The 72,089-nt window shown below is 38.1% G+C and overlaps 1 protein-coding gene across 1 annotated transcript; it reads left to right on the top strand.

Annotated features, from left to right (window-relative positions):
* Positions 1-13,783: 13,783 nt before the first annotated feature.
* LOC127626551 (PH and SEC7 domain-containing protein 1-like) lies at positions 13,784-64,794 on the top strand. The gene is made up of 16 exons (XM_052102427.1): positions 13,784-13,904; positions 15,252-15,698; positions 19,992-20,027; positions 22,406-22,414; positions 25,019-25,210; positions 27,006-27,086; positions 29,877-29,992; positions 30,091-30,149; positions 34,450-34,539; positions 48,978-49,021; positions 58,316-58,488; positions 58,925-58,995; positions 60,387-60,544; positions 61,024-61,168; positions 61,521-61,664; positions 64,525-64,794. Exons 1-16 carry the CDS (start codon positions 13,825-13,827, stop codon positions 64,792-64,794), a joined length of 2,115 nt encoding a protein of 704 aa, XP_051958387.1. The 5' UTR covers positions 13,784-13,824.
* The last annotated feature ends 7,295 nt before the right edge of the window (positions 64,795-72,089 follow it).

Genomic DNA, 72,089 nt, shown 5'->3' with positions numbered 1-72,089 from the left:
TGGCTGTCATTGAAAATGAATGACTTCCGGTCGATTTGACGCTCTCGCCGCCTCTGGTGTGAACGTACGGTTACAGTTTAATGTGGTCTCATGTTACGTCAAATGAGATCAAATGACAATTCGCCAATTACAATTTTTGTCAACAATTGTTTATTTTCGACTTTGCCGATAAGGTTGACTAATCGTTTCAGCCCTATTTGGAAGTAGAGGTCGACCGATATATTGGTTTTAACGATTAATCAATGCCAATAGTTGGTTTTTGGATACAATCTGTACCGATAGTTTTAGAATTATTTATTTATTTAATTTATTTATTTGTATCCCTCCGTGTTACTCTGTGGCCAGTGCTAGTAACAGCGGCAGAGGTAAAATAAAAATAATCACTGACACCTTGTGGGGTTTGCATCCATCCATAATTATACCCTCACCTCAATGCACATTTTGTTGATGTGATTAGATAATGAAGTGTCCTAAATTGTATTGTGAGTGACGGAAATATGCTTTGTCAACTCCAGATCTCATGAGCATTATGTGACTTGTGGCGACATTTTTGCAAATCGAAATAACATTACACGTTTTGCTGCAGTTTCCTAATGAAATGTCCAGCGGGGGGCGCCAAAAGCAAGTCAAATATTTGTCAGGTTTTAATGAGTATCTTCCTAACCTAAAACTTAACCCTAAACCTAACCAATAATTTTTTTAAATTGAATGTGACATGAAAATCACGTTTTCTGAAGCAGACAACAATCCTCGTGTCGCTTCTATGAAATGTTTGTCTCACATGTCAGCTTGCATGTTTGGCTGGGCTCGAGCCTTGGTCTTCCTAGTCCAATATCCAACACACTATCAGGTGAGCGACCGCGGAGGTTATTGGAACGCACACAGCGTGTAAATGAAGGTGTGTCTGTAATACAAGCATTAAAATGTAGCTTTTATATTGGCTGATAATTGAAATGTTATTATTGCGCCGATAATGGAATTACCACCAATAATTTTGCCCATAATTTGTTATGGTTTATTTGCTTGGCTGAGTATCTCTGAGTGACTATGGATCATTTCATTCAGGCAGAGACTCAAAGACAGTGTGCGAGCGCATACACAGCGCATCTGTGTGAGAGAGAGCCAATCTCATGTCGCTCTGTGAGGATTATTTCAACATCTCTGTACCTTGTTATGTTGTTTTGGGGCTGGTTTTTGTCATCTGCTTTAAGTAACGACATGACATTTCCCATATTTTGTTTGTTTCATGATGCCTGTATGTATGTACTGTGTACATCGTTACTTACAGAACAGCAGAATGACTAAAACAAGTCCAAACACAACATAACATGGTACACTTGAAATCATTCAGAGTGACTCGAGATAGCTGAAAACACTAATTTGTGCGTGAAATTAATGTACTTGATGTATTTTACGATTTAAGACTTTTCTAACATTATGACTCAAGACTATTCGATCTGTATGATGTTATCTATTCCCATTAGGATTGCTGTGTTCACATTTCACAAGTTGTACAGTGGAACTGTTACATGCTAATGTGATGCGATCATGCGCATAAGCACAAAGCCACACATTAATAACACACACAAGCTACTGCTGCACACTATGTATACCGAGATTAGGGTTTGTATTGTGTGTGTTTTATCATTTAATGTTCGTTGCATGCTGTTTATCACCTCATTTTGGTTTAATGCATTATTACAGCTGTTTGAAGTTCATTATTCTGTGTTAGCGAGTCATCAGGATTACATGCAATTTATGCAAGTGTTTTGCAAGTGCATTCATCTGTGATTATAGGAACATTTTTGGTTCATATTGCATCTGCCAAACCTTAAATAGCAGCAAGTCCAAATTACAAGCTTTTAAATGATGCGTTTTTAAAATGGGAAGCTTTTAATGAATATGCTTGCAGTTCCAGGATAAAGGATTACTAATGAATGTTTTTTATTTTACATATCGGGTATCGGTATCAGCTGCAATGAGCTGTAAATAATTGGTATCAGCCCAGACAATCACACATTCACACACCAATGATGGCAGAGCTGCCATGCAAGGCGCCGGCCTGCCATTGGGAGCAACTTGGGGTTCAGGTCAGGTGTGCGGTAGGTGTAAAACTCCTCCCACTTTACCTGTAGCAGCCTGCTCTCTTCAGAGACAACTTCTTCAAAAACAAGCACTCAAATCACAGATGAGAAGTGGGAAGAAGTAAGGGAGAGATGGTGCTCATTCAATTTGAGCTGTTTGACATGTGGCCTGTCTCCACGACAACGGCTTTCACCGGCTTTCTTTATAATTCAGGGCAAATTTATTCATTCATTACGTGGCTCAGTCTTTGCAGACAGAGCTTTATGTAATGGATGCCTTGAAGTGTCATCTCTATATTAATCAAGGCTGTTTGTGTGCCTAAGAGAGGGTATATATCATTTCTGTATGCCTGTAATATTTGTACTAATTAAGAAGCATGCAGTGTATACTGCTTTCAACAAGTTGTAAGCTAGTACCCTTAAACGGCCATGGAATAAAAGCCACAAAGCTGTAATTCTGATTTCATGTGCCCTTTAAGAAAGTAAATAGGGTTAAGTCTTGTGTTGTGTGGTCTGCTAATATTAGCACAGTTACTCTGTTGTGTTGATATTAGAGCAGTTGGTGCTCTGTGACGTTGGTTAATTGCACAAATCGATTCTACCTGAAAACGTTCCGAATACAGACACCTGGGAAGCACTGATACCCGAGAGGGGCCAGTAAGGCTCTTGCAATCTGTCCTCTGTGACCTTTATATGAAGTGTCTGTGTTGCAGGTGACCCTGTTGTTATGGTGAGTTGAGAGGTAAAACTCTCAGGACAATTGCACGCTGCATTTTAAAGCCATTAATTGGATGAGCCTCACAAAATCTGTCAGGAATATAGTTAGGTCATATTTACACCCCAAAATCAAAATGAAATGTATATTTTGCTGAAAGAACATGAAACCTGTATTTCTAGGACTATTTGATATTTTTTATTTTTTACAAAAAATATTAATATTAAAATAAGACTTACATTTTAAATTGCATAAATATTAAATAATTCAAAGCTTTGCATTTTAAAATATTTGTAAAATACTATTTCATGTTTTTTGAATTAATGAATAAATTAATATGAAATTGTATTATTTTAATTATTATTTAAATTAATTAATATAAATAATAAATATATATATATATATATATATATATATATATATATATATATATATATATATATATATATATGTATTTATTATATAATAAAATAAATGATGAAAATATTAAAAAATATATATTTGTAATAAACGTTTTCTACAGCTTTTAATTGATGATTATTTAAATAATGTGTCTAAAAAAATGATTACAGTAATTACTCAATAAAAAATATCTTAATGCTCCTAAAATTGTGTGTGTGTATACAGTAATCTGATGACAAAATAAGGGGATTAAAAAAAATAAAATAAAATAATATATATATATATATATATATATATATATATATATATATATATATATATATATATATATAATAAAAAAAATAATAATAATTTAATCCCCTTATTTTGTCATCGGATCACTGTTGATAGGATGTGATGATTAAAAGGTTAAAAAAAATAAAAGGTTATTTTGCACTTAAAACATTTTTGCACTTCTGTTTTTGCATTATGATTAAAGTGACAAATTCACATTATGCATGCAACATGCTGTTCTTTTTTCAGATTTCATTTAATTGTAAGTGATTTCCTTGTACTTCACACAGAAAATAAATATTATAAACTTCATATAATGCAAAACAAATTACACAATTATAAATAAACCTTCTGTTTTCGGTGGATATAAAAATGGTTTTAATTTGGTCTGTAATTGGCTGATAAATATAGATGTGTGTGTATATATATATATATATATATATATATATATATATATATATATATATATATATATACTTTTTCCACATTTTGTTATGTTACAGCCTTATTCCAAAATGTATTGAATTTATTATTTTCCTAAAAATTCTAAAGTTTTGTTTGAAATCTTTGCAAATGTATTAAAAAATCCCATGTACATAAGTATTCACAGCCTTTGCATTGACACTCAAAATTGAGCTTGTATCGAGGCACAGATCTGGGGAAGGGTACAGAAAAATGTCTGCAGCATTGAAGGTCCCAATGAGCACAGTGACCTCCATCATCCGTAAATGAAAGTTTGGTACCACCAGGACTATTCCTGGAGCTGGCCGCCCGGACAAACTGAGCGATCGGGGGAGAACGGCCTTAGTCAGGGAGGTGACCAAGAACCCGATGGTCACTCTGACAGAGATCCAGCGTTTCACTTTCGAGAAAGGAGAACCTTTCAGAAGAACAACCATCTCTGCAGCACTCCACAGTGACGCATGGTGGTGGCAGCATCATGCTGTGGGGATGTTTTTCAGCGGCAGGAATTGGGAGACTAGTCAGGATCGAGGGAAAGATGAATGCAGCAATGTACAGCGACATCCTTGATGAAAACCTGCTCTAGAGCGCTCTGGACCTCAGACTGGGGCGAAGGTTCATCTTCCAATAGGACAACGACCCTAAGCACACAGCCAAGATAACAAAGGAGTGGCTATGGGACAACTCTGTGAAGTGGCCCAACCAGAGCCCAGACTTGAACCTGATTGAACATCTCTGGAGAGATCTGAAAATGGCTGTGCACCGACGCTCCCCATCCAACCTGATGGAGCTGGAGAGGTCCTGCAAAGAAGAATGGGAGAAACTGCCCAAAATTAGGTGTCCCAAGCTTCTAGCATCACACTCAAAAAGACTTGAGGCTGTAATTGGTGCCAAAGGTGCTTCAACAAAGTATTGAGCAAAGGCTGTGAATACTTATGTACATGTGATTTTTTTTTTTTCGTTTTTTATTTTTAATAAATTTGCAAAGATTTCAAACAAACTTCTTTCAAGTTGTCATTATGGGGTATTGTTTGTAGAATTTTGAGGAAAATAATGAATTTAATAAATTTTGTAATAAGGCTGTAATATAACAAAATGTGGAAAAAGGGAAGTATGTATGTGTGTATGTGTGTGTGTGTGTATGTATATATATATATGTGTGTGTGTGTGTTAAAAAATCTACTGCATTAATAAATATTCTGCCATGATAAACACTGAGTGCTTTTATAAATAATTCAGAGCTACATAGAATATAACAGCAAGCAATCTGCGCTCATATTTGCACAAATAAATGAGCTGTTTAATGATGTTTCAGACAGTCATGTGACAGCCTGGGAAACAAAGCGAAGCACACTTTGTTGTAAAGAAGCTTATGAAGGTAGAAGACAGAATATCAGTTGGGAGCCATTGATGAAGGTGTGAAGGTGTCCGTTTAAATGGACAGCAGATGGTTTTAAGTGAAATCGCTGAGATGGCCTGTGATTCTACTGCAGTGCAGAAGAGAGAGGGTGAGTATTTTTTGAGAGAGAAAGTCCAGGGAGAGAAAGAGAGAGAGGAATGATTTAGTGGAACCAGAACAGGATATATTGTAAGAATCTGCAGTCTTTAGTGTCTGTTTGCATAAACATGTAGCGCTATAGTTATATACGTGTATATGTTCATATATATATATATACACACACACACACACACACACACACACACACACACACACACACACACACACACACACAGAGTATACTAGGCTTGGGATCGATGCCTTTTCATGCATTTATAATCCAAACATTTTCCCAATGGTTATCGATCTATTTTGGCATTTTTTCAGATATAAATATTGCTACTCATTGCACAATAGTCTTATTTAGCATAGCATATTTCTCAACACAACTTGGGTAAGGTGTGAACAGCAGGGTAACTTAAAGGGGGTCACATACCGGACACATCTAGAAGACGACATGTTGCTTTCTAAAACTTGCCTAATTTTCCATGAAGTTCAACCCAAATCATTATTAAAGGACATCGATTATTTACTCTAGCAATTACTGGATGATGTGTTGTGCATATGTATCTTCCACAACGTATTTTCAAGTTTCAAGTACAGTAATATGCAGAAGATGTTTCACAAAAGCATTTGTCTGAAGATGGTTGTTTATATCTTCAGCTTTAATGTGTCAATAGGAAAAATACATTTTTGACTCCAAGCATTACTTCTGCAAATGGAAAGTTTCATACACTAACCTCTAAACTCACCAACGGCTCTTTGTTCATTCTTGAAGAAGTATGAAACCCTTCATAACTGTTGCGTGCATGGTGACCAAATTCACAACTTTTTGTCTGTTGGGGTCATACCATCTGTCGCAGGGTTCCCTGTTCTTTTCTGTTGTTTTCTATTTGCAAGCAATGTTTGGGAGTCTATAATGTATATTTTCAATTGACACATTAAAGCTGAAGATATAAATAACCATCTTAAGACAAATTATTTTGTGAAACATCCTATGTGCCTAACACTTTTGCACAGTCGTGTGTGTGTGTGTGTGTGTGTGTGTGTGTGTGTGTGTGTATATGTGTATATATACATATACATACACACCGATCAGCCACAACATTATAACCACCTGCCTAATATTGTGTAGGTCCCCCTTGTGACACCTAAACAGAGCCAACAGAAATACTCAAGACTAGACCATCTGGCATCAACAATCATGACACGGTCCAAATCACTGAGATCACATTTTTCACCATTCTGATATTTGATGTGAACATTAACTGAAGCTCCTGACCCGTATCTACATGATTATATGCACGCAAGGCATGATTGTTGGTCCCAGACAGGCTGGTTTGAGGATTTCTGGGATTTTCACACACAACAGTCTCTAGAATTTATTCAGAATGGTCCAAAAACAAAAAACATTTATATGCACACTAGTAATGAAAAAAGGAGCGTTTCTTTGAAGAAGTGTGTTGAGTGTTATTCTTAAAAGACTCATTGATTGATTCTAGACATGAGAGCTGCTGTCATTTGTCCTTCACTTATGCAGTAGCAATGTCAATGAATGACACACACCTGCACTTACAAGAGCGCGTGTGTGTGTGTGTGTGTGTGCGCGCGTGCGTATGCGTGCCTGTGTGTGTGTGTGTGTGTGTGTGTGTGTGGCACACATGAGAGGTCAATCACCAGGCATCTCAGATTCTGCAGGATGCTCATCTGTAGTGGAGCAATAACTTGACAGTTGACAGACAGCATTTTTGTACGGTACCTCTGAACATTATCCTTTAGCTATAGGTAAGATAAGACCGCAAATGCTGCTCCATCAAATCTTTAAAAAGACGTTATCTGTTGAGTAAGTGAATCTTGCATTTGTGCATGTTCCTCAAAGCTGGTAATGCTCACTTAACTATTTTAAACTATGATTCAGTCTGCTGAGATCAGCGTTATTTGAAGTTTTCTCTGCCATGATTTGGAAACATATTTAGCAGAATTATTTTCTATATAGATTGGCCTGCAAGTAGGGTTAAGTCACTGAGGTCTTGTATGCGATGTATGATTGTGTTTGTGTGATATGTAGGATTTTAAAGTTTCTCTGTCATGTGGTCAATAAGCCCATACCCTAATGCAGATGGTCAATGTGGTGCTTCTCGTTAAATACAGAATACATTTTTGACATTTAAAATACTGTCAGTCAATTACAATAGAAACTTATGAGAGAAGTATGAGCCTTCTGGAAGTTTTTGTTCTGTATATCCATTCTTAGTCTCTGTTACAGACAGTTGTTTGTTGTTTATGTGTTTAGAAATACAGCGGGTTGGGTCGGCTAACTGGAGGGGTGAAAGATGGAATGATCGAGTGTGTAATCAGTGAGAAGATGAGTCAGATGACCGCTGATGATATAATCCAGTTGCTTCCTCTCTCTGATTAGATTTCCACTGATGTCATGACAGAAATATAACGTACTTCTCTGCCACATTTCTCAAAAAGTTTTGGATCTTTGAGCTATTTTAGTTTTCCAAGCAGGCCCAGATTTAGCACTTAAAGACGGCATGAAACAACATCTGCAACCCATTTTACTTTTGAAACGTGACATTCTCCCTATTGTAACAGTATTCAATGAGAAAGGAATGGACTTGATTTTATCCATCAGGAATTGATTGGATGAATCGTGAAACATGAGTTTTAATTCCAGGGTTTGGGTAAAAATGCTACCAAATGTGACTAAATTGTTCACAAATTCAAAATGCGCCCCTGTAATAACATTTGATATATTCCTTAATATTCTAGACATGGTTATAGACTACATACTGTATTATTGCTTAAAATATGAGTCTGTGTCAAGTTATATCTTTTAATTTAATAAGTAATGGCTTACAGGTGAAACTCGAAAAATTAGAATATCGTGCAAAAGTTCATTAATTTCAGTAATTCAACTTAAAAGGTGAAACTAATATATTATATAGACTCATTACAAGCAAAGTAAGATATTTCAAGCCTTTATTTGATATAATTTTGATGATTATGGCTTACAGCTTATGAAAACCCCAAATTCAGAATCTCAGAAAATTAGAATATTACATGAAATCAATAAAAAAAAGGATTTTAAATACAGAAATGTCGGCCCTCTGAAAAGTATAATCATGCATATGTACTCAGTACTTGGTTTGGGCCCCTTTTGCATTAATTACTGCCTCAATGCGGCGTGGCATGGATGCTATCAGCCTGTGGCACTGCTGAGGTGTTATGGAAGACCAAGATGCTTCAATAGCGGCCTTCAGCTCTTCTGCATTGTTTGGTCTCATGTCTCTCATCTTTCTCTTAGCAATGCCCCATAGATTCTCTATGGGGTTCAGGTCAGGCGAGTTTGCTGGCCAATCAAGCACAGTAATACCATGGTCATTGAACCAGGTTTTGGTACTTTTGGCAGTGTGGGCAGGTGCCAAGTCCTGCTGGAAAATGAAGTCAGCATCTCCATAAAGCTTGTCTGCTGAAGGAAGCATGAAGTGCTCTAAAATGTCCCAGTAGACGGCTGCGTTGACTCTTAATAAACTTAATTTTTATTAAACTTAATAAAAACGTAATAAAGCACAGTGGACCAACACCAGCCGATGACATGGCTCCCCAAACCAACACAGACTGTGGAAACTTCACACTGGACTTCAAGCATCTTGGATTGTGTGCCTCTCCATTCTTCCTCCAGACTCTGGGACCTTGGTTTCCAAATGAGATGCAAAATTTGCTCTCATCAGAAAAGAGGACTTTGGACCACTGAGCAACAGACCAGTTCTTTTTTTCTTTAGCCCAGGTAAGACGTTTGACATTTGAAGCCCATGTCCAGGACCCGTCTGTGTGTGGTGGCTCTTGATGCAGTAACTCCAGCCTCAGTCCACTCCTTGTGAAGCTCCCCCACACATTTGAATGGCCTTTTCCTGACAATCCTCTCCAGGCTACGGTCATCCCTGCTGCTTGTGCACCTTTTTCTTCCACACTTTTCCCTTCCACTTAACTTTCTATTAATGTGCTTTGATACAGCACTTTGAGAACATCCAACTTCTTTTGCAATTACCTTTTGAGGCTTTCCCTCCTTGTGGAGGGTGTCAATGATGGTTTTCTGCACAACTGTCAGGTCAGCAGTCTTCCCCATGATTGTGAATTCAACTGAACCAGACTGAGAGACCATTTAAAGGCTCAGGAACCCTTTGCAGGTGTTTAGCTGATTAGAGTGTGACACTTTGAGCCTACAATACTGAACCTTTTCATCATATTCTAATTTTCTGAGATTCTGAATTTGGGGTTTTCATAAGCTGTAAGCCATAATCATCAAAATTATATCAAATAAAGGCTTGAAATATCTTACTTTGCTTGTAATGAGTCTATATAATATATTAGTTTCACCTTTTAAGTTGAATTACTGAAATTAATGAACTTTTGCACGATATTCAAATTTTTTGAGTTTCACCTGTATATAATTATTCAGATTGAACATTTATGTTAAAGAATTGGGTCAATTGAACTGTTTGATATAAAAGGATGATGCACAGTATAATATATGCTAAAATATGCCCCTGAAAATCAACATCAGGGAACTAAAATTAGTTCATTTTTGACATTGGTTGAAATTGTCAGCCAAAAAGGAAATTAATTTCAGAGGTGTAGAAAGATTACATTTCCCTTGAATGAATCATTATAATGCGATCAGCAGTAAACTGAACATAAAGTTTTAATTGTCTGTCCTTTCACCTTTCTTAGGTGTAATGGTCCTAGCCATCACCATCAGTACTGGCTGCTCTGGCAGTAGTGGACGTCTGAAGAACAGCACCGTCATGAACTAAAAATATACTTGGGGGGGAAAGGCCCTTTCTATAAATCTCTGTCTCTCTCTTTGTCTGTCGCTTCTTCAGTCTTTTCCTCAGAGTCTCTGTGTCTTGGGTTTTTATGACATCATGTCTCAAACAGGGAAAGTTCTTCATTTGTATGTGGAGGTGAGATCCCCACCAGAGCATGATGGGAAAAGTGATTCCTGTGAAACAACAGTAGAGCAAGATTGTCCCGTTGAGGCTTTGACCAAATTAGCACAAGTAGCTTCTGATTTTACCACACCTCCCAGCAACATACACCCCTGCGGTACTTTCAAACCAAATGTTAGCTTCCAACTGCAGCCCGATTCACGTGATTCCCTGGATTCCCCTCAGAGACGCAATGTTCCCCATCAAGAGCCTTTCCAACAGGTGTCAGCTGGCCAAAATAATAACATTGACAGTAAACAGCTGAAACATGTCCACACTCTGTCACACACTGGATGGACGTCTGGCCCAGGAACACCTTGCAAGGCCTGTGGCCATCACCAGAAGTCCAAACCAGAGCTTGGACAGAGGTCAGTGGTCACTTTCAGCTACATCGAGAAGCCCCACATCAAAACCGTGGAGAGTCCTTGTAACAGTCCCAGTGGGAAACGGGAGGAAGTATCTTGCCCGTGTAAGAGGTGTAGTGATCCAGTCTGGTCTGGTCCTGCCAAATCTTCTTGCAATAATAGTCCATTTCACCAGCACTCGGGTTCTCCAGGATTTCATTGCACTACTTTGGATCCCATTGGTCAAGCTGCAACACAGCGAGCCCTGGAGGAGTTTGGCTCTCCTCAGTTGAGGTGTAAGTTTGCACGTGCTACAGACTGGAGTCCAAAGTCTCACCAGCAACAGAGAGCACGATGCCAGTCTTGGGCGGGCTCACCAGTGCCAAACTGCAGTGCCTATCGCTATGATCCCAAACCAGGCAGGGATGCAGCTCCATGTGGTACTCATAAAAGCCCAGCATCAGATGGTTTCTCATCGCACACTGGGGTCACCAACCAGCAAAAATCCACCTCCAGGACACAAGGATGCCCAAATCGGAACCTTCCTTCAAAGAAAGATTGCTCAACTCCTGTCAGTCAAAGTTGGGGATCTGGAACTGAAGACAGGACTCTGTCAGGGCAAAGGACCAACCTGGCAAACACACCCACTCATGGTTTGAACCAGTTAAGTGGTAGCAATAACTCCACTGCCTTGAACAGTCCTGAGGTTGCTCGCAGGATCGCAGAAGAAGCCACCAAGGTTTCGACAATTTTCAATGAGGTCCGAAGCTCTGATGTATTTGAGGGTTCATCTAATCATAACAGCACACCTTATGGGTATCAGTCTGGAGATGTCCAGCAAGGGTCCCTACAGCAGAGTCCTCTGGAGAATTTGGCCGTTAAGATGAACATACCTGTCCATGTGCCTCACCCACCAGACTGTCCGACAATGAATGGAGTTCCTCCCCAATGGCAAGAAGAACCAGCTACCCAGAGCTCGGATTTAAGAGACAACCTGGCCAATCACTCGTTCTGCTCTGTCCCAGAAGGAGGAAAACCTGATTCCCCAGCCCTCCCATCTCGTCTCCTTCATCCAAGTCTGTCCAAAGCAGATGTGTGCTCTCCACTCCGAGATCCTCGACAGCTTAGGGATGATTTTCCTGCCACTGAAAGCCCCACCCTACACCGTCACAAGCCCCCACAGTACACTGGAGAGGAATGGACATCAGAGGAACCCTGGTTCCTGGATGAAGAGGACTGGGATGATCATGTCATTGCAGAAAGTGTGGAGATCTCCAGGAGGTTGTTTATTGGTCAGTGTGTGGACGATTCTCCTGTCAGCTGGACATCTAGACAGCAGTGGAAAGAGCAGGCAAAGACAGAGGAGGGGAAGTTTAGTTTGACTCTCAAGAGTAGCAGCCCGGTGTACAAAAAGAGAGAGAAGGTTGGGGTTACTGAAAGAAAAGAGGAAAATGTGAGCGATTCAGTATGTGGAACAAACCACAGGCCAGGGGAAAGAACAGAGGACATGGCCAGACAAATGCAGCAACAGAGACAGGCAGAATGGAGGAAAAGACAGGCTTTGCTTCTAGGGCCGGTGGTACTAGAAGAGGGAGACAGGGAGAGAGGAGAGGAGGAACAGAGGTTTGGAGAGCACCATGGGTTGGCAGGATCGTCCCCGAGTTCAAGCGGTGTGACTGGGAGCCTAGGTGATCGAGACTGCATCTCACCTGAGTTCAGCCAGAACAGCAACCAAGCAGATCACCACTCTTCAGGAATACAGGTGAGACGTGAGTGCATTGGGCCTGAATTTTTGTGTAAATAATGAATTTAGCCAGTCTTGCATAAATTGTTGCATTCAATTCAGTGTATTTTTTTTGTAAAAACATTTTTATGTAAATTGTTACATCCAAGTTCAATGGACCTTATTAAACATGAGCAGAACAAGTTTAGAATAATTTGAGAAACAAAAAGTCCCATTACATTCAAAGGATGTTTTTTCTTTTATTGACCTTTCTTCCCTAAATTATCACATTCAATTCAATGCAAGAATGGTTTTACGGATGATTTGCACAGAAATTTGTTCTGCTTGCGTTTCATATATGAGCCTTATTGTTGCACAAACATGGAGTTAACTCTTTATTGTACTCAACGAGTGTCTGTTTGGTGTGTTGCAGTCTGATGGTGGTTCTTTGGTGCCAGGCCCATCTCTGCACTGTCAGAAAATCGCTCGTGCCAAGTGGGAGTTTCTGTTTGGCACCCCTACAGAAAACACTGCCAACGAACGAGAGAAGGGTGAGTTGCCTGTTGATCTCTATTTGTCTGTTTCACTCAATTTAATATAATTAGTCTCCACAAAAATCCAATTAGGTTTAAGTTTGTATTTCCTGGATTATTTTAAGACGAAGGTACATGGTGATCTTTTCGACTGCAAGTGTTCTCTTACCCCATATGCTTTAAATGAATGAAAGTGAAATAAAATGTTGCAAAGCACTGCAATATCTTGGAGCTGAAAAACTGTCAATATCAATAACATCACCACCATTGGGGAGCTGTATAGACGTATTTTCACACACATTTACAGAGTGTTGTTTATCATTTGTTTAACTTAAGTTATTTTTGTTTGCTTCAAAAATGTCCACTCCACTAAGACGGAGAAGCCTGTACAGCGCCACCTAGTGGCCACTCCACCCCAATCTCGCCCACTTTTCTGCCACTGGAAGAGCTCGCTCTCAGAGCCAATCATGATGTCCAACACGTGGAGGTGGAGCTTGTGACTCCACCCCCAGCGGCCCCAGGCACCTCGCCCAAAACTGGAATAATTCGGCGGACTTTGAAATACTCAGAGACCGATCTGGACGCCGTTCCTTTAAGATGTTACCGTGAGACGGACATCGATGAGGTGCTGTTAGCAGAGCAAGAGGACACTGACTCAGCATTTGGGAGCAACCGAAGTGTCATGGGAACTTCCTGTGCCGGAAGTAGCCCGGTAGGAGAGATGCCTAGTGGGAGAACAGATGGACTGGAGGAGGAGGAAGAGGAGGATGTTGCGAGCTGGGTGACAGTCAGGATGCAGGGTGATGTGAGGAGACTTCTGGCCGATCTGCAGCGAGATGAGGAAGAGGAGTTCTACAGCATGATGATGAGGAGGTATGAAGAGGCAAACACACATTCATATAAATGTATGCATACAAGCAAACACTTAAAGATCAAAAATTAAAATTAATTCCTTATTTACTCGCCCCCATGTCATTCCAAACCCGTATTCTGGTGTTTTTCTGTCGAACACAAAGATGCTTCTTCAAGCTGATCTTTTCCATGCAAAAAAAAAAAAAGGACCAAAACAAAAATATAAATAGCCTAAAAGTATCATAAAAATAGTTCATACAACTTAGTCATTGTTATCCATGTCTTTTGAAGCCATACAATATCTTTGTGTGAGGAAAAGCCCATTCATGTCCAGAATAAAAAAAATAAATACAAAAAATCACATTTGCTCTCTCTCCAAGGTGAGATTTATTTATCTGGATGTGGACAAAGTTGGGTCTGTCCCTCACTCAAAGAAATGGTTGACTTCAGCAGACTTCAAATGAGTCACATGGACTTGTTTTATGCAGTTTTTGTGTCCTTTTTGGAGATTGACAGCCCCTTATCACTATGCTGTGCCACTGCATTGCATTGCATTATTTAAAAATGCCTACTTTTGTGTTACACCGAAAAAATAACAGAAGTTTGACTGTGCTGCTAACAAAGCTTTTTTTACATGCACAAAAACACGGAAACGATCAGGACTTGTAATTAGAGTCAAATACACATTTGTATTTTGTGTTTGTTTATTTATTTATTTTACGAAATGACACCCTGAGTTGGTAGCTTGGTGGCTCAGGTGGTAGAGCGGGTCGGCCACTAATCGGAGGGTTGGAAGTTTGATTCCCGGCCCACACGACTCCACATGCCGAAGTGTCCTTGTGCAAGACATTGAACCCCAAGTTGCACCAAACATGCATCATTTCTGCCCTGTCCCGCTCCACACGCGTTGCCTCTTTTCCCTGCATGTGTGTAGACATGAAGCGCCGCATGAGTTAACGTGCTTTCAAAGCACCTTTTAGACCATAACGATTGTCCCTTCTAAATGTATCTTTATTAATCAGCATGTTACGAGCCTTTAATAACAAACAAATCAAATAAACAAATCGATTTCTGCTTTGGCTGTCTCTGGACCCCCTGTGCAGTTTTGTAGAGACTATTTTGACTGTTTAGAATAAATGTTTTCTTCTTTTCTTCCATCAGCTTTGAAATAAAAAAAGAAAGTGCAACGTGTAAATGTATATTGTGATAAATATCGATATCGAACAATATGAAAAAGATTATCGTGGTAACAATTTTGGCCAAATCGCCCTGCCCTAAATGACAAAATAAGAAACACCTTTGTCATTGAAAATGTACCGAAATATCACCGTGTGACATATCAGAAATAACGACTCTTTCTTTTTTCAGGCCTCGAGATCATTTCAGTAACAACCACCCAGCACTGAAATCCCCCATCCTGGTCCGTGGTCCTCGCAGAAGGTCTGGAGACAGTCTGGACACCTTCAGCAGACATTTTGAGAACATTATGGAGTCGCATCGTGCAAAGGGCACCTCCTACAGCAGCCTGGACAGTCTTGACCCGCTGACCTCCAGCACTCAGACTGTTCTGACCTTTGACCTACCCACATTGACTCCACAGGTGCAGGGTCAGATCTACCAGAGCGCACGGCAAATCGTAGAGCTCAGTTTTGCTCCACTGGCACACGTAGAGATACCCAGCCTCTCGGAGTCTGTGTTGACCATAACTGGTGACACCGATGCAACACGGGCGCCGTCCAGCGAACGACTCAGCAGCGGGTCAGATGATCGGAACAGCCAGAGCTGGCAGAGCAACCCAGCACTCTCACTGCCCAGGTGAGTCGACTTCCATGGTCAGATGTTTTTAGAAGTAGAGCGAGGAATTATAGGAAGGAAATATTAGCTTGCTATGCAGTACATGCTATAAAGTACATACTAAAACAGTTTTTCATATATTATACTCTGTTTGCAAACTATACATTTTGCAGAAAATTTGCATACAATGCACAAAATGCATATTAAATAAGTATGCATGTTGTGCACAGTATGCACATTTTCTTTTTTCTATGCATACTGGAAATGTGCACGGTGCGCAGAATATAGTATGCATAGTATACTGTATGTATTATGCATTTTGTGCACAGAATGAGACATTTTCTGTATTTTGTCCATGCGTACAGACAATTTCCACTGTGTACTGTACTTAGTATGCATAGTGTGCTGAATGCTGTAGTATGCTCTATGTTGTGCACAGTATGTAAATAACTTTTTCCTTGTGTACAGATAATTTGCATACTGTGCACATACTACATACTGCACCCAGTATGCATACACCATACTGAAAAAATAACACAAGTATTAAAGTAGTATTTTTTTCAATACATAAATGGCCAAAACACTCACATACTAATCTACTTTACATTTGGAAAGGAATGCAAGCTCACTGTGTACTATGTAGTACATGATGTATAGTGCATACTTAAATAGTATTCCACGTTCTCTTGTTGTAAACTGTACATTATGGCAAATGTAGCTGATCATCTGGTTATTCCATGCGAACAGTAAATGTGCATACTGTGCACAAAATGCTTACTAAATACAAATTTTTCTGTGTGTACAGGAAATGTGCACTGTGCGCAGTATGTGGTATGTATGGTATGCTTTATGTAGTGTGCATATTGTGTATGCAATTTGTTTTTCCATGCATACAGAAAATTTGCATTGTGTGCAGTATGTATTACAACATATTATGCTGGCTGTAGTATGCATTTTGTGCACAGTATGCAAATGTTCTTCTATCAATGCGTACAGGAAATCTGCACTGTGCGCAGTATGCTGTGTATTGCAGTATGCATATTGTGTGCATATGCAAATGATCTTTTTTTCCGTGTGCAGTATGTAGTATACGTTGTATTTTGTATGCCATAGTATGCTGTTAGTAGTATACATATTGTGCACATTATGCAAATGTTTTTTTCTTGTGTACAGAAAATGTGCATAATGTGCGCATACTATGCTGCATATCATATGCATGCAACATACTACCGAAATAGCAGTAGCAGTTATGGGGTGTGCCTGGCCCTTTAATCAATTACTCTTTTCCATTGTACAAACAATCAACCACTCACATACTGATATATTTAAATGAACATTAAGCAGCGCTCGCAGTCTGACATCTTACATATTTCTGACTGAAACCGGATGCTTGACAAGAACACGCAGGACTTGATTGTATCCATCAGTGATTGATTTAATCATTAAAAGTGGCCATTAAAAACCAGAATGGAGTCAGACGGTTGGAGAGGAGGCTTTGTAACCGCATTCGAACCTGAAAATCATTTAATTGTTGGACCACTTTATTTCATTTTGGTGAAATATAACATAGACAGTTTTTTTCTTTATTACATAAACTGATGAATCATAATACTATACAATAATACTCTTTTTTTTTATTATTATTATTATTATTATTATTATTTTAATCATGTTGGATTCATTTCTCACATCTGTTGTCTTTGCAATAGTTCAGTTTCTCCAGCAGCAGGCGTAAGATGGCATAAGAATCTTCTTAATCTCATGAGACATAAGCGTGTTTACAACTATGAATTATAGATGTTACCTGATATATTTTTCAAATAATTGAAAGTCAGATACTGCATGTTTTTCCTCTAACATCTCAATTTGAAAACTGCGGTGACATTTTCACTTGGTTTCCATTTGTTTTGACCAGTTAGAGGTGAATAACTTGATGTGGATTGTAACATTTCCTTTGTCTGTTTTTGTCATTTACTGCATAATGATTTTAAATGAACTGTTAGTCAGTTTGTTTAACCTTTTACCATCTGCTGTGACCGAGAGAGTGACTGTATACTGCAGTCTGTGTTCAGCCAGGTGTGTGCGTGTGCGTGTGCGTGCGTGGCGCGTGCGCATGTGTGTGTGTGAAGGATAAATGAAAGGCAAGGCTGATTGCTGGCAGAGAACTAAAGTAACTGCTACAAGTTCACCCTGACACGCACACACATTTACTCGGCTATCAAAAAGTGGACATACTAAAGACTTTGTATGTAAATCTAGTCATAATCACTATAGTTACTCGTTAACTACCTAAATAAACATCTATGAAACAATTATCTAATTGAGAACGTCCGTGAATGTCCACTAAAGGAAGTTTTGTTAGATTTGGCTCACTTTTGGGGACAATTTTGTATCCATAGCCAAGTACAATCACACAAAGCTCACAATAATATTGCACTTTAGGCCTGACGAGTTATGGGTTTATTGTCTCTGCAGAAAACTTGGCATATATATATATATATATATATACTGTATATACACACATACACTGGTGGCCAAAAGTTTGGGGGGGTGTTTAACCTGGGTTTAACCAGGCTGGATTGTGTGAGGAGCTCACAAATCCTTGAAAGATGTGGACAAAGTCCCATCGGTGAGCTCCTCCGGCAGGCAAGGTTGCGTTGGCTGGGTAATGTAGCCCGCATGCCCGGCCACCGCATGCCTAAACGGCTTTTGTTCAGGCGGATAGATGGGGCTAAGTGGGCGCGGCACGGGCTGGAGAACCGATGGAGTGATGTGGTACAGGAGGATGTGGAGCTGAGTGGACTTGCCGATGACTGGTACCAGCGGTGTCAAGATCGGCCTCTTTGGAGGAGCCTCGTGAAGGACGCTACTGGCCAGTTGGAGGCAGTCGCCCTCCAACAACAACATCAACGGAGGGCAGAGGAGCGACGCTCACAACAACGAGCAGAGCGCCGGGTGGCTAAAGCACATCAAGTTGGCACAGTAGGGGGCACAGGTGGTACATCAGCCAGTCAGTCGTCCCGTGTCCCTTGTTGGATCTGTCCCGTGACCTCCTGCCAGTGGGCGTTCGACACTTCACGTGGCCTAAACATGCACATAGCCTGCCACAAGTGTCGTCGTGACGTCACCACCACTTAGTGATGAATGGCGGCGGCGGTTGTTGTTGTGTGTGTGTGTGTGTGTGCGTGTGTGTGTGTGTGTGTGTGTGTGCGTGCGTGCGCGCGCGCACAGACACAATATTTCTATATTTATACAAATATATTGTCAACAACTCCAAAGCTTGAAAATGCGGTGACGGCTATATAATGCAACATAGGGGCCGCTTATAGAGGTTATGTTGTGTTATGATCTTTTGTCAGTTACTTTTGTAAATTATGTATTTGTAAATATTCATTTTGATTTTATAGGCAACTGATTGAAAATATATTTAAATTAATTGATTAATTAAATTCAGGCAGCACTCACAAAATTATGCCTTTTATAATAGTTAAAAAAAAGAGACTCTTTTTTTTTCAAATCAAAACTGTTGAAATTAAAACATTTATTTGCAGCACAGCGCTTTGATACTATACTCCTTTAGCAGCCCAACTGAACCACTAGATGGTGACGGTAAGTCATTTATTTTTATTAAACAGGACAGATCAGCTTCAACTGTTTAAATATAAAAGATAAACATTACTTCACTGTATTTTCACTGGTTAGGAAATCTGTGACCCAGTTACATAATTATTTAACATTGAGTGAGCTCACTTGGTATGTCAATCGTGTGGGCGTGCGTGCGTGTGTGTGTGTGTGTGTGCTGTCCGTTTGGCATGGCACGAACAGTAGCAGCATTGTGGAGTTTCTTGGACAAACATAAACGCCAGTGATGCAGGAAAAACTCAAAACTCTCTGTTTTTTCCCTCCCTCTCTCCTCTCTTTTCTCTCCTGCATTTTGCACTCATGCAAACAGATTGTGTTCTCAAAAATATTATCCATGTCCGGAGGAAAAATGTGGGTTCTGATGTTGCGTCAAAGGTATAAACATTTCTGTCCAGTATATACAGACTTTTTGTTCTCACTCTGGAATGGATTTAAAGATGGTAAAATGTGTTAAATGGAGATAATACTATACACTAATTATAAGCTATATATATATATATTTATGCTCCATAAAACATAAAATCATAAAGAACGCACAGTAAAAAACATCATATTCACATCACATACTAATAAAAGCAACACACACAGTAAAACGCATTCACATTGAATTGAAAGCTAGTCAATACAAATTAGTTTTTAAATGAGGCTTAAAGACCAGATCTGATATCCCAGGACAGGCTGTTCCATAACCGCGGGACCTTCACTGTCGCCTTTGGTTTTACATCTGGATTTTGGAACAGCCAACCGTTCACGACAAGGAGGTCTCTCAAAGAGGTCTAACTGTTTCATAATGTCTGCTAAATATTCTGGTGCCAGTCTGGTGCTTGGTTTTTGGAGGAGGAAGGAACCTCACATGCCATTTTCCTTCAGAGTAGAGGAGGTTGACATGATCCAGTCATACAAGTGCTATAGAGTTTACCTCGACAACAGTGTTAACCGTCTAGCTGCAGCGTTTTGCACTGATTACAGCCTTTATTAAGTGCATTGATTTAAAACAGTCCATTACAAGAATCAAGGCGAGACAAAATAAAAGTATAAGCATCTCTATATACTATCCTATTTCCTATGAATGTCTAACCTTTGAAATGTTCCTTTACTGATAAAAAGACTGAACTAACTTCTGGATGTGACTCTCAAAATGTAAATTGGTATTAAAGTAGACTAGAGAGATCCTTTACGGACATGTCCGTCATGTGTGTGTGTTTGTCTTTTGTTTTAAGTTAATCATTAAAATAGAATTTATATCGCCAGGCCGGTTCTCGCCTCCTCCTTTCCATTGAACTGCTTTACACTGGTGCCGAAACCCGGGAAGGAGGAAGGATACGCCGTAGTAGAGTTCTCGCCACTACCATCCACCTCAACGGAGCAGCCGCGGCTGCAGGGGGGACTGAGGAGCCCGGCCGCCTGGAGAGGGGAGGAGGGGAGAAGGGGCTCCTAACCGACCGCCTGGAGCGGTCAGGGCCGCTGCCAAGGGCGGAGGAGTCCCCTACCAGCCGCTGAAACGCGGTGGGGTCTGAGACCGCCGACCGCGAGCGGGGAGGGGCTCGCTGCCGACTGCCTGGAGTGGGAGAACCGCTGCCAGGGGCAGGGGAGACCCCTTCTGTTCCCCAAAGTATGCGGCGGGGCGTTCCGTCCGCCAGGGGCTGGAGTACTGCCTCCGATCCGCCCGGAGAGGCACCGCTGTCGTCCATTAGAGGGTGGAGGAGTGGCCGAGGAACAAGCTACGGTGTATTGGAGAACTGGTAAGTGTTTTTTTTTTCATCTCTCTCTCCTCCTCTCTCACTGCCGATCCGCGTTGGCCTTTTCCCTCTTGTTAAAAGTTTACTGTGTTTTTTGGGGGGGTACTACACTGTTACAGGAAGTACCCCCCATTTTTAATATTTCTGTTTCCCTCCCCTTGTCCCCTCCCTCATCCAGGTAGACGCGGATGACCTGCCGGCAGATGGGGCTTAGGGCACGCCCTCCCCCAGGGAAAGGGGGGGGGGGGGTGTACGTCATCCCGGGGGCTCCCCTGCCTTGACGGGCATGTCCGTAAACGATCTCTCTCTCCTCGCACCACTGTCCGCATTCTGCCTTTATCCCTCTCGGATAGCCTGATAAGGGATCGGGTGTGTATAATCACGACCCGGCACCGCCCTCCGCCCTGTCACAGTTGTATTTACGAATCACAGAACCAAGCGGGAACATATATAAGGGCCCTAAAAGGGATCCTTGCGGAACACCACAATTAACTTTTGAAGAGGAGGATATCTCATCTCCATCAGACACTACAACTTTCCTATTCGTCAAGTAGGAAACAAACCAGTCTAAAGCCATCCTAAATATTCCCTCCCACCTCTTTAATGTATCAATTAAAACTGACTGATCAACTGTATCAAATGTTGCAGTTAAATCAAGTAACACTAAAATGGAGCACTCTCCAGTGTCCTCCGCCATCAATAAGTCATTTGTCACCCTAAAAAGGACAGTTTCCATTCTGTAGTTTTCTCAAAAATATTTGCTATCCTTCACTACCTCCAACAGTTGTTTAGCTACTGCTTTATCTCTTTTTTTTTAAGATGAAAATAAAATAAATTACATTTTCATTTAAATAAGGTTGTCCGAGATGATAAAAATTAGACCTCTTTAATAAATCTAGTTTAAAACACACATGTGAAGTTCATAGAAATTTAATCCTTGTGTCCATATTTGATTTATACATTTTTGATAGACATTTATAGCATTTTGATAATTTTTTTTTTATATATAATTGAATGAATTAAAAACTGTCAAGTGGCATAACCATCAAATAAAAGGTATTTAAATACTTAATTTGCACCTTTAAAACACCTGAATTTTTTTAGGGCTGTCAATCGATTAAAATGTTTAATCAAATTAATTGTATGGTGTTCCAATTAATTAATCGCATATACAAATATTTGCTGAGAAAGCCCCTTATATAACAATAATTCAATATATAATGATGAAATAATTATACATAGTTATCTTTAAATATTAAATATATATATATGCCTACTGAAGTGTTTTCTTCACTGTATAAACTGCACGTTGCTCGTACAGCTGAAGTTTCACTTACTGCCCCCTAGAGTAAACAGGTGGTACTACAAGCATTTCTCAGGAATCTTCCTTATTATGGTCCAGTGCGATTTAATTGCGTAAAAATTTTTTAACACGTTATTTTTTGTAAAATTAATCGCACTGAATTAACGCGTTAAATCGACAGCCTTATTTTTTTTTTTACAAATATAATGGATTTTTGAGTCACAAAAATCAAGATGTTTTCGTGAACAAAATATTTTATAAAACAATATAAAAAAACATTTTTTGTTTTTAATGTCACATGACAACAGAATGGTTAATTTATGTTGCTTGCACCACCTGACTTTGATTTGGTGGACAAAAGTGAATCATATTTGTACAAAAATATTTAAAAAAAATAAAAAATATTTTTTTTGGAGAATGCAAGATTATTCCAAAACTTCTCATGCCAGCATTACTTTAAGTATTTCCACTTTTAATTTAATTTTTATTTTTTACCATCTACAAACGGTTACACAACTTAGACATGCTTGACCCAAAAAATATCAATGTGACTTTGAACTCAGAGTTTCAAGCAATTGTTTGTGTGAATTGTAATCAATCCGAACAAAAACAGATGTAGAAGATGTGGTGATGGGTGCTCCAATTTTTCTGCATGCACAGATTCTAAAGAGATTCCTGGTAAAAGAGGAGAGAAGTGTGTTAATATGAGTGTGTGTGTGTGTGTGTGTGTGTGTGTGTGTGTGTGTGTGTGTGTGTGTGTGTGTGTGTGTGTGTGTGTGTGTGTGTGTGTGAACTGAGGAGCCACTGCAGGGGGAAAGACTGAGAGATGTTACATGCCACACTAAGCTGAGATCTGTGGGAAACGATTGCAGAGTTTATAAAGCGTGAGAGAGAAAGTGGGAGGGTGAGAGAGGGGAAAGTCATTGGGAAAGAAATATCTGCCAAGTTTGTAAACTAAACAGTTTGTGAGTCGGATTTTTGGAATACAGACATCACATGGACTGATACAGCTTGAGAAGAGGTTTGGGTTTACGATTATGAAAAATACCTTCGATTCATGTTGAAGGAAGGACTCGAGCCATATCTAGAGAGCAGAATGTCATGGAGACTTGGGGTGGGCTCTTTTGACAACCACTGAACACTATGGATAGATAACCACTTGTAGAGACATACAGATATTAGCCACTGAATGATCAGCTTAGGGGAAGAGCAGAAAGCTGTGGTAACACAAACATGGCTCAAATGGGGAAGGTTGCATCCGAGAGGCGTTTCAGCAGACATGGTTTGAGAAAAAAGAGCCACGCTGTGTTTTGCTGGCACTGTTCTGCTGCGGAGGACAGGTACATCACAAACCGCTTCCACGCTGGATACAGGTAGAAGCTTTTGGAAAATATGCCAATGTGTCACTGTATTAACCTGTTTTTGGCCAGTTTCGCCTATGATTTGGAGCAAAACTACAGGTCAAAAAATGTACTTTAGTAAGGTGTCCATGTCATTGTTTTATTTTTACACAGAGATAAGTAGGTCTATTAATAAAATCACTTGACTTCAGCACACCTTGTTGCATTATATGCCAATGGTGAGAGTCCAAAAATGGGAAAAAACACTTTTATTTTTTTGTTTTTCCAAAGTTGAGGGGCCTGTCCTTCCAGAAGTATTAAAGATATCTTAATATCCTTTTAGATTATGGTTCTGAACAAACTTTCCATTTTGTGTCTTCATTTTTAAGGCCCTATATGGTTCAATCCCAAAGATGTGGGGCTCTCAATATGGCTCCATGCGTAAATTGTTAAATTTTCCCATATTTTCAATGGTCGAAAACTTTTACTTTTTTTGACAAATCTAAGGACTAAAGTGCAAATAATGTTGAAACTAGAAATATACCTTTTTATTTGTTTACATCAAACATCAATAATATACTAATCTCAGTTTTCAGGAGTCCAAATATACGAGGCCTGTCCCTTTAAAAACATTAGCTTTGCTTTTTGCCGTCTCTGTTTGAGTTTCACACATTGGGCAGATGGTGGATTGAAGTGTGACTCATTGATAAGAAATGAGGTGAAATGAGGACCGCTGGCTTTCTGTGTCCTGTGTTCATTTACAGAAACCAGACGATATTGGATCAATGTGTTGCAAATAACAATTTATCAGAATAATTCAATGAAAATGTGAAGTCTGAGCATCAGGCCTGATTTACATTTACATTTATGCATTTGGCAGATGCTTCTATCCAAAGTGACTTACAGTGCCCTTATTACAGGGACAATCCCCCCGGAGCAACCTGGAGTTAAGTGCCTTGCTCAAGGACACAATGGTGGTGGCTGTGGGGCTCGAACCAGCAACCTTCTGATTACCAGTTATGTGCTTTAGCCCACTATGCCACCACCACATTCTGTATACTAAAACTTTGTCATCTCTATATAGCGACTAAATATATTTACTACAGCAAAATTCCTTCAATTAGTGTAAAAAGCTTTGAGATATTTACATTCTCTCTTTTTTTTTTTTTCTGGCCGTGGTGCCAACATTATTTTCATTGAGGAAATTCAATCCTGGATTTCACTATTTGGTGGAAATTGAAATGTCTCTCTAAAAAATAGTTTCAGATGTCATCATTTACTTCACCTACTGATTTGTGCGTTTGTGTATATGTTCAGAGAGAAGTCACCTCGCTTTGCTGCAGACACAGATCTGGATCAGGAGCTGTGTGAGCGTTTGGGTTTGGGTAGTAATGACACTCTCAGCAACGGTAACCGTGCCGACCTGGAAGCTGCCAAACGTCTGGCCAAACGACTCTTCAATCTCGACGGATTCAGGAAGTGTGATATTGCACGTCATCTGAGTAAAAAGTGAGTAAATTGCGTAAACCTCTTCAAATATCAAACTCGGGGTGCTTCTCATTTTCTGAAATTGTGTGTCCTCGTTTCTTTTTCTTTCTTCCTTTCCTTGCTTCCTAGCTCCTCCCTCATAGGAAACGAGGAAAGGATGCAAGGAAAGGAAACGAGGAAGGAGGCGTTGAAGCAAGAATGATTTGTAAAATGGAAGCCCTGCTCACTCATCACTGTATTAGCAAGAAGTGCTCGTCGTTATGTGGTTGAAACTGTTGGTTTTGTACAGTTGTTGATTGTTTCATTTTTTTTGAGGGGGGATAAGTTCAGTTTAGTTTATTTTTTCTTTTAGTTTATTCTGTTTTTGTTTTGGCTTGTTTTTTGTGCTTTTGTTTATTTTTGTTTTGTTTAGTTTTTCCTTTTGTTTGGTTTCATTTTTGTTTAGTTTAGTTTTGTTGTTTTTATTTTTTTGGTTTGTTTTTTGTTTTGTTTGCCTTTTTGTTTTGAGTTTTTTTTTAATAATTGTTTTATGTTTTATTAGTTTTTTGTTTTGTTTGGTTTCATTTTTGTTTTGTTTAGTTGTTTTTATTTATTTTTTTGTTTAGTTTTTTTGTTTTGTTTGGTTTCATTTTTGTTTTGTTGTTTTTAGTTTATTTTTTTTATTTATTTGTTTTGTTTTTTTGTTTTGTTTGGTTTCATTTTTGTTTTGTTTGCTTTTTGTTTTGAGTATTTTTTTTAATTGTTTTTTGTTTAGTTTTTATTTTTTTGTTTTTTGTTTAGTTTTTATTTTTGTTTGCTTTTTGTTTAGAATTTTTTGTTTAATTGTTTTTTTTATTTGTTTAGTTTTTTGTTTTGTTGTTTTTATGAATTTTTTTTGTTTGCTTTTTGTTTTGAATTTTTTGTTTAATTGTTTTTTTTATTTGTTTAGTTTTTTGTTTTGTTTGGTTTTTCATTTTTGTTTGCTTTTTGTTTAGAATTTTTTGTTTAATTGTTTTTTTTATTTGTTTAGTTTTTTGTTTTGTTGTTTTTATGAATTTTTTTTGTTTGCTTTTTGTTTTGAATTTTTGTTTAATTGTTTTATTTTTTTTTTGTTTTTTGTTTACTTTAGTTTTTTGTGTGCGTGTTTGTATTTGGTTTGTGGTTTAGTTTTTTGTATGTTACTTTTCTTTTTTAGTTCAGTTCAGTAAACACTGCAGCTAACAGTTTTTGTAATGCCAATAAAGCCCAGTGAAATGTAAATAATTGTTTAGAAATGCACCCACTTTTATTATCTGTCTATAACTAAAGTCAACATGAAATGGCATTTATAAACCATTTTATTTATGAGAATACATCTAGATTGCGCTTTATCCATTGAGAATTAATAGTATTGTGACAAGTGGTCTCTATGTGACAGATGAATGGAGGGAATGTACTGATGCTTTGAATCATTCACAATAAGCCCAGGAATGTATAATAATAAAGTAATGAGGGTTAACTTTAATTTCATGCTGACTTTAAAATCTCTCCTCAGTGAGTATCTGTACTGTTTCATGTTAACCTTTGACCTCACTCGGTCTGTTACTGTCATGTGTCTGTCTTTGCCCGGAGTGTTTGTGTTATGTAAAGAAGGATTTCATGCAGCTTTTAGTCTGCTTCTGTCCTTGTTGCTCAGAGCATCTGTACTTTAAAAGCTTTCTTTCTATGACAGATGCATCATGGGAATTTTCATCTTGTAGTGCAGTGTGTCCCTGACATGTCTGTCACCCTGTCTCCCTTCTGTTTTCTTGTATTGTCATCTTCTTTGATTGCCTTGTTTTGTCATACTCCTTTTTAGCAATGACTTCAGTCGTCTGGTGGCAGAAGAATATCTGCACTACTTCAATTTTACTGGAATGACTTTGGACCAAGCATTACGGTCAGTATATTAAATGTCTTCACAAGCAAAAAATAAATAAAAAATGCTCCTTTTGTTTATTTAATAGCCTATAAAAGAGAGCAAAGTTTTTTTGGGGGGTTCCCTCATAAAGTGGTAAAATTGTTTCTTACGTGGGCTGGAATGAAGCTGCACACTGAAAATAATTTTGACCCGCTGTTTTTCATTTTATATTTTTTTTATTACACTGTAATGTGACTAAAAACTGCTCTGTACCGGCTAAGTAAAAAGTGTCCTACAACGCCAATTCCGAAAACATTGGGACAGTACGAAAAATGCTAATAAAACAAAAATGAGTGATTTGTAAATGATATTCACTCTTTGCTATATTGAAAGCACTACAACTTCACATTATATGATGTTTTACCTTGTGAATTTCAAATCAAATGATTGCAACATGCTCCAAAAAAGTTGAAACGGACAATTTAAGACTAATAACAATTTGACGAGTTGAAATAACATGGCAATGTGAAACAGGAGATGTTGAGCAGGTGAGGCAATCGTGTCATAGTATATAAGGAGCCTCCAAAATCAGCCGAGTCCTTCAAGAGCATGAATCTTTAGAGACTTGTCAATTTGACAACAGATGCTTCAGCTAATAATCCAGCACTTTGAGAAGACAAATTGGAAGGATTTGGGACATTTCGCCCTCTACAGTGCACAATATAGTTAAAAGATTCAAGGAATCTGGTCAAATCTCAGTGTGTAAAGGGCAAGACGAAAACCACTTCTGAATGCACGTGATCTCATGAACATGGGTTTGGGGTTACTTTAGTAAACCTTTCTTAGTCAACACCACTCGCCGCTGCATCCACAGATGCAAGTTTAGACTTTACTATGCAAAGGAGAAGCCGTATATCATCACTGTCAAGAAGCTCCACTGACATCTCTGGGCTCGCTCTCAACTTTAGTAAACCTTTGTTAGTCAACACCGCTCGCCGCTACATCCACAGATGCAAGTTTAGACTTTACTATGTAAAGGAGAAGCCGTACATCATCACTGTCAAGAAGCGCTGCCGACTTCTCTGGGCTCGCTCTCAACTTTAGTAAACCTTTGTTAGTCAACACCGCTCGCCGCTACATCCACAGATGCAAGTTAAGACTTTACTATGTAAAGGAGAAGCCGTACATGATCACTGTCAAGAAGCGCTGCCGACTTCTCTGGGCTCGCTCTCAACTTTAGTAAACCTTTGTTAGTCAACACCACTTGCCGCTACATCCACAGATGCAAGTTTAGACTTTACTATGTAAAGGAGAAGCCGTACATCATCACTGTCAAGAAGCGCTGCCGACTTCTCTGGGCTCGCTCTCAACTTTAGTAAACCTTTGTTAGTCAACACCACTTGCCGCTACATCCACAGATGCAAGTTTAGACTTTACTATGCAAAGGAGAAGCCGTACATCATCACTGTCAAGATGTGCCGCCGACTTCTCTGGACTCGTCCTCATCTTAGATGGAAAGTAGAGCAGTGGAACCGTGTTTTTTGGTTCGATGAGTCCACATTTCAAATAGTTTCTGAAAAACACAACCGTCGTGTTGTCCGGGCCAGAGAGGAAAAGGACCATCCAAGCTGGTGTTTTTAGCGCCAGGTCCAAAAGCTAGTGTCTGTATGGGCCAGGGGTGTGTCAGTGCCCATGGCATGGGTAATTCGCACATCTTTGTGGGCACCATTAAAGCAGACAGATATGTAAAAACTTTGGAGAAACATATACAGCCATCCACCATCTTTTTCAGGGACGTCAAACTACATACTGCCCATTTTACAGGTGCATGGCTGTGTGAGCTGAGAGTGCGGGTGCTGGATTGACCCGCCTGCAGTCCTGACCCTCTCTAATTGAGAATGTGTGGTGCATTATGAAGCGCACATTACAGCAGCGAAAAACCCTGTACAATTGTGCCGCTGAAGACCCGCTTAATGGATGATTGTGGGACAATTCTGCTTTTTAAACATTACAAACTTATGTCTTCAGTACTCAAATGCTTAAGTGTTATTAGAAGAAATGGTGATGTTTCACAGTGGGAAACACTCGACTGTCCCAACGTTTTTGGAGCGTGTTGCAATCATCTGATTTGAAAATACTGTACAAGTGAAGCTGTAGTGCTTCCAATATAGCAAAGGCTGAATATATTTTTTGGAATTGCGGTTGTAATAACAACGTATTAGATCATTTCTGTTTAAAACGATCCAAAAACACAAGTCTTCCCTAGTCTTACATTAGAAAAGAGCACAAGCGGATAATGTGGCTTTTATAGAGAAATCATATTTATAAGTAAAATATCAGGTTTTATAAAAATGCAAAAGAGTGCCACCTGCTGGCCATAGGTTTAAACATTTCACAAGTGCACTTTAAAATGATAATGTGCATAAAAATGAAAATTCTCAACATTTACTCATACTTTCATGTTGTTCCAAACCCATATCACTTTCTCACTTTTGTGACCAAAAGAAGTGTTTAGCAAAAGTTTACACAGCTCAGAATCGTAACATAGGGCTGTAAATGTCCCAAAAGTTCTATTAAAGTAGTTATTCGGTAAGTAACAACTTAAATTTGAGGTCTGTTCCTCACACAATGCTACCGTGGCTTCATGTCATATGGAATACTTTAATCCCTTAAAAATAGACATCAGATCATAATTTGCTCCTGCAGCGTATTGAGCTCATGTAATAGACTATGCATTACCTCATGGTTGAAGTCACATGTTTATTTCTCCGATTTATAGATTGTGTGTATCTCTGCGTGTTTGTTTACCATTGCTTGTGTTTATTTCAGGGCATTCCTAATTGAATTCGCTCTGACGGGCGAGACTCAGGAACGAGAGCGAATCTTAGCACACTTCTCCCGTCGATTCCTGCAGTGCAACGCCGCGTCTCTCAAGCTATCTGAAGGTGAAACATTGTGTGTTTGTGTGTTACACACAATGAAAGCATCATGTGTATCATGGTTGTATATGTGTGCACATTGATTTGTGTATTACTCTTCACAGACAGTGTCCATACATTGACCTGCGCCCTCATGTTGCTCAACACAGACCTGCACGGCCATGTGAGTAAACGTATGGATGAACAAAATCAATTCAAAGCAAGTCAAATCAGTTGGGGGATTTGATTTGAGATTGATCCAGAGAACATCTGACGACTGTTAAAGGGATAGTTCACCCAAAAATGAAAATTCAGTCATTGTTTACTCACTTCTGTGTTGTTATAACCCCATATGACTGTTTCTTTTTCTTAACACAAAGGGAGAAATTGTGAAGAAAACCAAATGTGATGTCACACAATGGCGGGTTATGGTGACCACCTCTTTGAGCTTTAAAAGGACACTAAAGTATATTTCAGATGTCTAATAATTTATTCCATGTGACTCATGATTGTTATGAAAGTATACGGTAATGTTTGGTGAGAAACAAACGGAAATCGAATGTATTATGTAGTGAAAATGTTCACTGACCGTTGATCTCCTGTGTGGTCATGATAGGGCACGAGAGCAACCGTTCACACAATGCCCTCGCAACAATGGGGAATTCAAGAGAAAACTGTTTTGTTTGTCTAAAAACAGGTCCTGCACACAAAACAGAGAACAGAACTCACTAAACATGTCGGAAGAGTTTGTAGTCGAACAATTGATGCATTTCTATGCCCAGCCTTATTTTTTTGAATGGAGTACATGGAAATCAAACAGAAACTTAGAGGAGATTACAGGTAGCCACAGTCTCACCGTGTCCTAACCTGACGGCAAACAACACGTGATAAAAGGTATATTTTCGATGGTAATCAGAATATTTGTCCTAACCAGCTCTAACAAGTGACGGTATATTCTATCGATCACTTGTTTTCTATTTTCGGCATTGCACGGGTAACTGTATCCGCTGTAAACTGGCACTGGTCCAAAAAAAACTATCTTGATGTTCTGTTGTCATATTCGCTATGGAAGACCTGTTTTTAGATAAACAAAGGAGTTTTCACATGAACGTCAGTGAACATTTTCACTAAATAATACATTCGATTTCGGTTTGTTTCACATCAAACATCATCATATGCTTTCATAACAATCACGAGTCTCGTGGAATATTTTATTAGACTTCTGAAGCCTTGAAGAGGTGGTGACCTTAAACTGCATTTGTATGACATCACAGAGCACACAGTTGTTTCACAATACATCCCTTTGTGTTAAGAAAAAGAAAGAAAGTCATATGGGGTTATAACAACACAGGGGTGAGTAAACAACCTTATTGTTGGGCATTTCATCAGCTTTGGGCAATTTTATGTCCCAGGTTGATTAAATCAAAGAGATTCTCTTCTCTCTCTCTCTCTCTCTCTCTCTCTCTCTCTCTCTCTCTCTCTCTCTCTCTCTCTCTTTTAAGTTGGTGTACTTGTTAACCAAGTGGACAAAAGTGTGAGAGAAGAGCATACTTCGAATAGAGCAGAATATTTTATTGGGCATCATTTCCAAATTAAACAAAAGTGTGAAAATATTATTTAATTGTGTGTATTTAGGATGCATAAAATGGAAGCTATCAAATTAGCTTAGCAAGACAAAAAAGCTGTTATACATCGAGATCACAGTATATAAAATGCAATATAGAGAATGCATAATATAGACCGTTTTAATTGGTGTCTGTCTACTGCAGTAATTAAACTCCTTTAACCATGTAATAAATGGATAGATGTTTGTGCTGGTGCTGTCTGTCGGCACCCAGGGCTGGACTGGTAATCTGGCATACCGGGCATTTTCCCAGTGGGCCGGCGCACTTTTTGGCCGTTTGGGGGTGGGGGGGGTTCGCTGTTCTTTTCTGCATACCATTTTGTGGTCCATTCTGCATAACGCAGCGGCTCATTGTTGCTTATCGCATCCCATTCTACACGTTTCGCTCGGTTCTCCCGATGGCCATTCCACCCCCAAACGGCCAAAAAGTCAGTTGCCATGTAAAATCCCAGGCCGATTACTCTTCCCAGTGAAGCCCTGTCTGCACCAATTTCCGCCTCCTAAAGATCTTTTATGTTGCTCCTGTGCTTTTGTTGAAGAGTTTAGGACCATCAGCTAACACATAACGCCTGTTGTAGGCCGGGCTCACTGTCGCCATGGTAACAGGTTTAAGGTGCTGATGAGAACTGTGAGATTTCTGCTTTCTACTGATGAAACTGCTCAACTGTCCACATTATCAGATTATTATGTCTCTTTCTGCAGCTCTAGACATATATTTACAGCCTCTCTCTGTCTCTCTCTCTCTCTCACACACACACACACACACACACACACACACTCACACAGACTTTAAATGTAGGACATGCCATGGTAAGTATTCAGTGATGCAGAGTGCTCAGAATTGGCCTGTTAAAATAGACGACTGCTAAAAGAATGATGTCACAGTTAAAAATGACAGGTATACTTTAATTTAGGGCTTATATATATATATATATATATATATATATATATATATATATCAGTATATATATACAGTATATATACATATATATATGAAGGTAAATCTCATAAAACATGTTCTAGTCATATTTCACCCCGAAATCAAAATAAAACAAAAAATACATTAGATTTTGCTTTAAAAGAATTTCATTGTGACATTACTTGCGTGACAATTTAGCATTTTTATCATTAAAATCCCATCACTGAAATGAAAATGCATTCTCATTACTGTATATGAAATTTAATTTGATCACATGTTAATTTTTCTGATACAGTAAAAAGAAAGTCAACTTTTCTGGACACAATGTTGTTCTACATATTTATCTCATAAAATAGCCAGTTTGGAAATATGTCACAGTAGGGGTCGTTCACACCAAATGTGCTTCTGCATTTGTCTGCGCTGTTTTTCAGTAGTTTCTCTACGCAACAGACGCCTGCGTTCTGTGTATGCATTGCACTGAGTTTGATTTTAGCACAGGAATGTGTTCGGTTTGAACAGCCCCTCACAGATGCAAAATTGGTTGCGATTGGTGTTGCATGCTCACGGTGCAAAAAAAACCACTGTCCGCGTTGTTCGCTGTACTTTTCTGCATATCGCTGCACTGTTTTGTGGTCCGTGCTACATAACGAGGCGGCTCATTTTTGCTAATCACGGCCCATTCGGCACGTTTCGCGACCGGCCCGCTCGGTTCTCCCGATGGCCATTCCGCCCCTGATTGGCCCAAAAGTGCGTCAACCCCCCGGGAAAATGCCCGGTATGCCAGATTATCAGTCCAACCCTGAGCACTCGCATGATCTGAACAAAACATGTCATTTTAAATCTTAGAATCTGGACTTTACGATGCATATAGCTGATCCTACCAATTCTTAAATATAGTTTTTTTTAATTTGCTGACAAACAAGAACTGTTTAGTTCTCATTATTTGCAAATATGTTATCACAACATTTATATTCAGAGTTGGTGAAATCATAAAAAAACTAGCGAGTTTTAGTGCATGACTTTCCCACAGACACACACAAATGTAATAAACAGTCTTTTTGTCACTTTTTTCCTTCGTACCTCCATGAAACATACATACTGTATAACATAGACAATGATATATCATAGCATACAGTAGACTATCCTGATTCAGACGAGCCAAAAAACAACATATGATCAGTAGATCTTGAAATATTCCTTAACAAGTGTACATGGAAACATGATGCAAGGGCACTCAACTCTCTCTGTCGTGTGTGTGTTAGTGTGCGCTAGTGTGTGTGCGCTAGTGTGTGCGCTAGTGTGCGCGCTAGTGTGTGCGCGCTAGTGTGTGCGCGCTAGTGTGTGTGTCCGTTAGTGTGTGTGTCCATTAGTGTGTGTGTGTGTGTGTGTGTGTGTGTGTGTGTGTGTGTGTGTGTGTGTTAGTGTGTGTGTGTTAGTGTGTGTGTGTGTTAGTGTGTGTGTGTGTGTGTGTGTGTGGGCATGTTTATGTGGTTTTTAGGTTACAAACTAGTGTAATTACAAGGGTATTATGCTATAAATGTGGTTTATGAGGACATTTCTAGTGTCCCCATAATTTAAATAGCTTAAAAAACATATTAAACAATGTTTTATTGAAAATGTAAAAATGCCAAAGTTTTTTGTGAGGGTTCGGTTATAAAAGCGTCTGCCAAATGCATAAATGTAAATATAATCTATAGTTTGTACAGTATATAAATCATTATGTCTATGGAAAGTCCTCATAATGATGTGTGTGGGTGTGTGTGTGTGGGTGTGGGGGTGGGGGTGTGTGGGTTCAATATTTTGTTTTACCTGAACATAAGGGTTAAATCATAGAATTCTCTGTGTGATCAGATTTGTAAAGTAGTTTTCAGGGTTTTATTGGGCAGGTGAGGGCTGATTGTTCTCATTTATCAGGTCGGTTTTGGTCTCTTCTGTTGGCAGAACGTTGGCAAGCGGATGTCCTGCCCGCAGTTTATCGGGAACCTGGAAGGACTAAACAGCGGCCATGATTTTCCTAAAGAACTCCTCAAGGTAATGGTTATAGAATTCTACAGGGTTCCACAGACAACATGGAAATGTTACTAGATATTTTCAGGTCTGTAATGGAAATTGAATGTTATACCTTCTAAATAAAAAATAATCTAATTTTGCTCTTCTCTAAATATTTCATTTATAGAAACCGCTTTTCCTTTTTTATTGTATTTTTCATTGATTATTTTTACACTGTAAACACAGGTGCACTGTAATATTCGATGCTGTGTGTTTTATTTGAAGAAGTACACATGTGTCCTGTTGGGAGGCGATGACACTTCGGGAGGTCATTTATTGGTTCATATGATTCGATTAGCACTGTAATGTCATCGTTAGGAAACGGGGAATGTTTTGCTTCCATTCATGAACCCCGCGGACACATTCTGAAGCTTATCAGATGAGTTCTTCAACTAATACTAATGAGCTAACGAGGTTTAGATTCGTTTTGGGGCCGAGCGCCGCCTCTCTGTGTGTTATCTGCTGGAAGATGTTCTGAATCTGCGGTTGGACCCTTATGGTATCTCACCCCAGATTACAGTTTGATGTGAAAATATCATTACATTTAAACTGGCCATAATATGAAGTCCACTTATCATGCTATGCAAGGTTTCTTGAACCAAATAAATCCTTTTCATAATTGAGTTTGTAATTGCTATGTTATCTCTCTCTGCCCATTACTATTAAGCAGGCTATTTTTCGCTACTGTACCTTTAAGACCTCAAAGTAAACACTCTCTTTAGCGTGAGAAATAAGCAACGATGGCTATGTTTGGAATGGAATAGCATAATGCAGTGCACTACACAGTGTACCAGTATGTAAAACAATATACACTGTGCAGTGTTAAACATTTCCATGCATTGTGTTTTGTTGAATACTGCACATTTTGGCGAATATAGTTGGCCTATAAGGAACTCAGTGCATAAAATTTGCACACTATGCACCATATACCGACGCTTAACGTTGATTTATACTTCTGCATTTACATTTGCTTTTAGAGTTCTGTGAGTACAAAGCCAAAGCGCTCGTGTATTGAGAGAAAATGCCTTCATTTCTGAACTAATTATACATTTATAAATAATAAATGATTTTAGCATTAGAAAATGAGTTCATCAAAGTATGTGGACATGTTGAGATTTGTATATACATATTAAGAGAGAAAATAAATCATGCATATATACCTTATGCTTGCTCTTGAGCTGCTTAAATAATAATAATATATAACAATTTGTGAATGCGTTGAAAACTAAAATGAAACGTCAAATGAATGAAAGTACTTGCTAACTGAAAAAAGGATGTTGTTTTAAAGCGTAGATGCTTTATGCAATGCTATTAATCAATATGAACAACTCTTAATACGTGTTTTTATACACTGAAAAATGATATAAGCACTCCGTTTTTATAACTTGTGAAATATGGATTATATAATACATTTTATCTACTGTCAAACATGCAGTCAGAACATCATCGTAACGGATCGGAAAGGTCTCGAGTAGAGCACAAAAGCATATTGTTTCTCTCACAGACTACATTTGTATTAAGTTAAAACTATATTAAAAGTTTATATGTGTGTATAAGTTGTAAACAGGGGCCGGTTGCATAAACATTACTAAACTTAAGACTGAATCTAACAATTAGTTTGACTAGCTAAAGACGCCATAGAAAACCTGTTGCATTAAACAAGCTCACAGTTGTCTTTAGTAAGACAGTCTAATTTGCATTGCATTGTGGGAAAAATAAGACACTGAACAGCTTAAAAAAAAATGGCCGACAGTGGACGCTCAATACATTTTTTTATTCGCTGAGAATATTTGCTTATTAGAGGACTACAGTGCTTCAAAATGTATTTTAATGAACACATTTAGTGATTTAACCCAAATAATTAAAAACACAACATTTTGTTACCATTTTTGAAGTCAAAGTCTTCAACCAAGTCTCAACTCAAGCCGCTTTCAGCCCCCACTGGATCAGCTGACAGTTATTTTCAATGGCAAAATGGAATGTAAACAAAAGTTAGCCTGAGGTGTGCTGTCTTACATTTTGGTCTTTAATTAGACTGTGTGGCAGCGGGGGCGTGGTCAAGCGCCCGTCCGGGAGAGGAAAGCGGTAAGGGCGCTTACACCTGAGCTAAATTATGCCTAACACCTGTCTCTAATTCCAGTGAGCACGAGGAGAGCGGCATAAAAGCAGACACAGAGCCTCCAGTGAGAGAGAGAGAAAGCCAAAAAAAAGCAACCCAGTGTGCTGCATGTTGTGTTGTGTAAGAGAAATTAAAAAGCCTACCTTCAGTCCAACCCCGTTTCCTGTGTCCTCCTTGATCGCCCTTCCCGTAACTTTGTTACACTGGTGCCAAAACCCGGGAAAAATTACTCTCCAAGCATGGAGCAAAGTCGCCCCATAGAGTCCTCCCAGCTGGCGGAAGTCCTCCAGTCCCTCGTGACGTTACATCAAAGCCACCAGCAATCCCAGCTTGAGCTCCGCCAGGACCAAGATCGACGGTTTTTCGAGATCATGCGGGCTCAGGCAGAGGACCGGCTCGCCATCCGGAGCCTCCTCAGCCAGGAGACTGCGTTGGCTACAGCCGCGACCCCGGACACCCGCGCTACACTACCCCCGCCCACGTTACAGAAGATTGGGGCAGCAGATGATCCTGAGGCCTTCCTCGACTTGTTCGAGCGGACGGCAGAAATCTGGGGCTGGCCGCCCGAACAGTGGGCAGCCCGCCTAATTCCTCTCCCGGACGGGCGCTTGACCACGCCCCCGCTGCCACAGACTGATCTAAGTTTTTATGCAACTGACTGAAAAAATTAAGACCAACATTTTAGACGACTAACTAGTAAGACTAATCTAAAACAGTTTTATGCAACCGGCCCCAGATGTGTCTTTTATTGCTTGCAACTTTGACACATTCAAATGATATATAAAAGTACAGATGCTCCAGATTAAAACTAGCCCAAATACAGGTTGAAATGTTGCATATATCTTAAAATGATCTTGGAGGAAATGCAAATGCAAAGGCACATCAAATATCTTTTTAATCATACCTGTGGGATGGTCTTTGCACTTAAAAAGTGCACCAATCACACCGGTCGTAGTTACATTTGTGAAGAGGTGCTAGGTTAGTTTGGCTACTGTGTAGGTTCAACGCAGAAGTATAAATCAGCCTTTACTGTTTGTGGTTTAGCTGTTGGGTCCAATGTAGTTGGACAGACATTTTATTGCAATGTGACAAGAACCCTTTTATAAAGCAAGGAATTTTTTCCATGATAGACCTTATTCAGGGTAGATGCCATATTTATATTTTTTGCTTTTAAAAACAAGACCGTAAGAGATTCAGTTCATTCATCAAATGCCAGAACCCTCCAGAAAACATTGGTTGGGATAATTAGACATAAATTATGATCTAGAACATTTAGATAGTAGCCTATAATCCATTAAACAGACTGTACTTCTGTCTCTCACTGCCTCATTTATAATCGTGTTTACCCTGATTAAGGTTTTAGAGTATTAACTCTTTGAGGAGTGATGGACGAGTGTGGTTTGAGTCTGATATTAGTCTTTGCTCTTACTGTTCAACACACGTGCAATCCTTTAAGTCTTTATACGGCTCAAAATGACCTCTCCTTTTCTCTCTGTTACTTTACTTTCCCTCGGGCGATCTTTTTCTCTGTCCATCGCAACATCAGTTTTTGCATTATTCCTCCTACTCGTTCTCTCGCTCTCAACAGCTGAGCAGGTCAGCTTACATAAGCACATTTCACTCGCACATTGTCATAAAAACCAAAGCTGTTATCGTGAGGTGTTAATTATTCAGAAAGGGTGAATTGGGAGACTAGAAATGTTTCATTATAAACTGATATTTCCTTATTTATTTTAACATAATTTTTTTTTAGCGTTTAACTTTATTCAAACCTCTGACGCATGAATTATACAGTCACAAAGGGGAAAAAAAATCTTTATTTTTATTACAAAACTAGAAAATAATAATTATATTTATTGTGTTTTTGGAGTAACACGGTATTTTTCCATTGCAATAAAAGACAGCAGTAAATATTCCATAGGAGTGGTGGCGGCGTAGTGGGCTAAAGCACATAACTGGTAATCAGAAGGTTGCTGGTTCGATCCCCACAGTCACCACCATTGTGTCCTTGAGCAAGGCACTTTAACTCCAGGTTGCTCCGGGGGGATTGTCCCTATTATAAGAGCACTGTAAGTCGCTTTGGATAAAATACCCATTCCTGAAATCAAAATTGGAATTTGAACAAGTAAAAGAAATTCTCTAGTATGTAGGATTACACAATGATTTGTCATTCACTCCTGTTCAATGCACAATTACAGATATTTAGGGTGCGAGCACCGATGGTGCGAGGACCCTGTTGTTGTTCTAGGCATTTATTATTATTATTTAAAAAAAATTCCCCCAAATGAATCACATTTCCGAGGGCCTAAACATACTCAAACTCATGAAACTTTGAACACGCATCAGAAGTGGCGAAAATTTACTTCTGATATGAGTTTCAGCATTTGGTTGGCAAAGTGGCTCAATAGCGCCACCTACAATCAACGCTACGTTTTACCTACACGTACGAATATCGGTACACGTGTGTACCATGCCAATACCTAGAAAAAACTCTCTTGGACCCATGCCCTAAACTCAACAGGAAGTCAGTCATTTAGATTTTCCTCTTAAATTTTTGCTCCGTTTTTGCCATTTCCAGGCCTCGCACTTTAACGAACTCCTAGAGATGAACTCCTAGAGATGAAAAGATTAACATCATATTGGGTCAGTCTAATCTAAAGGCCTTGGCGTTGCTAAATCGCAAAGCTTTTGAGTTTTCTTTGAACGGCGTGTCCGTGGCGTCCAGACCAATTTGATGTTTCGCCATGAAACAGGAAGTTGTTGTAACTCAAGCATAAAATATCCAATCCTCTTCCAACTTCACATGTTTTATAAGAGTCCTGCCCTGAACACTTCTATAAGCCAAAATTCAGTTGTAGTCATAGTGCCACCTACTGGTAACAGAAAAATACATGTTTTATGCTGTGATGCACTCTCAACAACATTTAAGTGCTAAAAAAATGCTAATAAAATTGGAGTGATATTCTCCTGGCACAGCAGCCCCAAAGTGCACCAGGCATTCCTGATATCAACCATTAAATTACAACTACTAAAAATGCTCATTTATTGTTTTTTGGGATTTGTTTTTTTACTGGTGCCAATGATGAGTTCATACATACATATATATATATATATATAAAATCACATGAATATATTGGGGCTGTCGATTTAATGCGTGTAACTCAGTGTGATAATTTATATTAAAAATGACACATTAAATTACATCGCAATTTATCATGTCCCTGTACCGTAATCAGGAATATTTCTTCCATATGAGCAATTCAAGCTTGCAGTACCACCTGTTTTCTCAAGGGGGCTGGAAGCGAAACTCGCTCTATTGACTGGTTTCAGTGACATCACATGAATCATGTCAATAGGCAACACAGCTGATGCAGACAAAGAACAAACAACACTTACCGAGAGCAGACAGCACAACATGAGGACGCGTTCTTGCATTCAGACAGCTTGATGGATCTGAAATCTGAAGGCACGGATTTCAAGACGTGTTTTTCTAACTTTCAAACGTAGTTTAAATATTAAATACTAAATATTTTTAAGACACAACTCAACCAAAACGCTCAAAGCGTCTGTCTGACGCAGGTGTACATTGACGTGTCCAGACAAGCACTTTTAATAAATCTCGAACTGGTTGACGAATTCAGTTGCAAAATGGATTGATGTGAACTGTAGGCCAGTGAAAGGCTTATGTGCAATAATATGGCAGTAAACAAGGTCACTGTATCAAGTTAAATATAGTTTAATACTCAATCTTTAAACACATCTTGAGATCCCTTAAAGTTCAGATTTGCGCTCCTTCGAGTGTTTTGAACACAAGAATGTAACACATGTTTGTGTTTTTCCTGCTGAAGGTTGTTTTCTTCACTGTATAAACTGCACGTTGCTCATACAGCTGAAGTTTCACTTACTGCCCCCTGGAGTAAACAGGTGGTACTAGAAGCTTGCATTCCTCAAGAATCTTACTTATTATGGTGCGATTAATTGCGTTAATTTGTTTAAACGCGTTATTTTTAGTCAAATTAATCGCACTGAATTAACACATTAAATTGACAGCCCTAATATCATTTTTAAATATTTAAAGATAACTATGTATAATTATACATTGATATAAATATGTATAATCATCATATATTGAATTATTGTTACATGAGGAGCTTTATCAGCAAATATTTGTATATGCGATTAATCGCGATTAATTAATCGGGACACCATTGTAATTAATTCAATTAAAAATGTTAATCGATTAACAGCCCTTATATATATATTTAATTTTGTATTTATTTATTAACCTTTTTGTATTGTCTTTTTTAATGCTTGTGTGCCAAAATAATATAATGCATTTTAATTATCTGTATTATTTTTTATTTGATATATGTATATATATATATATATATATATATATATATATATATATATATATCATAATTGTAACTAGTAAGAAAGTATTTTAAGATATCTTTAATTGTGTGTTTATTTATTGATATCTGAAATGCCAAATTTTACACTCTGACAAAAAGTGGCATTTTTACTAATAGCAATTCTGTTGCTGATATCAAGAATTAGCATTTTTACTATTGAAAATTGAATGACAGATATCTATTATTTATACTGATATTAAATGTTGAAAGGGCTTGTGATAGTGTGTATTTATTTGTATTTTTATTCCTTCACATCTGTAGTGGAATATGAGGATAAATGCAAAGATTTGCTATCTGTTGTGTACGGAGGGAAGTGGTAAAGGCACATAGATTTGTGACGGTCTCACATGTGTTTGGTTTCTGGGGTTCTGAAGAGTGCTTGAAGTGCGTCGTTGTCATGGAGACGCAGGGGCGGGGACCGAGGCTGTGGCACTGATTGGGTTGTCATGGGTTTGACGGGCGACCCAGTTTGATGCGAGTCTGTGTAGATAACGACAGACGGAGTGAGGAAATAATTGGCTGTGTGCTGCTGAACACATTAACCAAAGTGAGACTGAGCTAATCATTTTGTGTTCTGCACCGACGAGCCCAAACCAGACAAACGTGCAAGTGATGTTCATTTAACCGTGTGTAGCCTTAACGTCACACATCATAGTAGTGACAGTCTGATACATCAACCAGGACAATTAATTGACGGATATTTGATGTTATTGGCAATAACTGTGCCCGCTTGGCCGATTAACAGATGTGTTATTTAACCCTAATGTGTCTGTTCCAAAGAACAGCGACACCGTTTTGTCAATGGAAAATTAGTGTTTGTCTTTCAACTTGGCCAACCATCAACTTACATTTATATATTCAGATTTATAACTATAATCAGATCTGCAAGTGTATATATTAGAATTTATAACTATATATTTATATTCACAACATACTCATGTCTATGCTCTCTATTGGTTCAGATTTTTAACGCCAAGTAATTAAATTTTAAGTGTCAAGGTTTTTGGGAAATGTGATGTGTGTAGGGAATAACATGTGTAAGTATTATTCATTTAATTATCACTATTAGCATTAATTATACAAATGACAAAAACTGCAGTCAAATAAATCTCATGAAACCTGTCCGGGTCATATTTCACCCCAAAATGAAAAGTACGAAATTAGAAAATGTGAAGACTATTTTAGAACCATTATCTATATTTTCATCATATTCAAGCACATTTTCCATTCAAATGCATCTTATTTATATTTTAGAGTATTTATACATAATGGTAGAATTTGTTGAGTCTTTTAATTTTTAGAGTTACTGAATTCAAAAGACATTGAAACCAGCATACTTTGGCTTCTGAGATATCGGTGTGATATCCATTGATGGTGCGTGATTGATTGAATTAAGATTGAAATCGCAATATGGCCTTGTGTGATGACCTAATCAGCACTTCAGTCTGCTCTGTGTGAGCAAGCGGCGCCCTCTAGCGGTCTGGATGGCATTATCCATTGTACTGTTTTACAGAGTTTAAAGGGTGTTTTGCTCCTTTGGTTAAAACTTGTATTTTTCCATGAAGTGGATGACAAAACTGTGGAATTGCCATACATATGCATAGTATTAACTTGTAATGTTCAATCATATACAGTAGCCTTTAGAATCCTTGTAAGTACGGCCGCCTCCCACACGAGATGCCGGTTCGAATTCTGTTCACAGGGGGTTGAGCATGACCGGTTGCAGTGGTGCCGTGACCCGGATGGTAGTGAGGTTTAGAGGGGTGAGTATAACGGCTGGTATGTGATAGCTGTGCGACAGGACTCGACTGATAATCTGGCATACCGGGCATTTTCCTGGTGGGCCGACGCACTTTGGGGCTGATCAGGGGCAGACTGGCCATCGGGAGAAACGAGCGGGCCGGTGGGTCAGCCACGAAATGTGCCAAATGGGCCGCGATAAGCTAAAATGAGCCGCCGCGTTATGCAGAAAAGGACAGCGAACACGGGGCACCAAACCACACCCCCCAAGTTTTGAGCCAGTTGCTATGTAAAATCCCAGGCCGATTTCTCTTCCCAATCCAGCCCTGCTGTGCGGTATGTGTAAACCTCAATCCCTCGGGCACAAGAGGCTAACTAGTAACTGATGCTAGAGGCTGTAGCCTTTAGCTCCTTGTTAGCCCACCCATCTCCCATGCCGGAGATGCCGGTTCGGAGCATGTCGAGCTGGACCAGTTACAATATTAATCATCATGTTATCATATTTTGTTATTTTACTTAATTATGAATCTTCTATTTATCTTTCATTGTGGCTCTCCTAAAAATTTTGAACTGTCGTGTGTTCAACAGATCCAATCCATAGCTTGACAGACATTTATTCCATAAGGTTGATTAAGGTTGATAGTGACAAATATTTTCAACTAGATCCTTTTTTATTTTAAAACTAGCAGAATTCATGATTACAGTGAGACACTTACAATGGAAGTGAATGTGGTCTGTCCACTTAACAATTAAAATATTCACGGTTTCAAAAGCATATCCACAAAATGTAAACATTATACATGTTAGCATGATTTTAGTGTGATAAAATCAGGGATTTATCGGTGTTACTACATTTACCAGATTACAGTGACAACAAAGTTGTAATATTGGATTTAGCTTTCCATTAAAAAGGTTAGTAAGCAATTATTTTCACACTAAAATGTTGTTAACACGTGTAATGTTTACATCATGTGGCTATACTGTTGAAACAGTGTGTATTTTAGGGTTTATGGATTGGCCCCATTCACTTCCATTGTAAGTGTGTTCCTGTAACCCAGAATTTTTCTTCCATCTTTTTTTATTTTTTTTAATAAACAAGGGATAGTCAATTTATTTAGTTATTTATTTATTTGTGGAAATCAACATTATGCCACAAATGCTGTCGGTTGAGCTGAACTAGAACTTAATTTGAAACCTAATATTAGCCCTAGTTTTTATTATATACCCAATATATCCCATTTTTTTATTTTGGTGTGAATTGTGACCTGGAAATATTTTCAAAATATTCACCCATATATGTCTCATCTCATTCCCATCACCAGCTCATTTATTTTTACAGACTGTTCAGCAGTTACACTTCTAGTTTTATGATGTGTTTTATGCACATCTACCTCCTGTAGTTCCATCTTTCTGTGTTCCACCTCTAAGAAACAAGTGCTGAATGTTAATCAGCATTCAAAGTAAGAGAGAGCGAGAGTTAGAGCGAAAGAGAGAGAGAGAGAGAGAGAGAGAGTGTGAGAGCTGGATTGCTGTGATTGGCTGCCTGGAACCTGAGAGAGATAGAAGGGGGGAGGAGAGAGCTTGCATCCTCCGTTGGGTCTCAGAGATTCAGACACTTTCATCTGCGAAGGCTGAGAGATAAAACCAAAGCCCGACAGCAAAGACGACACAAGCGAAACAAAGCGGTGATCATCTTCAAATCGTGCGTGGACGCGTACATGTGACTCTGCTGCAAACTAAGAGGACTTGGATAAGAGACTTTAAAAAGCAGTCCAAAAAAATCAGTCGGATATTTCAGGACCCATGGATTCTGGATGGATAAATGGGATGCAAAAAGGAGAGACGTGCTTTTAAAAATGGAGTTTGTTCTCTCTCTTGGTTGGCAAAGCACAATACCAATCTAAAAAGCTCAGAATCCATCTTTGTCTAAGAAGCAACAGGCACACAGATTTATCTGAAGTCTGTCCATCTTCATTTTTTGTTGTTTTTTGTTGGTCCTGGTTCAATTGGGATCTTCATTTAGAGCTTGTGGAGCCGTGGAGACTCCTGTATGTCATTAGAAAGACTAGCAAGCTGATCATCCCTGCTTACTGCCAGGGGGTGTTTTGTGAGGGCGTGAGAGTGTGTGTTTCATGTTTTCTCTGTCTCCGTTTGCCTCATCCCATCTGTCGGTTCCTGGCTGTTCTTTCACACTTTTGAAAGCGTTACTGGCCATCTGTGGCATCGCTCAGTGTGTGTTTACGCGTCTGGCCGCTTGCTGGTTACGCATGGGTTTGTAGCTTGTAGAAGTTGGCCCGATGTTGTTTGGCTGGTGTGAGCGATTCCTACATGTGTTCAGAGCTCTCTAAGATCACCGTAGCACTTACGTTCATGCATTTGGCTGGTACCATTATCCAAAGGGACTTTGAGTGCATTCAGAGTATATATTTTGTCATTATACTTCAATCAAAACTACTAGTTGAGTTATAGGAACTCTATAATCATCGTTTTACTCAAACACACTATTCATTTGATTCTCTGGCATCACTGGGTTTATTTTCATGTTCTCCCAAGCAGGATCTCGCAGACGGACGTGTAAATATAACGACCGTAAGCCAAAGTTGTAACTCAATTGTGGTTATTAGCTTGTGAATGTCAGATAGATGGTCAACGACTTCCTGTTGTGTTGGCAAATTATTGCAGAATATGTGTCATACTGCTTTCGTAACTCATCATCATCATGGTTGAAATAGATATTTAGATATTATTACAAGTCTCAATTACCACGTCTGGTTGAACATTTTAGTTGAAGTACAAGATCAGCGAGAGGACTTTTGGACCAGAAAAATAGACCTTAATGCTTATTATCTAAGTGGTGGATTGCATCATATTCCTCCATTCGGAAGCTGGATTTTGCTGGACAGTCAACAGGTCTTTGGATTTACCTCATCCCATTGTAGAGGAAGACGGATTGAGTTTTTACAGATCTGTATCTCACTTTGAACTCCTCCTTGAGATATTTTCTTGCATTTTTATTGAACTTTTTACGAGAAAGATTGGATAGAACTCATTTCACGTAAAGATAAAGCTAAAACTCACCCAAAACCTTGGCCGAAACTCACCGAACTGGAGTCAATCCTTTCTCGTTGTGCACTACGGTCTGTTTCCGGTGTCAAATATGATTGGAGTGAACAGTTTACACTCCGCTGGGCGGTTACGCTCACGCTCTCTCTGCTCTGTCCGTTACGGTCGAGATTTCCGCATGATGGATCCGTTCCGTTACCCACGAACGCCGCGATCCCGATCTCTTAAACCGCTGGCGTTCCCCGACTTCCTAGGGAAAACTCAAGATGGACAGAACCATCCACAAGCTCGCAAGAGAAAGAGGGTATGCTGTTTCGCACCACTCATCTGTTCACCTGTCTTGCCCCACTCACCATGTCATCGGTGCATGTCAGCTGACCTAGTGGCGAAATAAATTGCATGCATGGACCGTGCAAACGTTTCTCTCCAACTGGCGAAGTTTTCTGTCTTGTGTTGACATGTTTTCTTTTGAAACAGGAAGTTAGGTGGGACATGTCGAAGGGCCTTTTTATATATATATTTATAGTAAGAAGGTTGCATTAGTAAAAATCCCATTCGTTTTCTCCATTGTCTAAAATTATTTTTATCGATAACTTCTAAACCTTTCAAGACAGACCTACCGTGAGTTTCAAGGTTGTTAATCAATGGTATATGCCTCTGTTGAAGCCATCAGTCTGTGTTATTTCAACGTGTTTAATAGAGGGATTCATGGTGAAGAACTTACACTACAGATCCACCAATCAGAGAATCGCGTCAAACATATGCAGCAAAAGAGCTCTGCAGAGACTGCCCAATTCTATGACGCACTGCGAATGGCACAATCGAGTCGTTCTCCCTACACTCAAACTATATTTGAATATATCAAAATATTTTTTTATTAAATTAAAATATATTGTTTCACTTAGTGGCCAACCGATATGGGTTTTTCAATGGCCGAAATTGTCCAGTGGCCGATGTAAATGCCAATATGCATAATGCAATTTAACAGCAAAATTTCTAAAGTGAAACAAACACTTATTTTCTTCATTATTTACTCAAATTTGCATGAACTTGAAAATACATTTTGGTTAATGAATTTTGGTTAATTTTGAGACTTGACACATGGGAATGTTCACACTTCTGTTAATCGGTCAAGCGAATACGGTTATCGGCCGATGCCAATAATGGCAAAATGCCCAAATATTGGCCTGGCCGATACGTTGGTCCATCACTAGTTTCTAGGACTGCACGATTTGTACAGAAAGTCATATTGCGATTGTTTTGAAAAATATTGCGATTTTGAAATGCGATTTATTTTTATGTTTTTCACATTTTCACATTTTATTTTTTTTCTCAATTCATCCACCAAAATATATATATAATATATCTTCATATTCAAAACTTCATTTTCAAATTGTACTCATCCACCATCTATCTGTTTTTGTCCATTTTGTGATCGGATCTCAGCCATCATCATTCGTTTTTAAAACCCAGTCAACTTGAATATTAGGGATGCTCCAAGCAGGATTTTAACATCCAATCTCCAATTTTCTTTTCATCTAATCGTCCGATTCTGGTCATTTAACTTTTCTAGCAGCAGCTCTGTCAAAACTGGTTATATGTAAGCTTTCTGCTCATTGATTTATTCTTGTATTATTATTATTATGATACCTGTGCCTGGCGGAGACTGAGATGCTGCTACCAAACATGATTATAAAACCACTTCACACAGGATGCGGCAGTTTAGTGTCAATAAAGCACTTGGCGCATGTAAGCAAATCTGTGTCCGATTTTCAAAATGCTTTTTTGCTTCAAATCAAAGTTTGTAATGATGTGACGTATCGCAGCTGGTGTGTTTGGTTCATGGATTTAGAACTCTTTTATGGAGCATTTTATGAAATCCCTATGGAGAAAATGAATGGGGAAAAAACCTCGGAACTAAGAGTTCTTTAAATGTAACATTTTAAATGTCTATTCCTGCTAAAAGTTTATTTTGTCAACTTTTATGATTACTCTAGCATACAGTTAAATATAGGCATGGACTTAAAACCACAAAACGCACGTTTTGGTTTCATGGGGTCTTTAGGAAGACTTACAATATCCTCTCTTGATACTGTGTGTTTATGAATGATAAAGGGAGCAAGTCAACAGAGGGTCCGTTATATCTCTTGCAGAACTTGTGTTCCTCCATATGTGTTTATTTATCATGCATTGGGAGAGACGTTTGTTTTGTTGAAAGAGTACAGATGCTCTCTGAATTCTAATATATGTTTAGATTATTAGGTTTTAATGCTGAGGCGTCATTTTTGGCATTTCTACATGAACGGACATGCAGAAGTAATCATGCATATTAGAGACGCTAACACACTCAAACTCCAGGCCATGTGAAAGTATATCTAACTGTTGTTTCCGACCCCTATCAACACCTGTCAATCATGCACATGCTGTCTCTGAATATAATGGCTGTATTTCATTCAATAGGTCAGTCAGCATTGTAAACTGATCTGCTACATTAGCACAGCATGCGTCTGCGACGCTGAAGGTTTACAGCTGTAGTACTCACAGCCACGTCGTTTACGGTGATGATGTGCCAATTACGTGCTAATGTGCAGCGGGATGCCAGACAAACAAGAGCTAACAGCCTTCTGTAAATGTTTTCTTTTATTAAGCCGTTTTCTTATTCAAAAGAAAATCATAAAATAAAATAAATGCAATATGTTTTTTGCACTTATGTCACCTTTACAGAAAGTCAGCTTTACAGAAAATCATGCATAAATAAAATAATTACTAAAAAATAAGTAAAAAGATCAAGTATAGAATATAAAACTAGAATAAAATAGTTTTAGCATTGTCGTATTGCATTTTACACATACTCCCAAAATGGCATTTGTTAGTGAAAATATGGTGACTCTGATCGAATGGGATGTTTATGTTGGGGTTTGTGTCATTAGTCAGTCGGGTACTGATTAGGATGACAGTAACAGCAGACGATATATGATGCAACCTGAACGGCATCACCCTCTCACACCAAACACACACACACACACACACACACACAGCCTACGGATGTGTGTAACTGACTGTATGCTCTTTCTTTTTTACAGGCGCTGTACAACTCTATAAAAAATGAAAAGCTGCAATGGACAATGTAAGTGTGTTTTTAACCTCATCAATGATTTTGGAGCAAAACTACAGGTCAATAGAATTACCTTTGAAAGGTGGCAGCATCACTGTGTTTAATTTAACCCAACATCAGTAGGCTTATTAGTAAAATCAGTTGACTTCAGCACCTCTTGTTGCATTATATGCCAATGGCGTGAGTCCAAATATGGAAAAAAAATTATAATAATTTTTCTCCAAAATCATGGATTACTCCGTAACTATAGATCTGTTTGCCATTTAATATTTTGTCTTTCATCAATATTTATGTTTATCTTTCTTCAGAACAAGTATAAACTAAATCATACATTTCAGCTGGGGAATTTTCTGAAATTTGGTCGATCTGATGTGGAATAACTCCATAAAAGATGAATGGAAACCAATCGACGTCTATTCAAATCTTGGACTAATGTCATTTTTCTGATATCCCTTACGACAAAGAAAAAAGACTAAAGTTTAATACTTGCCGTTAAGGGCGTTTGTTCAAATCTCTAATCTAAGTATGAGCACTGTTGATGCCTGATATCTGTAGCAGCTATGATATTTTGTCTATTTTGAGTGATGTCATAACTCAAAAAAACCAAAACGCCAAACCGTCCCAAACAGTGGCATCTAGTAGGAAGTCTATGGATTTCGTTGTTTTGAACTGCGTATGTGTGCAGTGTTTTCTTGAAACAATAGTGCGTCACAAATGGCTTTTCTCTCTCTACATTCACACCCGCCAATTAAAGACCCTGGCTTTCCGAGCACCGTTGCTATGGTGACGGCTCCATGGATACCGCTGCATAGTTACCGCTCGTCTCCGTTCTGCCAATATAAATTCACCCCCTCTCTCTCGCACACACAGCTAACCTACAACACTCACATATGAGTCCACGCACACACCAGAATGCTCTGTAAAGGGTCACGTTTGCATCTCGAGTAAAGGTGAACTTACAGACTCCTACTGCAGATCCTAAAATAGACGCATGTGTCCCTCGTGATCGAAAAAGGAGTGAAATGCAAGTCCACTCGCCTTCTAACAAAGTAATAGTTCATCTAAAATTCTGTCATCTTTGACTCGCCCTCTTCTTGTTCCAAAACTGTGTGACGTACTTTATTCTGTGAAACACAGAAGGATGTTGGGCAGAATGTACAAGCTTCTGTTTGCATGCATACAGTGACTAGGGGCTATCAAGCTCCTCAAAATGGTCAAATAAGCACCATAAAGGTACCAGAAGTTACCTGCATGACTTTGCATTTAAAGTGCATTCAACCTGGTGCCAGAGAATCACGTCATTTTTTGTTAAATTATCTTTACGTGAGTTGTTGGACCTATCGTGGCAGTTTACCGATGATATGAATACTAGAGGCACAACAAAAATGACTTATTCACTTTCACATAGATTACAAGTAAACAGGCAGATTATCAGCTCATAAATACTTACTTTTCACTCTTTCCTGTCTCAATGCTATCTTATGACGTCTAAAAACATTTACTGTTGCGCATGATCTAATTTATCGTTTGCATTACATAATCCACTGCATTTAAATGTCATTCAAGCGTGATCAAATTGTGCAGTTAGGTTGATTTAAAACTGGATAGAGCATTAACCTTAACCTCATCTGTTTGGGAGAAATGTAACTCACTTTTAGTGCCACACAGTGGACATTTCACCTCTGAACTGCCTCGATATGTGTAATGAACCATGTCAAGTCACTTTGCAAAATGTTATCAGGCTTGTGTGAATAAGTTCTGTGCATTATATCTCACGTCTTCTGAAGCCATATGATAGTTTGGTGAAGAACAGACCAAAATTAAGATATTAATTCACTGATAGTTATTCTCCCCATTACTGAGCACGCTTGCATGCACTTTATTACACCGATTCTGTTTAATAAGCCGACAACATGTGTGGTCATGTAGATGCATTGAACGGCTTTCCTTTATCGGTGGGAGGTCATAAACGACTTTAGAATAAACTAAAGATTTTTGACCATTACCACAATTTTAAGTTGCATACCTTGACCATCTGACTCCTCATTCTCCAGCTTATTACGTGACTACTTGAAAAATAAATGGACATTAATTATTGATTTGCAACGAAAATGTTATTATGTAAGAAGAAAGTCTCCAGAAACAGCTGAATTCCACCTTCGGTTTGCGTTGGAGATTTGTTGGTGGTTATATTGCAAAAATGACCACCTGACTGCTCATTATCCAGCTTATTACGCAACTACTTGCCAAATAAATGGACACGAAATATTGATTTGCATTTAAATCGTTATTATGTGAGAAGGAAGAGAGTGCAGAGTCTCCAGAAACAGCTGAAATCCACCTTCGGTTTGCATTGGAGTTTTGTTGGTGGTTATATTGCAAAAATGACTATCCCACTGCTCATTATCCAGCTTATTACACGATTACTTGCTAAATAAATAAATAGACTCTAATTTTTTATTTGTGTTGAAATTATTGAATTAGCTTGCTTGTAGAAATTGCAGAGTCATACCAGGGAGCTGTTATAAAATGTACATAAATATAGCCGTTTATTGAATATTGTTATATTGGTGATTTAGATAAAAAAATTATTTAAAAAAAAACACAATTTTAAGAGTTCCCTGCAGCTTTAAAAAAAAATAAAAAAATTTAATCCAGCCTAAGCTGGCTCGCTGGTCTTAGCTGGTTCAAGATGCTCACCAAGCCTGTCCAAGTTGGTGTTCAGCTGTTTTAGCCAAATTGACAAGCTAGACTCTTAACATGACCATGTGGAAAGTGCTCTAAGCCCTCTCAACCAGCTATTGACCGGGCTGACCTGGCCCGCGAGACCAGCTAAAACCAGAAAACCAACTTTAAGCTGTTCTTTAAGCAAGAATTTCAGCGCAAGTACATAAATGTTTGAGCAATATTTAGAGAGATATATTTTTCAGCTTTCTCTCCGACTCGTACTACTACTACTATATTTTTGTGGACATTTCATTCTCTTTCATCTCAGGTACGGATCTTTTCATCTTGTCCCGTACGGTGTATGTGTGTGTGTGTGTGTGTGTGGAGTAGTTGGGCGAGTGTTGTGTTTTATTAGTCTCTCAGTGTTTCATAAAATCACGACAGGCTGCTAGCGTCTCAGGAGCACCATCGGTCCTGTCGTAATGGCCATGGCTAAATGTATTCTCAAGACTGCAGTTTTTTTTTTTTTGTTTCCTGCAGTCCTTCTCTCTCCTTTCTATCTCTCTCTCTCTCTCCCTATCTCTCTCTCCTTATCTCTCTCTCTATCTCTCTCTCTCTATCTCTCTCTATCTCTCCCTATCTCTCCCTCTCTCTCTCTATCTCTCCCTATCTCTCCCTCTCTCTCTCTATCTCTCTCTCCCTATCTCTCTCTCCCTATCTCTCTCTCCCTATCTCTCTCTATCTCTCTCTCTCTGTCTCTCTCTCTCTATCTCTCTCTATCTCTCTCTATCTCTCCCTATCTCTCCCTCTCTCTCCATCTCTCTCTCCCTATCTCTCTCTATCTCTCTCTCTCTATCCTCTCTCTATCCCTCTCTATCTCTATCCCTCTCTATACATCTCTATCTCTCCCTATCTCTCCCTCTCTATCTCTCCCTATCTCTCCCTATCTCTATCTCTCTATCTCTCTCTCTCTCTCTCTCTCTCTCTCTCTTTCTCTCAATTCAATTCAATTCAAATGAGCTTTATTGGCATGACTGTATACAGTGTACAATGTTGCCAAAGCATTGAGTAATAAACACATTTCAAACATAAAAACAACAACATGTATATACAATAAATGAATAATTATGATAATAATAAAAAATAAAAATAAATTCTCTCTCTCTCTCTCTCTCTCTCTCTCTCTCTCTCTCATTTCTCTCTCTCTCTCCCCTCTTACTTTTGTGCTGACAGTTACCAGGCAACAGGCTTGAAGTTTTGCGCACATGCTCAGTGTGAGTGATTGACCAATGCGTTTCACCCATTTTAGTCAGTGTTGTCACTGTGTTATTATGTTAGGGATTATGGGCGAATTCCAATCGAAAGTGATCATCCCTATGCCCTACTCACTACGAAAGACAGAGCTCTTGATGTGGGCACTGTGAAGGGAACATGGCATTAAAGTTTAAATGTAGCCTTCACTAAAAGTCTTCCGAAAGGGCCCTTTTATGAAACAATGCACTTACTTTTGTTTGGAACGAGTGGCGTCCCCTCCGCGAAGTGCCCTTCAAGGGTGCAAAAATGCCCTACGTATGTCAAGATGACCAATCTTGTGTGACAGATGCGGTTTCAGAGTACTTTTTTGAATTGTGTGAGGTGTGAGGTTTACAGTTGTTGACATTGGAGAAATGTAGGGTTATGTGTTTGTTCAAATACCTTACCCCAAATTGAGCAAAAATACCTCATTTAGAGTTCTTACAGTTTGTTTTCTTTGGGGAAGAAACTGATCTTGTGTGTGGGTGCTGAAGTTGTAAGCTTGGTAAAGGGGAAATAAAGGCCAGTTGAAGGTTTTTGGACTTTTTGAGGCGCTATAGCTCATGATTTCCTGGCAGGGACTCTGGATAGCGGCTCTCCCTAGAGTATCATCACGAGGACGGGACAGCAGTGTGATGTGCGACTCTCTTTTCTCTGGAAATGTCTTTCAGAAAGGCGCCCCTTAACCTGCCTCAGATAATAAATGTGTGCGTTCACAAGAGATATGACAGTCTTGGGCAGTGAGAGACCTCATAAATCCGAGCTGATAAAACATGAGAGTGCACAACTTGTAATGTTCCTTTTTTTAAGTCCACTTCCAGTTTAGTAGTCAAGGTTTCTCACACCAAAAATAGTAGTTATAAAGATGTTTATGGCCATCGTCCTCTTTGACCCTGACAATTAAATAGGCTGTTTTTTATCTACTGTACTTCGTCTATGCAAATGACCTCTGTTATGATTGGCTAGCCTCTGCAAGCTGTCATCAATCTCTCTGTCGTTTATCAAGGCGTGCGGGTGACACTGAATAGGTGTCGGTATATAAATGTGAGTTTTATAGTTAAAGTCAATGTGAAGCAGATTACAACCCATTTTACGTCTGAAATCGGATGGATATCCGAAAAAATGTAGGGCGGGACTTAAGTTGACTCAATCTGGATTTGGGTGACAAGCCGTCTTTTTAATGTGTGCGTTTACATGCACGCTCTTAGACCGATTATGCTTAGTAAACCAACAATGTGTGTGGTCATGTAAAGCCCTTATACAGTTTTCCTTCATAAACGGTTTAAGAATAAACTGATTGACACGGGTAGATTTATGCCCATCAAGTTGCGTGCCTTAAGCTGCGTTCACACTGCCAGCGACACGCAGCGACAAAACGCCCTCATCTCATTAATTTTCAATGAGAGCTGGCGACCTTCCGGCAACACGAGCGATGGTGACCATTGGCAATCGGATGTGGGCGTGTCCAGTGACGCTACAAAGTTGAGAAATGTTGAACTTTATGCAAATGAGGAGCGACTTTTGGGAATACGAGAGAAGATTTTTTAGACCGCACGTGATCCTAGTATTTTAATAATATATTAATTGTAAAGAAACGGTGCTGTTTAATCTCTCCATAGACACCACTAGCGACCTAACCGCCAGCCACTGGCGACTCGCAGCGACAAAGTAGCTGTCAGTGTGACCGCAGCTTTACTGGCTCATCCAATGTGCGCATGCTTGTTTACATATTGACGTCAACAGCAGAGAATAGCCCATTGATTTGCCCCTGATGTGTTGTCCCAAACCCCTGATCAGACATACGTTTCACTTCACAAATAAACAATGTTGAATGACTTTGAAGTCCGTCTGTCCATATTGAAAAGCAGTGGCCGCTGGCTGCGGTAGACTATCGCTTGCATTCATTCAGCTCCGCGTCAGCTGTTCCGGACTGTAGGTGGGACTGTTGTCACTCTGCAGGTTTCAACAAACCATCATTGTTTCAAAGATCTGATGAAAATGTAGATGCTATCTACTGTTCAGCAAAATTTGTATCTTATCTCTGACTTATACGCTTAGTTGTGAACAGTTCATAATGTAACCTGGTGAGTTTAAGCTATAGTTTGAACGTTGACATTATTTGGGGGAAATAATCAATGTTATAAATACAAACGTATATAAATACATGTACATAGTAACGGAACAATGTTCTTGTAAATTGTAAAGAGCTAGATATTTAAAACAAAAAAAATGATCTGTGTTTGATATAGCCAGCTAGATAGCTGTCTGATCAGTTACTGGAACGTTACTTAACTAATGCTGGGCAAATCAGTTTTCCTACTTAATTTGTATTAATTCCAAGAACAATCTGAATACTTACAGTAGTTGCATAATGCAGCAAATACAATACAATACAGCCCGAGGGAATCCATTATAAGTGGTTATATATCAACAATATTTGTTTTTGTAAATTAATGCAATCTTAATGCACATTAAGATGTAACATAAGAATGAAAATCAACCAAATACAGTGGGAGGAGTGCATACTTGCCTAAAAATTTACACTTGGACAATACATGTATATTGAATTTCTGATTTTATTTTTTTATTATAATAATTAATTTTTTTTACATTTATATGAACGTCAGATAAAACATTTTGTTCTGAGATGAGCTCAAACACATTTACCAAAAAAAATAAAAAATGTATCATAATCTCATTTTTGTCAAAAAGTAGTTTTTTTCCTTAATTTTGTTAATATACTTAGAAAGCATACTATTACAGGGATAGCATTTGTGCACTATTTTAAAAGAAATCTCTCTAATTTTATTTGTCAATACATTTATGGGTATGTAATAGTTTTTTTATTGAGACGGTTATAAACACAGTGGTTGAATATGTTGGTGTAGTATTCACTATCCTTTATTACACATCTTAACGTATTTAAAAAAATACAAATAATGGTGGGAGGGGTCCTCTGGGGGCTAAGCCCTTTATTATTTCCAACCCTAGCAACGCCCCTGAACCTGCCTCTTACTCACTAACAGGGTTGGGAAGGTTGATACAGATTACTGAATAAGTTCTGTAAAATGTCATTTGTAACGTAATCCGTTAGATTACTCAAGGTCAGTGACGTAATCGAAATACTTTGTATTACTTCTTCAGCACTGGTATATCATTGTTTCTGTTGTTTTGACTATAAACAATAAATAATGAAAATTCAGTTAAATATAAAAATATTTATATTCTCTTTAAAAAAAGCCTCAATATCATATGCAGTTTTGCTACTCAAGGAAATGTATATTATTTTAAGTATATATATATATATATAATTTTTTTTTATTTTTTTATTTTTTTTTTATTATTATTATTATTATTATTATTTTTTTTACAAAAAAACATTTTTAAATTCTTAAGAAAAAGATTTCTGCTGTACATCTTTGCTCTATTATCAAAGGCCTTACTAGAAAAAGAAAAGTTATGCTCCAACATGCATTTTTTTGTCAAAGAATTCATTATATAATCACGCCTGGTAACGGATGCATGTAAAAGCAAGAAATAGCATTTTAGCTTAGCATAAAGCTAAATGTTCACATGAACATTTACACGAGGTTAACTCTTTCTGTTGCGCCAAACTTCAAAACCACACAGAGTGTCCTCAACAACATCCTTTTCTGATCATATGTGGATTCTGTTCATAGAATGAGGTCGAAAATCTATCATTTGTAGCTTTCTATACAATGTTAAAGGCTACATTGATTAGCATTTCTTGTACAAAAAAAAAAAAAAAAAAAAAACCTTTTTGGGGACCTGGGACGCTCAGCGAGGATTGACGCTGACTACCACCCATGGAGTCGCGAGTTCAAATCCAGGGTGTGCTGAGTGACTCCAGCCTGGTCTCCTAAGCAACCAAATTAGCCCGTTGCTAGGGAGTATGTAGGGAGTCATAATGTTGTTTGCTCTCATTGGGGCTCGTGGTGAGTTGTGCATGGATGCTGCAGAGAATAACATGAAGCCTCCCCACACGCTAGGTCTCCACGGTAACGCGCTCAACAAACCACGTGATAAGATGCGCAGATTGACGGTCTCAGATCCAGAGGCAACTGAGATTCGTCCTCCACCACCCGGATTGAGGCACGTCACTACACCACTTAGACTCAGAGCGCATTGGGAATTGGGCATTCCAAATTGGGGAGGAAAAAAACATTCACATGGCCTGTAATTGTGATTTTAATGGATTTATGTTTCATCTGTCAAAGTGTTTCTAACAGTTTTTTTGTTCAACATGATGTAGCTCCTCTATTAATCTCCCAAGGGAAATGTCCTCAATGATGTCATAAACACCAATAATTCTAAACAGTGTGAACTTGTATAAATGTAACGCATCGTTAGAAAGTGTGTTTCACTGCTGTTCAAGCACTCCTCGTGTCATTTATACAAATAAAGGGTTTCCTACTGAATAGTCTAAACGTTAAATGAAACGAATGACAATAAAATGCAAAGTAATCTCTTAAGTAATCAAAACGCATTTTAATTGTAACTGTAGTGGAAAGCAGACGGTAATCTGAAATTTGCATGAAAACTATCATTGTTTGCATTTTGTTTCAATCATGGCATGCAGTAATTTATCAAATAATAAACAAACGATGGAGAAGAGTGGCATATAACCTGGCATATATCCAGATGTGCAGGGTGTGGTCAATACACTTTTGGCATGTTAACGAGATGCAAGAGTTTGCTGGTATGTGTGCGCCTTTGCCTGATCTGCATAATCATTTTAGTGAATCAGGTGCTTCAGCAACGCAGACAGCGCAGGCAAGTCTTAGTGAATCACCCACTCAATGTTTCATTGCATAAGACCTTAAATACCCGTTTATTAACCCTGCAGTAAGGTTGCACTGGTGTACAGTAATGAAGTTGCTTCTGTGGTGAATGGTGGTTGCAGATCAGACCGCTGGTAGCAGATTTGAGCGAGCAACCCGCTGGGAGCAGCACTTTACTTCCTCACTCTCTCAGTCGATACCGTCTGCCTCACTCTGGGGGATTTTAGATCGGTGGAGAGGAAGAAAGAGAGAAAACTGTTAATAAAAAAAATGACTTTTATTCGCTCTAGGCAGCAGACAGGCTCAAAATATCACAGTCCGTAAAAGGGCCTGTATCAGACCCCGCCATCAAGTCCCAGAATCTATAATGGCAATTATTTCATTCTTGACTCCTTTCAATGCATTGATCTCTTTGCAAGCACTTTAATCATTCTAGTCCAATATGTGTAATAACAGATGATCAAAGACACGTTTTGAAATATTTGGTCTCCCGTCTCATTTGTGAATGTCTGTTTAATACTTTATTTCCTCATTCCTCCGTCAGTGATGAAGAGGAGTTGCGTAAGTCGTTCTCAGAGTTGGGTGAGCAGCGGGCAGAGCCGAACTCCAGAGGTGCGAAGGGGTTGGGCAGCGGGTTGGTCTCGCCGTCTGGCGCGCTGCTGTACAAAACCGGCTTCCTGGTGCGGAAGGTTCATGCCGACTGTGATGGAAAGAGAAGTGGGTGTTCATGTCCCCCCGACATTAATATTTTACATCAGCACATCTGCGGTCTAGAGAAGACATGACACTTATGATGAGTCATCATATGTAGAAATTAAATTGCAGAAGCTCTTTTTTCATGTTATTTACTTTCGTTTCACTGCTTATAAAATTATAATTAGTGACTATAGTGGCTTTAGGTTTATAAAACCCCAGTCACACAGAACAGCTATTTACACCCCGGAATTTATTTATATATTTACTGTACATAAAATTGTTTATATATATATATATATATATATATATATATATATATATATATATATATATATATATATATATATATACTGTATATAGTGTGTTTAAATCAAAAAGTGTTTAGTGTACACTCAAATATTGATATAGGATTCATTTACAGTTTTGTTACTAACGGTGGTTTTTGTTTTTGGTGCAGCACCTCGCGGGAAGAGAGGGTGGAAAACATTTTATGCTGTGCTTAAGGGACTCATCCTTTACCTGCAGAAGGTGAGCTTTTCTTTCTTTCTTTCTTTTCTTTCTTTCTTTCTTTCTTTCTTTCTTTCTTTCTTTCCTTTCTTTTCTCTCCTTCTTGCTTGCCTTTCATTTTTGCTTGCTTTATCTTTCTTTCTTTCTTTCTTTTGTTCTTTCTTGCTTTGTCTTTTCTCATTTTTCTTTCTGTCATTCTTTTTTGCTTCACTTTCTTTTTTGTTTCTTTCGTTCGTTCATTCATTTTATTTCTCTTTCATTTAATTTTTTCTCTTCATTCTTCCTTCTTTCTGTTTCTTTCTTTTCTTTTCTTGTTTTTCTTTCTAGCTTTATCTTTTCTTTCTTTTTTCTTCGTTTCTTGCTTCCTTTTCTCCTTTTTTCTTTCTGTTCTTATGTTCGTTCTTCCTTCCTTTATTTAATTAATTAATTTCCTCTTCAGTTTCTTTTCTTTATCCTTTTTGTTTCTTTCTTTTTTCTTGTTTTTCTTTCTAGCTTTCTTTTCTTTTTTTGTTCTTTCTTGCTTTTATCTTTCTTTTATTTCTCTTTTGCTTCTTTTTTCTTTGTTTCTTGCTTCCTTTTCTCCTTTTTTCTTTCTATTCTTTCGTTCGTTCTTCCTTCCTTTATTTAATTAATACATTTATTTTCTCTTCAGTTTCTTTCTGTCCTTTCTTTTCTTTCATTTTTGCTTGCTTTATCTTTCTTTCGTCGTTTTTCTTTATTTCTTTATTTCGTTCGTTCTTTCTTGCTTTTATCTTTTCTCATTTTTCTTTCTGTCATTCTTTTTTGCTTCACTTTCTTTTTTTTGTTTCTTTCATTCGTTCATTCATTTTATTTCTCTTTCATTTAATTTTTTCTTTTCATTCTTGCTTGTTTTATCCTTCTCTAGTTTTTTTCTTTCTTTTTCTGTTCTGTATTTCATTCGTTCATTCTTTTTTCTTTATTTCTTTTCGCTCTTGCTTGCTTTAATCCTTTTTGTTTCTTTCTTTTCTTTCTTTTTTGGTTCTTTTGTCTTAGATTCTTGCTTCCTTTTCTCATTTTACTTTCTGTTCTTTCGTTCGTTCTTTTGAATTTATTTATTTTCTCTTCAGTTTCTTTTAGTTCTTTTCTTTCTCTTTTTTCTTTCTTTTTACATTCATTGTTTTCTTTCTTTTCTCTCGTTTGTTTTTATTTTTTATTCATTTTCTTTCTTTTTGAACATATGAGCTAAGATCTTACATCAGCTGATTTTAGTCATTTCTTATATAAATATAAATATATAAGAACTCTGTCTCTCACATCTGCATAATTTAATATATATATATTTAATGAGAAAAGTGACAATACGATCAATAAATCTGTATCTTCAGCTGTAAGCGTTGCCTATAAGGTCGTCTGTGATGATTGTATTGATTAGTTCATTAATTGTTTTTCAGGGTGAGTATCGGCCAGATAAACAGTTATCTGATGAGGATCTGAAGAATGCCGTGTCCATTCATCATTCTCTGGCCATCCGAGCCACAGACTACAGCAAACGACCAAATGTGTTCTACCTCCGGACAGCAGACTGGAGAGTCTACCTCTTTCAGGCCCCGTAAGTTCACAAAATAAAAGTGAAAAGTAAAAACAAATAAATCATGCACCTTATGGGGTGATATAGACTTGGGTTATAACATCTGGGCTGGTAACAAAAAAATTGTAGGTTCATTATAGGCACCATCACCATTGTGCCAAGGAATAGTTCACCCAAAATGAAAATTCTGTCATTATTCACTCACCTTTATGTCCTTACAAACTTATACTGTATACAAAACACTCATGCTGTCGTGTGTGTGTGTGTGTGTGTTCATACATATTCTAGTCCTCGCGCTGCTCTAGTTGAAGTTTGTCCCAGTTTCAGCTCTCATTGCTTGTGCTGGAAATCCACTTTTGTGTGTGTGTGTGTGTGTGTGTGTGTGTGTTTGCACTTATTTAGACTCTTCATTCTCAGTCGACAAGACCTGATGCTCCTCTGTTTTTATTTAACTTGTATTAAAAGGCTGTTTAATGATTTGGTTTGGTTTGTTTGTTTAGAAACGCTGAACAAATGCAGTCTTGGATCACGCGCATCAACACGGTGTCAGCCATGTTTTCAGCCCCGCCCCTCCCTGCTGCCATTGGCTCACAGAAGAAATTCAGTCGTCCGCTGCTGCCAGGCTCCACCTCCAAGCTGTCACAGGTCAAACTAGATCGTTATTTTCTTTATAGTAAAATGCAAGTGGCATTTGCTTGTGTGTAACTCGTCGCCATGTTGCTAAGGTGTTGCAATGGGGTTAATAGGGTGTTTTCTTTAGTGCATCATTTTGGGTTTGCCACATCTTAATGATATTCTGGTCCCTAGATATGACTTTTTTTAGACTGTTTTAGACTAAACATCTAACGTATCACAATTGGTGCTGGGCGAGTTGCATGCTTAAGTGTTGATGCAATACTACACCATATGTCATATGTGACACATATATGATTTATATACATATTGCATGAACACATGTTTATAAACCATCAATTATAAAGTCCGTGTATTTGTGTAGGGGGAGCAGGTACATGCTCATGAAACTCGATTCCGTTCCATCTCCACTGAACTCAGTCAACTGCGCTCTTATCCGCCCGACCGAAAGGTAAAAGGTCGTGAACTTGAGGAATACCGACTGAGAGAGGAATATCTAGAGTTTGAGGTATGATGCATATTATTTTTAGTGCTGTCAGTCGATTAAAATGTAGAATCGCAATTAATCACATTTCTTTTCCTGTCAAAATGCAGTTATTTCCTTCTTAGGATAGAAAACAAACAAATATGTAAAAATAATAATGCTTTATTTTTTGACATTTATAAAATTTTCTCCCCAATTTGGCATGCCCAATTCCCACTGCTTACTAGGTCCTCATGGTGGCGCGGTTACTGCGCCTCAATCCGGGCGGCAGAGGACAAGTCTCAGTTGCCTCCACTTCTGAGACCGTCAATCCGCTCATCTTATCATGTGACTCGTTGTGCATGACACCGCGGAGACTCACAGCATGTGGAGCCTCATGCTACTCTCCACGATCCACGCACAATTTACCACACGCCCCATTGAGAGCAAGAACCACTATTGTAACCACAATGAGGTTACCCCATGTGACTCTACCCTCCCTAGCAACCGGGCCAATTTGGTTGCTTTGGAGACCTGACAGGAGTCACTCAGCACACCCTGGATTCGAACTCGTGACTCCAGGGGTGATAGTCAGCATCAGTACTTGCTGAGAGACCCAGGCCCCTGAATGACGTCATTGAAATTCATTAGTAAAAAGTGTGTGAAACCTTGATATAATATATTTGTGTAAAAATTTCTTAATTCTTGGGAGTCCAATCAAAAAATTAGTCTAGAAAGATGGAAAAAATCATGGTTGAAACTGTTTCCCTGTTCATTCCTCACTCTGGAAATAGAAGGTCAAGTTGAGGACTTTGGTTGTGCTCTGTTTTATTCTGCATATTTTGACAAATGTAGTTGCTCATCCAGATATTTCATGCATACAGAAAATATATACATAAAAAAATACACACACACCAAAAATAGTAATGTTTTAACTATTTTGTTTCCTCATTCTGTTATTTTTATCATTTATTTTTATTGTATGCATGTGCAAGTACACACACTGGCGGCCAAAAGTTTGGAATAATGTTCAGATTTTGCTCTTATGGAAATAAATTGCTACTTTTATTCACCAAAGTGGCATTCAACTGGTCACAATGTGAAGTCAGGACATTAATAACATTAAAAAATTACAATTACAATTTAAAAAAAAAAAAATCTTAAACTACTTCAAAGAGTTCCTCCATGTGCAGCAATGACAGCTTTGCAGATTCTTGATATTCTAGCTGTCAGTTTGTCCAGATACTCAGGTGACCTTTCACCCCACACTTCCTGCAGCACTTGCCATAGATGTATCTGTCTTGTCGGGCACTTCTCACGCACCTTACAGTCTAGCTGATCCCACAAAAGCTCAATGGGATTAAGATCCATAACACTCTTTTCCAATTATCTGTTGTCCAATGTCTGTGTTTCTTTGCCCACTCTAACCTTTTCTTTTTGTTTTTCTGTTTCAAAAGTGTCTTTCTTTGCAATTCTTCCAATAAGTCCTCCTGAGTCTTCTCTTTACTGTTGTACATGAAACTGGTGTTGAGCGGGTAGAATTCAATGAAGCTGTCAGCGGAGGACATGTGAGGCGTCTATTTCTCAAACTAGAGACTCTGATGTACTTATCCTCTTGTTTAGTTGCACATCTGGTCTTCCACATCTGTTTCTGTCCATGTTAGAGTCAGTTGTACTTTGTCTTTGAAGACTGTAGTTACACCTTTATATGAAATCTTCAGTTTTTTGGCAATTTCAAGCATTGTGTCGCCTTCATTCCTCAAAACAATGATTGACTGATGAGTTTCTAGGGGACATTTTTGATCTAATATTGACCTTAAGACATGCCAGTCTATTGCATACTGTGGCAACTCAAAAACAAACACAAAGACAATGTTCAGCTTCATTTAACAAACTAAATATCTTTCAACTGTGTTTGATATAATGGCAAGTGATTTTCTAGCACCAAATTAGCAATTTATCATGATTACTCAAGGATAAGGTGTTGGAGTGATGCTGCTGTCTAGATTTGATCAAAAATGACTATTTGTGATCAGTTGAATGCCACTTTGGTGAATTAAAGTACCAGTTTCCTTCCAAAACAGCACAATCTGAACATTATTCCAAACTTTGGGCCGCCATTGAATATATGTTTTCCATTAAGCACTTTGTTTTCAAATTTGCTGTATGCATAAATGGGTGTTTTTTCAACTTCAGGACTTTTAGCACAAGTATTTATTTATTTTTACAAGTATAAACTTTTCAAAAAAGTTTTATTTGTGTAACAATGCCCAACAGTGTTTGTACATGCGTCACAGGAGACATTTAAGTCATTTTTGTATGAAAGTCATGAAAATTCCCAACGCAGTGTCATTTCCAGCACATCTCAAATTCTGGAAATGACATTTATAAAATAAAACGACCTTCTCCTTTACCCAAGACGCTAAAGCTAATTTCATAGCTAAAATGCTATGAATCCTAAATACACACATATAATATTTGTACACTTTCTTTTTTGTCTAATTTGGCTCAATTTTACCTTGATTAGAAATGACGCTCAATATAAATAGTGATTTTTAACTTAAATTTTCTTCAAACATCATCTCAAAACTGACACTTTTGTCCACTCGGTTAACAAGTTCACTAACTTTTAAAAAAACTTTATTAGGAGCAATATTTTTGACAAAAGTCTTGGTCTGGGACAAGGCAAAAACGGTCAAATCTGTACATAAAAAGAGCCAAGAATAATTGATAACGGCCTAGTAAAAAAGTTTCCGAATCATTACAAAAAGAAAAAAGGTGAAATCGTTTTGTTTTCGTAAAAATCAACCCCTGGGACATTAAAGTGCCCAAAGTTGAACAAACACACAAATATTTACCAATGACACATCCCTGATAAAACCTTCTCCATCCTTCAACTTCTCAGAAAACACGCTACGAGACGTACAGCATGCTGCTGCGGGCGAAACAGCGTTGTGTCATCGATGACCTGTCTGTGTTTGAAACCATGCTCCTGGAGGAGGGCGCGTTACAGAGAGCTCAGTCCAGTCCCACCTTACAAGACAGCAGTTTGAGCTGCAGCACCAGAGACGGGCTGAGCCAGAGCGCCGATGCCGACGGCCAAGATGCTTCCGGTAACGGCTGCTCGCGCGGTCAGGGCCAGAGACACAGTTACCGTCAGGCCGTCCGTAAATGAGTCACCACAGTAGCGGACAAGAAGTTTGCTGTACTGGAGCGGACATGAGGTGTTAGTCCTCCTGCTCTGTGTGCCATCAGGAAGTGCTCTGTGACTCTGTGATTGGCTGATGAGTGGGTGATGTCACAATACAAGGTTCTAAAGAGTCGGTGTTGGGAGAACGTTTTCTGGGATTCTGCTGAGGAACAGGGGATGTCATCAAATAAACAAAAGCAGAACCATCCATCGTTTTGAAGCCATATCATCGCACACTTCTAAGGCGCTTCAAATCTGGGCCTAAACATCTTTGAATCTCTAAAACATGTTATTGTCAAATGGTTATTTGCCTTACATAGACAGAATCAGCATGTTTTCGTTTGTTTGTTTGTTTGTTTGTTTGTTTTATAATATCTTTGGTAATTTTGCTCCAAAGCACTAAACAATGTCACTTCTAGCAATGGCTAAAGGATAATGTGGTATAAAACACAATGCATCCATATAAGATCTGTGTATTGTACGCAGTTAAACAACGCTTGTTATCTGTCTTATGGGCATCTATTTTCATATGGTGTTTTGGACCAGTACACAAACAGATAAAGGCTTCAGAACTATCAGAATAAGTCAATTCCTCAAGATTCGTTCTTATAAAATAATGCACATCCCAGTTACCTAATAACTTTACAATCGATCCATTTGCTTTGCAAAACACTGTTTTGCCCTAAAACGTCTCTTGCACTGAACACTGCAAAACAATCTATTTCTTAATCAGTATTTTTGTCTTGTTTTCCAGTAAAAATATCTAAAGATACTTAAAACAACAAACGTTTACTTGAGAAGCAAAATTGCATAAAATATTTTAAAAATATTTTTCTTGTTCTTATTTTTAAGCATAAACCTATCAAACTTTTATTAGAATTAAACTTAAAACAACAAGAAGAAAAAAACATCTATGGAGCCCCTTAGAGGACAGAGAATGAATGTATTTTCTGAAATATTTCACAAAAACGTTTGCATTCCCTCGCTATAGCTTTTATCGTTTTACTACAGTAGCCGTAGTTAAACTATGGTATTTCTAGTAAAATCATAGTATCCACAAAATTTACAATTTGTTACTACAATAACCATATTTTAATCATGATATTTGGGGTAAAACACTAGTAATAACAGAGGAAAAATATAGGTAACTAATGTCATGGTTCGAATGTGGTAACTGTGGTAAAACCGTGGTAAACGTCGAGGCTACTATAGTTTTACCACAAATGTCATGGTTCAATTGTGGTTCCTGTGGTAAAACTGTGGTAAACGTTGAGGCTACTATAGTTTTACCACAAATGTCATGGTTCGATTGTGGTTCCTGTGGTAAAACTGTGGTAAACGTTGAGGCTACTATAGTTTTACCACAAATGTCATGGTTCAAACGTGGTAACTGTGGTAAAACCGTGGTAAGCGTTGAGGCTACCATAGTTTTACCACATATGCCATGGTTTGAATGTGGTAACTGTGGTAAAACCGTGGTAAACGTCGAGGCTACCATAGTTTTACCACAAATGTCATGGTTTGAATGTGGTAACTGTGGTAAAACCGTGGTAAACGTCGAGGCTACCATAGTTTTACCACAAATGTCATGGTTCGAATGTGGTAACTGTGGTAAAACCGTGGTAAACGTCGAGGCTACTATAGTTTTACCACAAATGTCATGGTTCGATTGTGGTTCCTGTGGTAAAACTGTGGTAAACGTTGAGGCTACTATAGTTTTACCAGAAATGTCATGGTTCAAACGTGGTAACTGTGGTAAAACCGTGGTAAACGTTGAGGCTACCATAGTTTTACCACATATGCCATGGTTTGAATGTGGTAACTGTGGTAAAACCGTGGCAAACGTCGAGGCTACCATAGTTTTACCACAAATATCATGCTTCGAATGTGGTTACTGTGGTAAAACCGTGGTAAACGTCGAGGCTACCATAGTTTTACCACAAATATCATGCTTCGAACATGGTTACTGTGGTAAAACCGTGGTAAACGTCGAGGCTACTATAGTTTTACCACAAATATCATGCTTCGAATGTGGTTACTGTGGTAAAACCGTGGTAAACGCTGAGGCTACCATAGTTTTACCACAAATGTCATGGTTCGAATGTGGTAACTGTGGTAAAACCGTGGTAAACGTCGAGGCTACTATAGTTTTACCACAAATGTCATGGTTCAAACGTGGTAACTGTGGTAAAACCGTGGTAAACGTTGAGGCTACCCTAGTTTTACCACAAATGTCATGGTTCAAACGTGGTAACTGTGGTAAAACCGTGGTAAACGTCGAGGCTACCATAGTTTTACCTCAAATGTCATGGTCAAATATGGTTACTGTGGTAAAACCGTGGTAAACGTCGAGGCTACCATAGTTGTACCACAAATGTCATGGTTCGAATGTGGTAACTGTGGTAAAACCGTGGTAAACGTCGAGGCTACTATAGTTTTACCACAAATGTCATGGTTCAAACGTGGTAACTGTGGTAAAACCTTGGTAAACGTTGAGGCTACCCTAGTTTTACCACAAATGTCATGGTTCAAACGTGGTAACTGTGGTAAAACCGTGGTAAACGTCGAGGCTACCATAGTTTTACCTCAAATGTCATGGTCAAATATGGTTACTGTGGTAAAACCGTGGTAAACGTTGAGGCTACCATAATTTTACCACAAATGTCATGGTTTGAACATGGTTACTGTGGTAAAACCGTGGTAAACGTCGAGGCTACCATAGTTTTACCACAAATGTCATGGTTTGAACATGGTTACTGTGGTAAAACCGTGGTAAACGTCGAGGCTACCATAGTTTTACCTCAAATGTCATGGTCAAATATGGTTACTGTGGTAAAACCGTGGTAAACGTTGAGGCTACCATAATTTTACCACAAATGTCATGGTTTGAATGTGGTAACTGTGGTAAAACCGTGGTAAACGTCGAGGCTACCATAGTTTTACCACAAATGTCATGGTTTGAACATGGTTACTGTGGTAAAACCGTGGTAAACGTTGAGGCTACCTTAGTTTTATCACAAATGTCATGGTTTGAATGTGGTAACTGTGGTAAAACAATGGTTGAGTTTTGTAGTGGATTGTGAAGCTATTGCGAAGGATTGCAAAACTATTTCAGAAAATAAATTCCCTCAATGTCCTTAAATTTGCCAATGGGGTGATCAAAAATAAACTTATTTCACATTTTATTCTTTGAAATCACATATTAATATCTTACACAATTTTGTCTCCCAAGAAAATGTAACTTGTTTTAAAAATGTTTTACTGGAAAAGGACAAAATTCTGATTAAAAAAGTGATTTTTTTTTAGCGACATATTAAACATAGGAGCATAATGTTTGTCTCTAGAGTTCATTTGGTCTTGTATATTCTCTATTTTAGCTTATTGTCCTTGTCTCTGTATTATTCTCTTGCCTGAATGTTGTCTGCTGTGTATGGCATGGCTGACTAGTGATGATCTTTTGTGTTTGTTTGGTTAAACTGAAAGCAAAGGCAGTTTAGAGCCAGTATGAGGCACGCAGTATGTACTTCATGAGTCAAAACGGATCTGTTACCCACGCAGTGCACTGAATGTCATCTATTTCCTGTTCAATACAGTTAGTCAGTGTTTAAGACACACTTCCCCTTATAGCTTTCTTATGTAATCAATGAGCGAGTGTGCATATGTGCACAAAAATATATCACTTATATAAGGAATGTTTTTAAAATTTATGAATGTGGTGTGTTAAAATCAAAACTAACACTTGCGATATTCAGCATAGGCCAATGTTTGTGTGATCAATGCATACGTGTATGTTTAATTACGTGGCAGTTGCTTTCTGTGGCACAATGAAGAATAGTTTGAATGGGTGCTTGAAACCGCTGAATGTACCATGTTTTTCACCATGGTGTCGAGATTCCGGATTCAGATTTACAATCACAAGCATTTTTTCGTTTTCAATCCTTTTTGCAGGAACTTGTTTTAGTGAGTAAACAGTGTTTTAAAAGACATACAGTATACTTAAACTTTGTGCACAAACTGAAGTATCTTACCGTGTTTAGTCTAAAGGGCAAAAGGAAACAAAGTTACGAAAACGTCTGTTGTTCATGGTCTTTGTTAACTTGGTGAATATATATATATATGTACACTCAAAAAAATATTTTGGCCTAATTTAAGATTTATGCATTTCAATTTCAGAAGAAAATTCCCTTAAAATGTTGGTAAATGTTTAACAAAATTTTATTTAATACATATATATACATACATACATACATACATACATACATGTATATATGTGTATATATGTGTATATATATGTATATGTGTGTGTGTGATATGTATATATATATATATATATATATATATATATATATATATATATATATTAGTTGTATTTATTGAATTTTGTTTTGTTTTCATTTGAATTTTTTATATATACATACATATACATACATATATATACACATATACATACATATATGCATGTATATGTGTGTGTATATATATATATATATAATATATGTGTGTATATATATGTATGTATATATAAACAATTATATATATATGTGTGTGTGTGTATATATATTGCATATACATACGTATGTATATGCAATATATATATATATATATATATATATATATATATATATATATACATACATAAAATGTTTAACTAAATTAAATTAAATGAATACAACTATATATATATATATATATATATATATATATATATATATATATATATATATATATATATATATATATATATATATATATATATATATATATATTTATATTTATTTATTTTTTTATTATTATTATTTTTTTAATCAATAAAATTTGCTGGAATTCTGTAATAAAATTGAAATGTGTACATCTTAAAATTATTTTTTGAATGTATATGTATTTGTGTGTGTGTGTATATATATATACACACAAATACATATACATTCAAAAATAAATTTAGATATATATATATATATATATATATATATATATATATATATATATATATATATATATATATATATATATATATATATATATATATATATATATATATATATATATATATAATGAAAATGTACTTACCTTTTTGGAGCATTATGATTTTTTGCATTGTAACATTATTTTTATGATAATTAAGCAGATTCAAGGACCATTGTTTTTTGTAATGCCTATTATTCTCAACGGTGTCCCAAAATCATTTTCATTTCTGAAATAAAGTCATTTTTCACTGTTGCAATACAAAAATAGCTGTAATACAAAATTGTTTGTTATTTAAACCAGCAGTTAATGCAGTAAAACTAATACTACAATATATATATTTTAAACAGCATAAAAAAAATTCTGCGTTTCAGTAATGAGAATGAGATTTTTTGGATTAGACTAATAGTAATTAAGTGTGAAATGTGTTTAATTGTCATTAAAAAAAAAATATGTAAGATTGCAAAAAAATCTTAATGGCTTCATTTTCTTTAAGAAAAATTCTTGCTATTGTTTTTGGGGGTGAAAATTACATGTTCTTGAGATTCACCCTATAAGTTAACCAATAGAGTTGATATCACAGAAGAAATCTGCTGTTGTACGTACACTATAGTAAGCTAAAACTATAAATACAGCGCTGTACATCTAGAGAGCATGCAGTTCCATAGTTTTTGTGATTTTAGGCTAAATTCAAAGTTGAAAAGCCATTCTCTGCTCAGGTGTCATGAATATAATGTAACTGCAATGCATATTTCTACCAGCAGATCGCACTGTCTACAGTCATACAATCGCCATACGCCTAACAGAGGGGAGTTCGGGGGTGTTTTTAGGCCTATGTGTATTTATTTGTCATTTTGTTTACACTTAGACTGAGAAAAGTTGTCTTGGCATAACCACTTATAGATTTATTGTCAAGTCTACTGTCTCTTTATGCACATAAACATGCAGATCATGTTTTTGAATGACTTCTGCGGATCTGTCCTGCTATGATGAAATCAGTCGTCTCTGACCAATATGAGTGTCATATTAAACTATATTTAAAGCAGCACCTGAATGTACATAAACAGCATGGAATTATTGTGTCTTATCTCATATGCACCTTGTGTCTTGTTCTGATGTGAATATATCCGTCATTTTCTTTGTTGATTGACAGTTGATGAATGTTGATGGAGGGTTTGCTGCTTGTTCAGTTATTGTAAATGAAGACAATACAGATGTCGTTAGACTGGAAAGTGAAGGAAACACTAAAATGTTTTTTGTTTTGTTTCTTCTTCTTCTTTCTCTCACTTTGTTCCTGGTCTTTCATATGTGGTTTGCTTGTAAAAAGTTATGTTTGTACAGCCAGAAATAAATAACTTCAACTATAGTGGAACTGATCAGTCTTACTTGTATATATAATTTGCCCCAGAGCACCACAGCAAAAGCTGACTATAGTTATTTTGAGCTCAACCGACTTCCTGAGAGAATGTAATAATTGGACAGATTCCTTGTCGAGTGACGTCAGAGGGTTTGAGCCCAGCGTGGGTGAAGGAATGAGAAAGGATGGGGCGAAGCAGGGGAAACCAGTAATGTTAGAATTCTCATTATTCCAAAACAATTCATCCAAATGATTTAGGGACAAACACCCCAAGCAATCTGGGGAAGCACCTTTAGCTCCAGAGCACAGTGGTGGAGCAATCTGTGCATTGACGCAAGCAATGATGCAAGTAACGACTTTTTTTTGGAGGTGTATAGATGGTGATGCAATCTATCAAATATGGTCTCCATTTGATATGGTTTGAGAGGATTGAGCATTTTAAGCTTGAGCTTCAATCCACCATATTTCTGGCCAAGCACTGGGCCAGCGCCATGATGATACCGATTGTCGCTGGACTGTGTTCTGATTGCGGTCTCCATGAAGCCATGTAGGCACGAGCGATCAAGACGGAGATCAACAACTGTTTTAAGTGTTAGTTGGCTAATAGTGATGTTTCATTCCTGAACGAATCTGTCTTTTTGACTGAATCGTTTAAGTGAATGAATTCATAGTTCACAGTTAGAGTTGCCACCAGGGGCGATTCTGAGGCTACATCTACATTAATCCGGATGCATTTGAAAATGGCGTTCTCGTCTGAAAACGCTCTCCGTCCACACTAGCGTTTTCAGGCGTTTTCCAAAAGTTGCTTGTGCACACTGAAATGTATGAAAATGCTTAATTCATGTTACTGTGCATGTGGAAAATCCCCGCTGCATGTACGGTATGAAACGCAATTGTCCTCGTGTTCCGTCGCCGGACACCAATTCCAAGTAAACTTCCCTTCGCCTTTGAAGGAACACAA

Source organism: Xyrauchen texanus, chromosome 33 (genome assembly GCF_025860055.1).
Source record: "Xyrauchen texanus isolate HMW12.3.18 chromosome 33, RBS_HiC_50CHRs, whole genome shotgun sequence".
Taxonomy (NCBI): domain Eukaryota; kingdom Metazoa; phylum Chordata; class Actinopteri; order Cypriniformes; family Catostomidae; genus Xyrauchen; species Xyrauchen texanus.
This window is presented reverse-complemented; position numbering and strand designations above follow the sequence as displayed.

Excerpts from the sequence above, each read along its gene's own strand:
- LOC127626551 (XM_052102427.1), top strand. The coding sequence starts at position 13,825 with ATGCAGGGTGATGTGAGGAGACTTCTGGCCGATCTGCAGCGAGATGAG. Across the intron at positions 13,905-15,251 it reads TACAGCATGATGATGAGGAG|GCCTCGAGATCATTTCAGTA; the intron begins GTATGAAGAGGC and ends TTCTTTTTTCAG. Across the intron at positions 27,087-29,876 it reads ACTTTGGACCAAGCATTACG|GGCATTCCTAATTGAATTCG; the intron begins GTCAGTATATTA and ends TGTTTATTTCAG.